This window comes from Adiantum capillus-veneris, chromosome 14 (assembly GCF_014529385.1).
Source record: "Adiantum capillus-veneris isolate H3 chromosome 14, ASM1452938v2, whole genome shotgun sequence".
Classification (NCBI taxonomy): Eukaryota; Viridiplantae; Streptophyta; class Polypodiopsida; order Polypodiales; family Pteridaceae; genus Adiantum; species Adiantum capillus-veneris.
The window spans coordinates 78,385,020-78,457,108 of NC_140944.1; the positions used below are offsets into that span (position 1 = coordinate 78,385,020).

The following is a 72,089-nucleotide window of genomic DNA, read 5'->3' on the forward strand; positions in this document are numbered from 1 at the left end:
CTATCTTGATGTACACATTGCACTAATGTATTACACACACAAAAATTAAGAGTACTTGATTGTAACATTACCATTACAATAGGCTTTTAGCACAAAAAAATATGTTTCATAAAAATCTTATATGTTCATCTTGATATTATAATATTTTCTTTAAAAAAACTCAAAGTATTTTACTATATCTTGAGAAAATTAATTGGCACAAAAAGGCTAACCAAGCAAGACAATGTTGATTGGGATGCCATAAAGTTCCATCATGTTCGTAATCACTTATAATTGATTTTTGGATTTAAAATCAATTGGGAGGGTGGTAAAAATACACCTTTTTATGCACAATTTAGAAGAAGATGGGGGGATCTTTATGCACTGTATAGAAGAGAAGAAGAGAGTTTCTCTGTAACAAAGCTTGTAAATGCTATCCAATGAAGTTTGCCATTCACTCCTCCATTTATTTGCCATCTTTGTCTTCCCTCTTTTTGTATGTTTCTCTCGCATTGTGGTGTCGATGGTGTGTGTGTGTGTGTGTGTGTGTGTGTGTGTGTGTGTGTGTGTGTGTTCATTTGAGCTTTTTGACTCATGGAGAGGGGGGGGGGAGAGAGAGAGAGAGAGAGAGTGAGAGTTGAGTGTTGATGAGGATTAAGGGTTGATTGTATTGATGTAAGTTTGCTAAGTGGATTTTCTTTACGATTGGTTTTATGCAAGAGTGTGTGCAAGCACAAAATTGTGCTCTTCTTGTGTGTGAGAGATTACATATGGGGATAGGGGTGTTATGAATACTTTGAGCTATATAGGGGCGTTTGTGTGTCTTTTTAAGTGTGTTCCTCATTCTTTCTCTCACCAACAATGTGCATGGTGTGAGGGAGGTTTGCTGATGTAAGCGAGGTCAAATCTTTATATGTAGAGTAAAATTTCTTTTGACTTTCCATCTTTTTGAGGCTTTTTATTTCCTACCCTTCACTTTAACATTTTAGATGTTTCGAAAGCTTTTTAGATTTTCTCAAAATTGTGGGACCTTATGTGCTAACGATTTGGACCAGCCATTTAGTTAAATGCAAATTTACCACATTATCCCCTCGGGTTGAGAAGGAAAACGGACTTGGCACTAGAAAACATTTTTTTTGGCGTTCATTAAGTTTGAAAACACCACTTATCTAGCCAAGGGCTTCTGCTCACATAGGTTCAAGGAGATCTCTGACGTGTCAGATGTTAATTATGGAGCTTGATTTACCCTTGTAATTTTTTGTGTTAAAAATGCACATATGTAAAGCCCCCATTATGAGGAGAAGCCATTGTGCGTGAAGAAAAATCACTCGTCAAAAACCAAAATTTCACAACCAGTCTCGAGCAAAGCTTGAGACTGGCTTCACTGGAATATTATGGTCGACCCGCGGCCAAAAAGTGGTCGAAAAACGGCCGATCGTTTGGCTGGCTGGCCGGTGGCCGAATTCAATGGCCAGTAGCCGATTTCAAAGGCGGGCTTGTCTTCTCAAGGGAGGCCACACATGGGTGGATTGGAGGGTTGGATTTGGACCTGTCTACACAAGGGCGGCTACACATGATTGCCTCTCATGAAAGAGGGCAACCCTTTTGGCCTATTAAAGGAGGCCTCTTCTACACACAAAAACGGATTTGTGAAGTATTTTGTTGCATTGTGAAGTTGATGTGAGGTGGTGAGAGTGAAGCAAGGTGGGAGTTCCAAAAGGGTATAATCTTTTTGTAATCTACTTCTTGTTTTGAAGTACTAAACTACTTCAAGTGGCTGCTTTCCCGTGGACGTAGGCCACATTGGGTGAACCATGTATATTGTGTGTACTGTCTCTCTTTCTCTACTCTATAATCTCTTGTGTGTGAAAATTATCTCTCTCCATTAAGTAAACTACTTAACTATCTACTTAGCTACGCCCTATTTCCTAACAACTGGTATCAAAGCAAGGTTTGCTCGTAGCTAAAGTATCTCAAGGAAAGGATTCCTTGAATTGAGTGGGAGTAACAGTAGAGGAAGGGGAGCTCAAGATCGAGAACCTCAACGAACAAGAACTACCAACACTGGAAGATGCAGATTGAAGACTATCTCTTCCCGAAGAACCTTTATTTGCCACTAGAAGGTCTTGCAAAGAAGCCCGCAATGATGGCAGATTAAGCATGGATTGTCCTTGACTAAAAGTCACTGGGAACAATCCGGTTAAGCTTGGCATCAACGGTGGCCTTCAATGTTTCGGAGATGAAGACCACAAAGGACTTGATGAAGTCACTCGACGGCCTCTACGAGAAACCATCATCATCCAATAAGGTATTTCTCAAGAAGGGCTTGTTCAATCTAAAGATGGCCGAGAATGGTTCAATTGCAGAACACCTAAATGACTTTAACACAAACATAAGTCAGCTTCTATTAGTGAAAATAAATTTTGATGACGAAGTGCGAGCTCTCGTTTTACTATCATCTCTACCGCAGATAGCTGGGACAGCCTTGTGATGGTTGTAGGTAATTCTATCTCTGGAACAAATACTCTTAAGTTTGATGATGATGTGGGTGTTCTCCTAAGCAAGAAAATGCAAAGGAGAAGTACAAGTGAATCATCAAGTGCTGCACTCTCAGTGAAAACAAGAGGAAGGCCTAAGGAGAGGTTCAAAAACCAAAAGGGTCGTGATCGCTCAAGGCGGAGCATGTCACGCACAAAGTCAGTTCTTGACGTTGGAACTGCGGCAAGAAGGGCCACGTCAAGAAGGATTGTTGGTCCGAGAAGAAGGAGGATTTGGAGTCTCAAGACAACAAGCCAACATTGGACGCCAATGTGGTATGTAAAATAGAGAAAGATGCTCGAATTCTCTCATTAGACAATGTGTCTAATTCCTAGATAGTAGGTTCGGGGGCTTCATTCCATGCGACACCACACAAGCAACATTTCCAAGATTATAGCAAAGGTGATTTTGGGTATGTAGACTTGGGATATGAGGAAGCTTGTGAGATTGTCGGTAAAGGTATCATTTGTGTCAAAACTGCTAACGAAAATGAATGGAAGCTTAAAGATGTAAGGCATGTTCCTTCTCTTCGCAAAAATTTGATCTCTACAGGACAATTGGACAATGAAGGTCACAACATTGCATTCGAAAACAAGCATTGGAAGATCTCAAAGGGATCTTTAGTGGTTGCCAAAGGAGAAAAGGTTGGTACACTTTACTTGTGTATTGTCAACACGCAACCTTCAACTTGTGCTACGGCTATAGAACTTGATAGTGCGGTGTGGCACTATCGGCTTGGGCATATGAGTGCCAAAGGAATGCAAACCCTTCAATCAAAGAAGCTTCTACCCGGTTTGAAAGAAGTGGACTTAGAGTTTTGTGAAGATTGTGTTTATGGTAAACAACACAGGGTAAAATTTCAAGAATCAGGAAATAAAAGAAAAAATAAAAAACTTGAGTTAGTTCATTCTAATGTTTGGGGTCTTGCAAGTACACCATCCCTTGGTGGCTCATTGTACTATGTAACATTCATAGACGATGCAACTAGGAAAGTGACGAATAGATCTAATGTGTTTTCCATATTTCAAAGGTGAAAATACTTTGTGGAGAATGAAGCAAGTACCAGGTTAAATGCCTCAAATCCAACAATGGAGGCAAATATTGCAGCTAAGCTTTTCAAAACTTTTGTGCTAGCAATGGCATTTTGAGACAAAAGAAAACCCAAGGACACCTCAAGAGAATGGTATTTTTGAAAGGATGAACAGAACAATCGTGCAGCGAGCACGAAGCATGCAACTACATGCCGGCTTACTGCTTGAGCTTTGGGCGGAAGGAGTAAGTACGTCTGTGTATTTTATCAACCGGTCATCCTCAATGGCATTGGATGGGGGAGTTCCATAGGAGGCATGGACATGTAAATCAGTGAATTATTCATTTTTCAAAGTGTTTGGGTGTGAGGCTTTCATGCACATAGATAGAAGCATGGGATCAAAGCTAGATGCAAAGTCCAAAAACTGTTTCTTCATTGGCTATGGAGAGGTGACTTTGGGTATTGCCTATGGAATCCTAAAGATGGTAAAATCTTTAGAAGTAAGGATGTAATTTTCAATGAACATATGTACAAAGACTACTTGGAAAGGAAAAAAAACAAAAGAAACGGGTGATGAGTACATGGAGCTTGAGGACGGTGAAGACTCAAGGAGTGAAACGGTGACAACATACAACAACGTCAACCAAATGAGGAGCCTCAACCTATTCCCCGAATATCTACAAGAGCAAGTAGACCTCCAGAAAGCTTTAATCCTTCCTTCAATCATCTCTTGATATCCAATTCTGGAGAGCCGGAATCATACGAGGAAGCTATGTAGCACGAATCCAAAGAAGAATGGATAAAGATCATGCAAGTGGAGATAGACTCATTACATTGCAACCAAACATGGGAGTTGGTTGAGTTGCCTAAAGGTAAGCGGGCACTTCAAAACAAATGGGTGTACAAGCTAAAGGAAGAAGAAGGCGGGAAGAAAAGGTACAAGTCTAGGGTTGTGATAAAAGGGTTTTCTCAAAAGAAAGGTATTGACTTCAATGAAATTTTTTCTCCTGTTGTAAAAAGAAATCAATTAGGCTTGTCTTAAGACTTGAGCAACGATTTAAATCTAGAGCAAATGGATGTAAACATGCATTCCCTCACGGCGGTGACTTAGAGGAGAAAATTTACATTATTCAACCAAAGGGATATGAAGTAAAAGGTAAGGAGAAAATAGTTTGCATATTAAAGAAGATCTTGCATGGTTTAACACTAGAATGGTAACAGGACACTTTTATGTCCTGGGACACTTTTGTGTCCTGTTAAGTGACCATTTTGCTTGAATTATTTGAAGAGTATGAAAATGAATTTCTAGGTGCTATATATCCACAAATTTGTCTTATAATCTGAAAAAACTTAGCATTTTTTTTGGAGTATCGATCTCACCGTTAACCTTACTCTTCCACAACATTTTTAAACCTAAACTGTGTGGAAAAACGGGTCCTGTTTTTTGCTTTTTTTCAATTTTTGGCAACTATACCACTCTAAAATTCATGTTTGTAAGGTTTAGATGGCTAGAGGTTAGTCTTTCATAGTTCTCAACATGTTTTGATGCTTGTAGGGAGAGGTAAGTGTTAAAATTGAAAGTTATTACCAATTTACAAGAATTGCATAATCCTGTTTTTTGGCCAAAATTAGCACTTTTATGATTTTTTTGGTGGCTTTCTTGATATCCAAATTCAATTTTGATTGTGTAAGTGTAATGTATAACATAAATCTAATCTTCCTTGAGTTTTGGGGGACCTAATATGCTATATAGCATAGTATATGATGATGGTTGAGTTTTTTGATTGCTGAAGAATACGATACATTTTAGAGTAGCAAGTATAACTTTCTCAATATTGCTAGTTTCTTAGGCCAATTGTGTGTATTTTGTAGGTAGTAACCATATCTAATCATAGACTACAAACTTGGTTAGATATTGAGTAGTTTCTATGGGTTTCTAGAGGTCATAATGCTAAACCCAGTTTTTTCATGTTTGCTGTATTTAGCACTTTATCATTGCCCCCAAGGTTCCAATTGTAAGAGATCCATTATCCTTTTGACATGATCCATGGCTCCTTTGAATCCAAAGGCCCAAAGGGAACTAATAAAACATGTATATAGTATCTGTATTGAGCGTGAGTATAGAAACTTTGATGATAGGTCCGCAGAATGGCAAAAATGCAACTTTTTTGTACCTATTTTTTTTTACCAAACAAACATTAGTGAGGTAAAAGAAACCATATGTTTTGGTCATCAACCCATTGAAGTTAACGGGGCATTTTATCTCATGTCCTACAAAAATCCCCACTCTTATTTATATGCAATCAACCGTAAGAAATTGCTGTTTTGGACAAAATGCACTAGTCCATCAACTTTGGAGGCTTGTAGTGACCAAGGGATGAGAAAAATTACAAGTTTCTCGTTTTTTCCATATGTAGTAGTTATTGAACTATAAGCTCATGAAAGGATTTTTCAAAATGAGTGGATCTACTATGGTTTTGGAATTTTTTCCCTAAACCCTGAAAAGACACTTTTATGTCCTGTTAGGTTACCATTCTAGTGTTAAAGCAAGCATCAAGACAGTAGTACTTGAAGTTCAATTGATGGATGCTCGATCATGGATTCACAAGATGCAACTCAGATCACTACGTCTACGTAAAGAATTTGGGAGATGGGAAGTTCATCATCCTAATGTTGTATGTTGATGACATGCTAATTACAAGTGCCAACATGCAGGACATCAAAGACCTAAAAGAGGATCTCTCTAAATATTTCTTAATGAAAGATTTAGGTGTTCCAAAGAGGATACTTGGTATGAAGATATCAAGGGACAGGATGAAGAAGACAATAAAGCTATCTCCAGAGGATTACATCAAGAAGGTACTAGAAAGTTTGCAATGCAAAATGCAAAAGCGGTTTCCACACCTTTGGCCGGTCACTTTAAACTAAGCAAGGTTATGTGTCCAAAGACACAAGAGGAGATAGCCTATATGTCTAAAGTTCCATATGTTGCAATGGTAGGTTCTCTTATGTATGCTATGGTCTAGACAAGGCCAGACATTGCACATGCAATGGGAGTTGTGAGTAGGTTCATGGACAACCCAGGTAAAGAGCACTATCAAGCTGTGAAGTGGATACTTAGGTATCTGAAAGGGACAATGACAAATGCTTTGTATTTTGGAGAAATGATATTTTTCTTCAAGGGTACGATGATGAAGATATGGCAGGTGACAAAGATACTCAAAGGAGCACTCCTGACTATGTCTTCACGGTTGAAGGCACAACATTTTGCTAGGCTTCAAAGCTGCAGAAAGTGGTTTCACTTTCTACCACGGAAGCGGAGTATGTACTAGCAATGATAGAGGCAAGCAAAGAGATTTTGTGGCTTCACAAATTCTTAGAAGAGCTTGGATTCAAACAAGACAAGTGCATCTTGTATAGTGATAGCCAAAGCGCTATCTATTTTGCAAAGAACTTATCCTTTCATTCAAGGACAAAACACATTGAGGTGAGATATCACTTCATACGCACACTTTTGGAAGAGGGACAGCTAAAGCTAGGAAAGGTGCATACAGGTGAAAATCATGCATACATGTTTACAAAGGTGGCCAACAAGGAGAAGTTGAGTTTTTTCTCATCTTCAATCAGCATTCAAGGATAAGAAGCCAGGATGGAAAGCAGTCACATGTTTAGTTTGGAGATGAGTCTCCAAGTGGGAGATTGTTAAGTATGGAGCCTGATTTACCCCTTGTAATTTTTTGTGTTAAAACCGCACATTTATAAGGCCCCTGTTATGAGGAGAAGCCATCGTGCATGAAGAAAAATCTGTTGGGGTATAGGCGCCTGTGCCTTGCCCGGCCGCCCAGAGTCTGGGCGCCCACTGACTTGTATACCTTATACATAGCATAAGTGTATAGGGGGCTGCTCACTCTTTTGAGTCTCCCCACCCACATCGCGTGTGTCTCTCCTTCTCTCTCTCTCACTCTCCGTCTGTGGTGCTCCCCAATCCCCTTCAATTGGTATCAGAGCGACAGGTGTGAGAGCGTAGATGGACGGCTTCGCGATGAACTCGTCATCTATGGTGGAGAGGTCACAGATCTGAGCAAAGAAATAGAGGAGGTTTGTGGACAGCCATACAGAGGCTTGCAGGAGAGCTCTCAGGAGCTTCCTAGTGCTCACAGATCAGAGTTCCTCTACAGATCAGCCCATAGTGTACATCATTTTCCCTCTTCGAGCAAGCTTTGCAACGGCTACATCGGCGACAGGTTGGAGCTTGGAGCTTCCATAGACATGGAAGCATTGTGAGATTGATGCATTCAGCTCACGCATCGAGGTGGGAAGTGAGTTTGAGCCTTTCTATGAGCTCAAAGAAGCACAGAAGAAAGTCGTTCAGTTTTTGGCAGTTTGACATTAGTCTACTGTTTTGCTCATAACTTGAGCTACAGAGCTCCGATTCCAAAACTTTTTGGTTCAAAACAGAGCTGGCTTTGAGCTCTACGACTTTGTAGAAGAAATTGTTTTCTGATTCGGAGTGCAGGTGGGTCTGAAATTAAAAACACAGAGACTGTTTTTCATGACAGTTTTGGGCTCTGTTGTTTTCTTTGCTGCAGACAGCTTACCCGTGTACACTGCAGGTAGCAGGCACATATGAGGTGTTACAAGATCGGGTTTGACTCCCAGGTACAGGTTGAGTCTAGTACTCCCACAGGTCTTGCCAGTTGCAGTTGAGTGGTTCTTCTGCAGTGTTGTGGCTTGCATACATGGTGTTTGAGCGGGTAATGCTCTATGTATGCTTATGTGGTGAGCAGTAGATCTTGTGAGCAAGTGCAGAGGTTGGTTATGGATGACATGTATGATCACCTGTGGTACTCTTTGTGAGCATTTGTTGGACACAGGTTTGCAGAGCTTATGCATGTATGTTGAATTTAGTTTGATGCGCATTGATTGCTCATTGTATTGAGCTTGCAGGACAATGGTTATTTTGTGTTGATAGCCATTGTGCGTCGAAACTCTGGCGAAATTTTCCCAGGAGTTTTATGCGTATCATTTATGTAATCTAGGTAGAGATTGCGGGTTGCACTCAGCATTTGTGTGCGGTGTTCTCTGCAGGTGGGAGATTTGTGCGTATGTATGCATCGATACCACACAGTGTGGGCTTGGTGATTAGCTCACAGATTGCAGTGTGATACTAGAGCATGCGAGGCTTGTATTGACATTGCGGGAGCTCTATTTTGGAGTGTGTCTCACAGGTTTTACATTGTGTTTCTGGCCATATTTGTAGACAGTTTCCAGGTGTTGTTGGAGAGGTGGTTTTGCTATCTAGCTTGCTACTTGTGCTCATGGCAGAGACAGGTGATCGATCAGATTGTGACCTCTCACAGATGCGCGTGTTTGATGGGTCAGACTTTGCGGCATGGAGAGAGTGTATGCTTGATGCATTGACACAGCGAGGGTTGCATCGACCATTGAGTGGTGATGTAGCTAGACCTTCAAACATGTCTGACGATCAGTGGCAAGAGCTAGAAGAGATGGCACTATCTACACTCTCTTTGCACCTTGCGGAATCTGTATATGCTCTTGTTATGTATGAGAATACTTCGAGAGCACTTTCGCGCAGATTACATGATATGTATGATCGATCTGAGTCATCACGGACTCGTGTGATACATGTACATTCACGAGCACGCCGACAGGTGACATGTTGGTATTGTGGTCATTCTGGACACGTTAGATGGCGCTGTTTTCGTCGTATGCGACATCGTAGGAGACATGGCAGTCTCAGAGATGTATGTAGTGATGCCATGGACTCAGTTGCTTTGACAGTTGATGCAGATGTAGTGTCGGAGTATACTAGTGACGGGGATGTCACTTTTACCTCGAGCTATGCACGAGATGCTATACATGTGGATAGTGCACTCCCTTCACAGTGGTTGCTAGACGCAGATGCTATGTTTCATGTCACGCCGCATCGTGCATGGTTTTGTAGCTATTCTAGCGGGATGCTTGGCAGTGTACGTTTGACCGATGGATCGGTGCATGCGATAGCAGGTGCAGGAGATGTGAGACTGTCATTACCGAGTGGTGCATCTTACTTGTTACGACATGTGCGCTATGTACCAGATTTGACAGTGAGTTTGATCTCGATTGGTCAGCTTAGAGATTGTGGATGTCAGATTTCGCTACGAGAGCGAGATTTTGTGATGCATTTGGGTTCGCTAATGATTGCGAGAGGTGCCAAGAGTGGTACAGGTTACCCATTGCATGTGGATCACGCGAGAGAGGATGTTGTCTCTGTGATCATGCAGCCAGGTAGACAGTGAGAGAGCAGGCGAGTCTCTTTTGCTTATGGGTTGCAGGATGCTTTGCATGGAGTGCAGAGTAGTGAGCTCGTTGTGCACACAGTTGGGGCACGACTTGAGCAGTCACACAGAGAGGTGACAGAGTCAGACATGCATGCTTTGCTAGTGACTGAGCAAAGCAGAGAGTCAGTTGTGTGAGATACTTCTATGCAGGATAGACAGGTAGAGCGGTCTTGCTATAGTGAGTCACGACAGGAGGACGTTGTGCAAGAGTCTATGCATATGGAGTTAGAGCATGAGAGCTCTAGTGAGTCACAACAGATTGAGTGGTCATGTTTGCAGTGGATGATTGTAGAGGAGGCTGAGATGTCAGCGATTATGCAGTCATTCCTTTCTATGCTCGACAGTGAGCATGGGGATATAGTTGTGCAGGATATGTCTTATAGCAGACACCTAGAGCAGCTTGTTTGCTCTGAGGTTGCACGACAGGTTGATGCGTCTTTTGCGGACAGTCAGGAGATGCATGTGTCTGACACGCCTTGTCAGTCAGAGATGCCTATTGCCAGGGATATATATGTTGATGCATGCTCCGTAGAGCTAGCAGGGCCCGCTAGCATTGCATCGGCATTCGGTGGTCTCATGTATGAGATGCTGATCTTGAGACCGGATATCGCAACTGCAGTGGGAGCATTTGCAGTTGGGGTTGTCAGTCGTTTGTTGACTGATGATGGCGTATTGCACGAGGGAGATATGCAGGTATTGTGTACATACTTGCAATACGTGTGCGGTACGTGTGGTGGTGTATGGACTTACACGGGAGCAGGACAGCCGGATGCACACGATCACAGCCAGCCAGTGGGCATCGGTTGAGAGCGGTTTTCTCTCGCCTTTTGTAGTCTTTAGACTAGGTTCCCTTGCTTAAAGGCACAGTCGCCTTTAAGTGGGAGGTTGTTGGGGTATAGGCGCCTGTGCCTTGCCCGGCCGCCTAGAGTCTGGGCGCCCACTGACTTGTATACCTTATACATAGCATAAGTGTATAGGGGGCTGCTCACTCTTTTGAGCCTCCCCACCCACATCGTGTGTGTCTCTCCTTCTCTCTCTCTCACTCTCCGTCTGTGGTGCTCCCCGATCCCCTTCAAAATCACTCGCCGAAAACCAAAATTTCACGGCCAATCCTCTCAAGCAAAGCTCAAGACCGGCTTCGCTAGAATATTATGGCCAGACGTTGACCGAAAAGTGGTCGAAAAACGGTCGGTCGTTTGGCCAGTTGGCCGGTGATCGGAAGTCAATGGCCAGTGGCCAAATTCAATGGCTGGTAGCTGATTTCAAAGGCGGACTTTTTTTCTCAAGGGCGGCCACACATGGGCAGATTGAAGGGTCCAATTTGGACTTGTCTACAGAAGGACGGCTACACATGGCTGCCTCTCATGAGAGATGGCAACCCTTTTGGCCTATAAAAGGAGTCCTCTTCTACACACAAAAATGGATTTGTGAAGCATTGTGTTTCATTGTGAAGTTGATGTGAGGTGGTGAGAGTGAAGCAAGGCGAGAGATCCAAAAGGGTATAATCCCTTTGTAATCTACTTCTTGTTTTGAAGTACTAAAGCCATTGAGTGGCTGCTTTCCCGTGGACGTAGTCCACATTGGGTGATCCACGTAATTCATGCGTACTCTCTCTCTCTCTCTCTCTCTCTCTCTCTCTCTCTCTCTCTCTCTCTCTCTCTCCCCCCCCCCCCCCCCCTCTCTATAATCTCTCGTGTGTGAAAATTATATCTCTCCATTAAGTAAACTACTCAACAATTAAGTAAATTATATCTCTCCATTAAGTAAACTACTCAACGATCTACTTAGCTACGCCCTATTTCCTAACATCAAAGATCCTAGATAAAGGTCCCGTTTAACATGACTATTGTGTGTGTGGCTCCATAGAAACCAATATATGACTCGACGAAATTTCTCCAGGGGATACATCCTGTCTGGGTTGAGTTCACGGGTCTATCTAGATGGATTTGGGATAACATCGGGTTGCTTGCCAATCAGCTAGGCACCCCCTTGTTTGTTCCTAACAAGAGGGGACTGGGCAGATCCTCTAACCAAGTTTGTATAATTTGGAACATCTCTACGTCACCACCAAAGACTATGGTGATCAATGTTGGAGCTGGGCTTATTACTATTCTCCTCAATTTTGGAATGTACTTTGGGGCATGGTTTGAGTGTAACAAATTTGGTCATTTTGCCAAGGATGGCCCCATTAAGGTTAATGAGAATATTTTTCCTACAATGCAAGATTCTAGTGTAGGGCTTGGAAACCATGTCATTGGGAAGGAAGTAGTCGTGGAAGAGAATGAGAAAAAAATGAAGAATAACGTAGAGACAGGAGTAAAGGAGAAAAAAGAGACTATGTTGTGCGATAATAAAGCGACCAAATTGCAGGAGAATTATGTGTAAAAGCAAAGCCTCACACTACAAATCCTCGAAGGCCCATGCAATGATAATCCCATTGTTTTTCATGCCTCTACATCTAAGATTTTGACAGTTACAACTGCATCGGTTGTGCAAGTCCCAGGACTGAAGAGGATCAAAAGGATGAATTCAATGGCAAGAGAATCCATATCATTGAAGGATACGGGATCCTTGAAAGGGAAAGTCTCCTCTCCCCTTCCCTCTCAACTAAAGGGAGGGACTTGTGTCCTCTTGCTCCACAATCCCTTTGAAGTGCTTCAGATGAAAGAACCCCGTGTTGCTAGAGAACCTTCTGACTCTCCTAGATTCAAGGATGTAGAAATGGAGTAGGGATCAGATTTTGATGATTTTGTCCCTCTCTCCCAATGAAAGAAGATCTGGCTATCTAATCATGGAACATCAAAGGATTGAAGACCCAGAAGAAGCACGCCCTCTTCTGGGAGGAAGTTTGAAAGGATAAGAAAGTTAATTGTTGAGTCATCCAAGAACATCATCTAGACGCTGTGGCAGAAAAAGAAAACAGGCATTTGGCAATAATTTGGTGTTCTATGGAGAGAGAAAGAGTGGATGGGTTCACTGGTCTACTCTCTATCCCCCTCTAGGAGAGTCCTAGGAGTGAGAGTCAGTTGGGTCGATCAGCTTATCACCATAGTAAACATATATGGCCCCTACAATGCCAAGGATAGAGCCAAGTTGTGGATGCACCTTAGGGATTCCCCTAATGAAGGAGAGTGACTAATGATAGGTGACTTCAATATGGTGGAGAAGAGCAAGAAAAAATAGACTCAGCTAGTCTGTTGGCAGGTTCTGAAAAAACTAAATGGTTGGGTCTCTGTGAGATGGGCTATGATGGACCTATGGGAGGTGGGTCCCTCAAACATCACACTAGGCTTCACATACACAAGCGTACAGTATGCCCACATGGCCTCCTAGCTTGATAGGTGCTACTGCTCTCACGAAGCTGATTGGATCTCGTTGATAATTGAGATGAAGCTGATGTCAACGAAGAGTCTATCAAGCCATCTACCTTTACACATGAAACTCAAGAAAGCGAAAGGGGAGGGGCAGGTCCCTAGAGGGGGTAAGAATCTTCTTGTCACTAGGGCACACCTATTCAAAGACCCTCTGTTTAGAGGGCTTACCAAGAAATCTTACCAAGAATTCAGTAAACTCATAAAGATATTAAAGCTAGGAAAACCTAAAGCTTGGGACCTCTTTGCTCGGAGTATACAAAAAGAGATAAAAAGATTGTGCCCTCGGACAGGCCCAAGACAAGCATTGGAAGTATCTCAAAGAGGAGATTTCTTGTCTAACTTCCAAAAAAGCTATTGGGTTGGCATTTGAAGAAGAACAAAATAGGTGTCTTGAAGCTAAAACCAACCTAGCCGAGTAGCATCTCGAGGAGGTTAGGAGGGTGAGATTGTTATCCATGGAGACCTTCCTTCAGACAAAAACCACTAATCACGTACATTTTTTTAGGTCCTTGGAAATCAAGAAAAAACGAGGCTCTGTCCACTAGCTCACATATGAGAATGGAAATGCTACAGAAGAACAAGATGAAATGGCTAGGATGATCCTTGAGCATCTAAGAAAAATCATTGGCCAATCCCAGACCCGTTCTCAAGAAGTGGATGAAGCCAGAGTGACCTTGCTAGAGAGTGTCAATAGGACAATTCCCCAACCTGAATCCAATTTTCTAGAGATGGCCTTTTCTAAAGATGAGTGCTTTCTTGCGTTGGAAGCTCTTGGCAAGGAGAAGTCCCCTGGCTAGGATGGTCTGTCCACAAAATTCTTCAGGGAGTTATGGGATGACCTCAAGATCTCAATCACGTATATGGCTAACCAAGATTTTGTCAAGGGGTCATGGGATCCTAGTGTGAAAAGAGGGCTTATCAAGACTATCCCAAAACAAGTTTTTTGCTCTCATCTTAAGCACTAGCATCCCATAACTATTATGTCTGTGGAATATAAAATCATTGCCAAGGCAGCCGCTCTTAGAATTGCCCCCCTCTTGGACATTGTCATCTCCCCTCATCAGCACGGGTATATCAATGGAAGGTCTATATATGACAATATCTTGGAAAAATTAGTTGGCACTGAGTACGCAGACTTCACAAAGCAGAAATGCATCCTACTTCAGCTAGACCTGGACAAGGTGTACGATAGGATTATGTGGTCTTTTATTTAAGATGTCATGAAATTACTAGGCTTTGGGCCTCATCTTTGTCGTCTTATACACACTCTGGGTGCAAACAGTCAATATGAGCTCTTGTTCAATGATAGAATCATGGGCTCCTTTGAATCCAAAAGATCTATCAAGCAAGGATGCCCCCTGGCCCCTCTTCTCTTTGTGCCACTAGATCGCATCCTCTAATAACGATGTTCAAAGTTGTTGTTGCACGGGGTGAAATTCAAAGTTTAACTTTTCCCTGCAACGAGAAGCTCCTAGCCAAGATGTTTGCAGATGACTCCCTCCTCTTTTTGAAAGCCTGCCCTTAGGTGCTCAAGAAGATGCTAGAGATTTTGCAGACATTTGTTGTGGCTTCTGGTCCAAGTGTAGTATTGAGAAGTCTAGACTGATCTCCTTGATGGAAAACAACTCCTTTGATCCATCAGTCTGGTCAGGGGAGATCGTGTCTAAAGGAAGGATTTTTTGACAACTAGGCACCCCCTTGAGGGTGGAAATTACACACAAGCAAAGTTTCTAGTGGGTCTTGGAGAAGATCCAATGAAAAACAAGAAGGTGGGAGTATACGTTGCTTCCCTTCCCGAGTTTGGTCAAAGTGATCAATTCATTTATGCTTCCTTATATTGCCTTCACCAGCCCGCTCCTCGAAATAGCCAGATGTAACTGGAAGAAGTTTTTGAAACATGTCAAAAGATTCTTATGGAGGACAACACCAAAGCCTCATCACCTTGGAAATGGGCAAAGTGGGAAGTTATCACTTGACCGGTAGCCCAAGGTGGCCTCAAAATTCTCAACCCCATTGTTTCACTTCTAGGATGTAAATAGCAAGTGCTGGAAATCCTCTAACCAATTGGCTACCTAGTTTCAACTCAATGGCACAGAGAAGCTAATTGTCAATAGAGTTGTAGAAGGCCTGGACAATATTTTGATGCCAATTTAGAAATCTACTTTTGAGTGAAAAGCTTGGAAATGGCCCACGAGTGGGCATTTCTTTAAACCTCATACCAAGGGCATCTACCAAGCGTTAATGCACGAGGATGATTGGTTCACCCCTCTGAACAAGTAGTGAAAGAAGAAATGGGTGGAAGCTCGAGACCTAGATATCTTCATCCCATTGGTTCTGGACTTGTGTCTGAATATCCATCAAAGTTTGAAGAATTAAATATGGACAGTCCTCAAGATTCAAAACCTTGTGACCCATCTTTCGACAATGATCACACATTTTCTATGGTCAAATCTTATGGAGCAAAGATTGTTGCCACCATTCCTTGATAGCTTCCAATATTGCCAAGAGATCTTTGTACGAACAATCATAATGTCTTTGAAAGGATCTCTAGTCTATATACTTTGTTGAACAATGATACTTCAAATGATTTCTAGAATCACAATAGTTGCATTTCCTAAAAGTTTCATATAAAAAATTAGTCCACTTCTAAAGGAATCCCTCATCAATATTCATCCACATCCTTGTTGCATTTTGCATTATAATCTTCAGTTGTTCTCTGAGACCAAGTTGACCTACCACACCTATCAACTCCTATGGGTTGATATCTTCGAAATTGAACCATATTATGTCCATAGTCTATTTTAGTATCAGAAGTTCAATTGTGAAATTTAGTAAGTCTCCTAGAAATCATCTTCTCGTGTCGTACTTCGGTGCTCGACATGATTGAATCCAACCAATTCCAAAAACCCAACTCAAAAAGTGATTCTTTGTCAAGAGCAACTTAGCTTACCACTGTGATCGCCAAAATGGAATCATCTGGTCTCTTCGGACAGCTATTCTAGGTTGAGTTAGTAGAGTTAGCTAAACTAGTTGAGGCAAGCGGACTTCAAATAATATATCAGATAAACAAAACGATAACTAAAATGGAAATGATAAATAGACTGGAACTGGATTGTGCACAATTGGAATGGAGTACAATAGCATATGAGCCCAAGGATTGCTCTAAGCCTAAAAGCCAAGAGAGTACAAGAGTGAGATGAGCTCCAAGAATGATACTAGACACAAGAGTACACTACAATAGTAGCGTACACAATAGCCTATCAAATGAAGTAATGGCCCATATTTATGGCTATTACATTGGGCCTCTAATTGTTTGTCCATTGTACAATTATCGCGGTAACTGATCTCGATAATTACAAGTTTAGTCGCAAGTCAGAATTTCTGACTGGGAGTTATTTCCACTGTCTACATTGAATGACATGTTTCCAATACTTTACCAAATCTCTGAGCAGCCTACTAAAAATAGCCAGGTATCACCTATAACCACAGTATACGTGCATATACTTGTTTCATAGCAATAAACTGTCATAAAATCTAATATCTAACTAACCCAAATGATTTTCTCATATTAAACTGATCATTTAATGTGGGAGAATAAAAGGGAACAAGAGTTAGAATAGAGACATGAGCTTCTAGACCTATCACAGCAGGGGACCAAAAGGAGAGATGGTTGCATCTCAATAGGGATCCAAAAGGACATGGTCCATCAAAGAGCAATGTGCAATAGACATGTGCTTCTAGACCTATCTCAGCAGGGGATCAAAAGGAGAGATGATTGCATCTCAATAGGGGTCCAAAAGGAGATGGTCAATCAAAGAGCAATGTGCAATAAGTGCTTCGAGACTTACCTCAGAAGGGGACCAAGAGGAGAGATGGTTACATCTCAATAGGTGTCAAAAAGGAGGTAGTCTATCAAAGAGCAAGGTGCATCTAATGGATCTTAAAAGACCTTAGGGTTAGCTTCATTAGAGACTTCCAATGGTTAGTGTTAAAAGTCCTTTGACCTTAGGCAAGCTAGGGCTGAGCTTGAGGTGGGAACCCAACCTAAGCTTAAGGTGCTTGTCGTGCTTGATGACTAAGGTGCTTGAGGTGCTTGTCGTGCTTGATGACTTTGAGGTGCTTGTCGTGCTTGATGACTAAGGTGCTTGTCATGCTTGATCACTAAGGTACTTGAGGTGCTTGTCATACTTAATGAAGGAGGTGCTTGAGAAGCTTCCGATGCATGGGGGGTAAGGTGCTTTAGTCAAAAAGAGACCCTACAAACTTAATGAGGAAGGTGATTGAGAAGCTTCCCATGCATGGGGGGGAGGTTCTTGAGTTAAAAAGAGACCCTACAAAGGAGGGGGAAAGTCCCAAAGTTAGGGGAATCTTTGACTTAACCTCCCACTCACCCAAAGGGCACCCTTTTTCTCAAGGGGCACATGGGTCACATGTCAGACTCTCCCTATGCTTAGCCACATGGTGTGCTTGAATGCTATTGGTTGGGCTAAAGAGGGGTCCAATGAGATTATAGTTCCAGCCAAAAAATATATAGATATTTTCAATCTCTCTCTTTCTAAAGGAGGACACTTGTCCAAAGACTAGCCATGTATTTGAATGCATGTTGCATGTGATTGGCTAGGGGGAGAGGGGTCCAATGAGCTTGAAGCATGTGGAAAGGCTAGAACTCACCCCAAGCAAGCAAGGGGGGTGTTTGGGGGGTATACACCACACACACACACTCATTTTGTGGATCATTCTCACTTGGTGAAAGTAGAGGATCTCCACCTCCTTCTCCAAGCTTGTGAGAAGTGAGAGCCTACACCAACACTCTTGGCTATGAAATGCAAATCCAACAAAGAGCCATGCTTCAATGCTTAAGCTTGCCATCTTCTCCATATTCATTACTATGCTATTATGTATGCTAGCAAGAAGAGTGATGATAAGTGACAAACTATTTCTTTCTCCTATGGAATGTTTCTTCTTCCTCTTCCCTACCCCCATGCCCTGCTAGCTCTCTCCATCTTTGAAGGTGTTTGAGGTCATGGGATTGAGGCTTGGGATAGTTAATGCTTTCAACAAGGTTTATGCTATGCTTGTGATGCATGAATCTTTCCATCTTCATTGCATCACCTAGGTCACAAGGAACACAAAGACTGTATTGTACGAAGTCTCTCTTGATGGGAGAAACTATAATACAAATGCCTATTGGAGGGTGGCGGCTCCGTATGAATCTGGTCCTCAATTGTTGTCATGCTCTCTAAACACTCTCTCTCTCTCTCTCTCTCTCTCTCTCTCTCTCTCTCTCTCTCTCTCTCTCTCTCTCTCTCTCTCTCTTGCAAAAGTATTGTTCATTCCAAGTTAACTAAGTACCATGTTTATGTTGCTACCATCAATTAAGTTCGCCCGCTATGCTCACAAAGTAATCTCACAAAAAGTGCTTTATCTTATTTCCTAATCTGCTACTCTCAAGTTTATCGGCCATTTCCATTAAATTGGTATCAGAGCATTTGGTTTCTCTTTCTTGCTTAAGAAGAGAGGTCCTTAAGTAGCCTATTAATGGTTGATTTTGTTAATTATATTAGGGTAAGTGGGACAGGGATCTATTATCGGGTTTGTTGAACCCACTATGTGGGATATGGTGCACACCTCGGGAGCTTTGGTCTTAATAATGGAGTTTTTTTAGACTTGAGACTTGCTTGTGGCTTTACCGTTATTGAGCCATAATAAGTCCGAAAGGAGCTATCCCTGGAAAACTTCACTATGTTATACTCACTCCACTACTCTCTATAATTAACCAATTCGAGCCGTGGGTGTAGATACTTAAGTGTCTATTTTCAAAGGCTAAGAGGAGTAGCAACTAAGGTTTTAAAGTGCCAAAGCATACACTAAGTAAACACATAAGTTTAATTAACATGGCTGACAATAACCAACATAGTAGAATGAACATTGACAACTTTGATTTTGCACAAGGTGCTAATGATGATGCCCCCATGTTTGTTAATTATCTTGTCACTAGGTTACAACCCTGCTTTGCAAGCCGAAGCTACTCAAAAACTTTATGCTTATGGGATTTCCTTTTCTCTCCAAGAGGAGAGAGAGCTTAGGAGGCCTCTTGATGAGACCCCCAAAAGAAGACTCCAAAGAACAAGAAAGAAATGAATCCCTAAGTTCCTCAGAAGATGTGGCTTCATGAAGACGACGGTCTAGACAATCGGCAACTGCTCCCAAGAGGAAACGGTCAACCCATAGTCCTTCTCCTTGTCGCTCCGAAAGGGAATAGAGGAAACAAAGGAAGAAAAGGGAAAGAAAGAGATCACCCTCTTCTTTCACCTTCCTCCTCTTCCGATGAAAGCTATGGCTATTCTCCTAGAGAATACAAGAGGGGAAGACATCGCAAATTTTACCCTGCATGGCGAAGGTCACAAAATCTCAAGAAGTTCAAAGAGGGAGGAAAGAGTACCTCTTTTCTCACCTATGATGGCACCTTTGGTGCTATTGACAAAGTATTGGCCTTTGTCCAACAATTTGATGCGGCCTTTGGAGACGAGGGCTTCACGGAGTCCTCCAAGCTACACCATGTAGCTATGCACTTCCAAAAGTCGGCTCGTCAATGGTGGGCTAGCCTTCGTGGCAACGGAGAAGCCCCAAAGACATGGAAAACTCTACGAGTTTCCATCATGAAGCAATTCCTTGCAAGCAATACAAAGAACAAAATGGCGGAGTTTGAGGCTTCTCTCTCATGAGTCTATCCACAAATACGTGGACAAGTTTTGGGATTTATATCTCAAGGCTATTGTCTTTCAAAGGATATACTTTGCCAAGAAAAAGCAATAATTTTGTGCGGGATTACCCAAAGAGATTACCCGAGCTTTTTGTAACGACCACCAAAGGCATGGTTATCGTCCTTGCCCCAAGAGAATTGCCCGCAATGAGACTCCTAGAGCCTCTATGGTTGAAGCTCCAAAAGAGGATGCTCATTGCCAAGGATTTCTCCTTTCCTATGCTTGGGGAAAGATGCAAGAGAATGTTGTCTTTATTTTGTTTGACCCTAGTTCAACTCACAACTTCATATCCATGGAGTTGACCACTAAGCTAGGAATACAAGCCCATGAGATGGGAGATTCATCAAAAGCTGATGGAGCTATCAAGGGACAAGACATGTGAGTTAATTCCTTAATTGGAAAATTAAGGCTTCATGTCCAAGCTATGCGGACAAAGAGGATTTCTTCATCTCCCCTCTCAAACATGAGAATGTTATCGTTGGGGCACCATGGTTTAACCGCATGGCTTCCAACATGAAGTTCCTTGAAAGGAGAATCTACTTCACCTACAAGGAAAAGAGCATGTACATAGATGCTAATGAGTTGGGGAACACCATATCCTTGCAATAAATGGAATCAAGAGGAATTAGAGTTGTCTAATATCCTAAATGGATCCCAAGATGTTTTCATTGATGAAATCCCTAGTGAGATACCTCTAAAATGAGGGATGATGACCATGCAATTAAGCTCCTACCAGGAATCTCACTGCCTAACAAGCCTCCTTATCAAGTTTCACAAGCTCAACAATAGGAGATCATGAGGCAAGTGCATGAATTGGTGGGAAAAGGGATGGTGAGTTCGAGCTCCTCCTCATTTTGTTCACCATTGCTTTTAGTGCAAAAGAAAGATGACACATATCACATGTGTGTCGACTATAAAGCACTAATAAGATCACTATCAAAAATAGATTTCCCATGCCGCGAGTAGAAGATCTATTTGATAATTTACAAGTTTTGGCCTGACAAATGCTCCAGACGCATTCAAACTCATGATGGACAAAAATCTTTAGGCCATTCAAATTCTCTTGAAGAGTACAAGCGACACCTCCAGGTAATCTTTCAAGTTGTGAGAGAGAATAATCTTTGCATTGATCAAAAGAAAAGTGATTTTTTTCTACAAGAGATTCGATATCTATGTCACATTATCTCTAAAGATGGCACCCGTATGGATCAAACGAAGTTAGAGATAATAAAAGGATGGCCTAATCCAAGGAATCTACATGAGGTACGAAGCTTCATAGGTATGTGTGCATACTATAGATGCTTCATTGAAAAAATTCTAGCTAGTAGCAAGCCCATTACATGACTTAACAAAAAAGAACGTTAAGTATTCATGGACTGCAAAAGTGCAAGAAGCTTAAGGAGAATCTTATCTCTCAACGTGTGCTCACACTACTAGATCTCTCAAAGCCATTTGAGGTCCAATGTGATGCTTGTGGTGATTGCCTTGGAGCTATTTTTCTTCAAGAAGGGTATGCCATTGCATATTAGAGTCAAAGACTCAACTTCGATAAGTGCGTATTGGGAAAATACGAAAATTCTATATGTCCTAAACACGTGGAAACACTATCTCTTGGGGACTCCATGCATCCTACGAATTGATCACAAAGCCTCAAGAACTTCATGACGCAAACCAATCTTTCCGACAAACAAACGATGTGGGAAAATTTTCTTTTCAATTAAATTTCATATTGCTCACATTGATAACAAGCACAATCAATTAGTGGTCGATGCACTTTCACAACGACCAAGGGTAAATGTGGTGTCTATAGCAACTCACAATGATCTATCTTTTATGATAGACGAGTATGCTAACGACAGAGACTTTAAGTACATATTTACAGCCTTTGCAATAGGGAAGAAAAAAGAACCATTCACCTTGAAGGATGGTTATCTTCCCAACGGCAATAGCTATGTGTTACTCACCCATACAATAAGAAAGTCATGTATGAATTCCATACTTCTCCTTTTGCGGGGCATAGAGGGATTCCATAATCTACTCTTCGAGGAGTAGAAATGTATGTTACCATATACATATGATAGTGATGTGTGTGAACACACTAGGACCGTCGGGGCATTTTTTCCCTCTTTAGGAGGTTTTTTCTCCCGAGCATTGTATATACGCCCATCACTCTAGGGCTATCTATCTTTCCATTTCATACTAAGTAACACACTCTCTATTGTGTGCCTTGAGCTTCCTTTGTCTTCTCCAAGCTGCGTGCGTTTCTCTGCAACCCTAATTCCAACAATTGGTATCAGAGCAGGTTGTGTCCTCCCGGGCTTAGTCGCCAGCTGCTCCAGCAATCGCATGCTCACTTTCCCCAATTTCAGTGAGCTTTGGCAAGCGTTCGCAGGTCGACAAAAACTTTGGGTAAGCTCGTAGAGCTCAGTCTGCTTAGATTTTTTATTCGGGCTCATTTCAGCCTCTGTTTCCACTACAAGCAGCTCTGCACAGGCTATTTCGTCATTTTGTGCAGAATTTCTGTCAGTGCCATTTTCTGCATAATAGGTGCCTCGTAGTCTTCTACGGTTTGTTCTATATAGAACTATTGTTCCCGCTCCATTTCTCCTATTTTCGGGCATTTTTCACATCAAGTGCAGCATTTACCATGGCTGACAACAACACAGATGTGTTCAAGATGTTTGTTTTTTAGGACAGGTTGGATGGGGACAACTACCCTATGTGGGCTTATATGATGCAACATGTTCTTGTGTCAAAGTGCGTCTGGAACATTGTGCAGGGCATTGATGTACGTCCTGGTTTAGAGGATATAGGCGATGTTGAGGATGTTGCAGGTCTTGCTGCAAGGATTGCTGCTATTAGAGTTGTTTTGCCTACGGCAGAACAAGCTCGTTGGGATGTAAAGGATGCGCAGGCTCATGCATTGATTGCATTCTCTGTGAAGCGCACCATTGTTCCTCACATCCATTCAGCAAAATCTGCAAAACAGGCTTGGAATATTTTGGCTGGTCTTTATGCAAGTCGCAATGAGGCTAAAATTGCTTTGCTGCGTAAAGAGTTGGAGTCAAAGATTATGCATGAGGAAGATGATATGGACACTTTTCCTGCTAGTGTCAAGGATATCAATGAGCAACTTATTTCTGCAAGTGAAGTCATTTCAGACAGTTCCCTTGTGCAGACTGTTCTTGATGCCTTACCAGATTCCTACCAGACTTTTGCTAGTACTTAGAGACTTATGACCCAAGGAAATCCAGAATTTTTCAAGTTTGATGTATTATGCACATTGCTGTTGCAAGAGTCACTTTCCTCAAAAAACATGACTTGACAGCATGCAGTTGAACAGGCTTTTATTGCTTCTCAAAGAAAGGGTGGTAACAGTAATGCAGCCACTTCTTATGGTTCTGCTGCGAGTGGCAAAACTTCTGTTCCTAATGCTTCTGCTCACAGCACTTTGTCTGGCAATTCTGGTTATAAGGGCAAAAAGAAGATGCGTTGCCATTATTGTAAAGCTAATGATCACTTGATCAAGTCGTGTCCTAAGTTGAAGGCCAAAGAGGCTAAGAAGAAAGAGGGTGGTTTCACTGCAAATGCTGGTTCCACTACAAATGCATCCATTATTGAGTCTTCTGTGAAAGGAGATTGTGATGTTGATGTTGATGTAGAATGGGCTTTTAGCGTAGTAGAGTGCACTTACAATCGTGTTGTCCATGATGCATGCTTGTCAGTTGCTGCAGATTCACATGTGTGGTATTTTGACAGTGATGCTAGAAAGCACATTACCTCACATCGGGAATTGTTTACCTCTCTCGAGTCTGTCCCTCATGGGAATTCAGTCACTTGTGCCAACAATGCCTCTTATCCGGTTCAGTGATTTGGAAAAGTTGTGCTTACTGCTGCAAATGGCAGTTCCTTCACACTTGTTGATGCACTTTCTGTACCTGGGATCAAGAAGAATCTCTTGTCCGTATCCGCACTTGCTAGACTTGGACTTGTAGTCAAATTTATGGATGACAGATGTATAGTTCATGATCTCAGTTTTGGTGATGAAATTGTTGCATCTGGCCTTTTGTGCCGTGGGCTGTATAAGCTCACTTTGTATGACAAGTGTGGACAAAATTTTGCGAATGCTGTTGCAGATTCAAGGGCTATTTCAGATGCAAAACTTTGGCATGCACGTTTTGGTCATCTGAATTTTGCTAGTTTGCTGCGTTTGCAGAAATCTGGTATGGTTGCTTCTTTGCCGCCTCTTGAAGCACCTGTCAAGCATGTTTGTGAAGGCTGTATTTTGGGTAAGATGCAGCGTTCTAAGTTTCCACAGGATGGTTCAGTTCGGGCCACATGCAGGTTGCAACTTGTGCATAGTGATGTTTGTGGGCCCATGCAAACTCCGTCCTTGGGCAATTACCTTTACTTCGTGACTTTCATTGATGATTACTCCAGGCATGCATAGGTATTTCTGCTTAAAGCGAAGTCCGAAGTTTTTGTGTGCTTCAAAGAATTTCTGGCTATGGCTGAAAATGTATCGAAACGTACTATGGACACCCTCCGTTCCGATCGAGGGAGGGAGTATATGTCTCATGAATTCAATGCATTTCTGGCTAGTCGTGGGATAAAACACCAATGTACAGTGCCTTATACACCTCAGCAAAATGGTGTTTCTGAGAGGAAAAACAGGTCACTGACGGAAATGGCACGATGTATGGTCAAAAGTCAAGCTTTGCCGCATTCTTTTTGGCTTGAGGCCATCATGTGTGCCACTTATGTACTAAACAGGTGTCCTACGAAAGCTTTGCAGTCTATTGCTCCATATGAAGCATGGCATGATAGAAAGCCTTCTATTGAGCATATGCGTGTTTTTGGTTGTTTGGCATATGCTTTGGTGCCCCAAACACAGCGCATAAAATTGGATGATAAGGCTGTCACATGTATTTTTGTTGGTTATAGTGCTGAAAGCAAAGGTTACAGGTTGTATCATCCGCAAACAAAACGTATTCTGGTTTCACGGGATGTAGTGTTTGTGGAAGATTCTGTTCAGCCCTTGCTGTCATATACTAGAGATAGTAATGTAAGCTCACAGGACATTTATGACACTTTGTTGCCTCTTTTCAGTGGTGGAAATACGAATGTAATTTCCAATGAGGCAAATGTACATACTATGGGGGTTTATAAAAATGTTACAGATCAGCCTATTACTGATGCAGGTGTACATGATGTACTTGATGAGGAAAGGGCTGAAAATTATTAGGCTAGAGGTATGCCAAAATGGCTGGTGCACACTTTGCGTGACAGTAAATTGGATGCACCTTTGTCTAGTCGTACTCGTTCAGACTCTCGCCATGCATGTTATGCATCAGATTGTTATGCTTTGGCTGTGTCTATCTTACATGATGTTGAGGAGCCTCTGTCTTTTGATGAAGCACAGAATTCAGAAAATTGGATGGCTGCCATGCAATCAGAATATAATGCACTTATAGACAATGACACATGGACTTTATGTGATTTGCTTCCTGGCAAAAAAGGCCATTGGTACGAAGTGGGTTTACAAGTTGAAACACAAGCTGTATGGTGAGATCGATCGCCATAAGGCTCGACTTGTTACAAAGGGTTATGCACAGCAAAAAGGCATAGATTATGAAGAGACTTTTGCTCCTACTTGTCGTATGACTACTGTGCGTTTTCTATGTGCATTGGCAGCTCATTTTGGTTGGGATGTACATCAATCAGACATTGTTACTGCTTTCTTGAATGGTGACATATTTGAGGAAGTTTATGTAACGCAGCCTCACGGTTTTGTCATAAAAGGACAAGAGGACAAGGTGTGTAGATGTAAGAAGGCTTTGTATGGGTTGAAGTAATCTCCTCGTGCTTGGTATGAGAAAGTTGACACTCATTTGGTCAAACGAGGCTTTCGTAATAGTCCAACAGAAAGCACATTATATGTAAAGCGTGAGAGTGATGTACTTCTCATTGTGGTTCTTTATGTCAATGATTTGCTGATCACTGGACCAAATGAGAGACATATTGTTGAATTTAAGGCTGATTTGAATGCTACTTTCAAGATGAAAGATTTGAGACTGTTGCATTGGGTATACAGTTTAAGCAGTGTGATGGTGGTATTGCCTTGTGTCAGAAAAGTTACATAGAGACATTGCTATGTAAGTTTGGACTTGAGGATTGCAAACCTATTGCCACTCCCATGGAAACAGGTTTGAAGTTGATTCTACATGATGCTGGCAATCTTGATGATGTCACTCTTTACCAAACTACTGTTGGCTACCTCATTTATGTATGCAGCACGAGGCCAGATATTCAGTTTGCAGTCTCACAGGTCAGCAGATTTATGCATAGCCCAGGGTCTAAGCATTGGCAGGTTGTCAAGAGGATTTTCCGCTACCTTAGTGGCACTTTACATCTTGGCTTGTTTTATCCCAAAGGGGGGATCATTGCCGCCAGACTTACATACTTTTTCGGACTCAGATTGGGCTGGTTGTTTTGACACGCGAGTGTCCACAAGTGGTTTTTGTTTCATGCTTGGCAGTTCATGTATATCATGGTTGAGCAAGAAGCAACCTACTGTGGCCACTTCAAGTTGTGGGGCTGAGTACAGGGAAGTCTTTACAGCTACAGTTGAGTGTGTATGGCTCAGACGCCTTTATGGCTGATTTGGGTGTTGGACAGGACACTGCCAACACTATCTACACTGACAGTCAGAGCGCATTGGCAGTTGCGAGGAACCCAGTTTGTCATTCTCGCACAAAGCACATTGAGGTGCATTACCACTATGTCAGGGAGAGGCTCTCAGCAGGAGAGATCAGCTTGGCTTATGTGCCAACACAGGAAAACCTTGCAGATCGTTTCACAAAGGCATTGTCTCGTGAGAAGCTTGAAGCTTTCCGCAAAGCTTTGGGCTTACTCCCCTTTGTGGACTGATCATGTCCTCAGGGCATGGCACTTCCTTTTACTCATGTGCCAGCTCTCATTCACCGCATCACTCCAAGGGAGATTTGTTATCATATACATGTGGTAGTGATGTGTGTGAACACACTAGGACCGCCGGGGCATTTTTTCCCTCTTTAGGAGGTTTTCTCCCTCGAGCATTGTATATACGCCCATCACTCTAGGGCTATCTATCTTTCCATTGCATACTAAGTAACACACTCTCTATTGTGTGCCTTGAGCTTCGTTCGTCTTCTCCAAGCTGTGTGCGTTTCTCTACAACCCTAATTCCAACAATGTATCTATGTTGGCCTACCATGAAAAGTAAACATACCATTAAGAGTATGTTTCAAAATGTATGGTACGCCAAAAGTCAAAATTTGGCTGAGGAAAGCAACTTGGATTGTTTCAATCGACAGGCTTAACAAGAAAACACACTATATGCCTGTCAAAAAGACTGTTAAGGCACATTAAATAGCAACCCTCTTCAGATCTCAAATTTTCACGCATCAGTGTCAAGCAAAGATCCTAGAATGACCAGTAATTTCTAGAAGGATCTCTTTGAGAATCTAGGAAGTAGATTAAATTTTTCTTTTGGCCTATCATCCACAAACGGATGACCAAAGTGAAATAAATAATCTAACGATTCTTGAATCTACTAAAAGCCTATGTCATGGAAGTAGATCAACGTTCTCAATGATAGAAGTACCTACCTCTTATAGAGTATGCGTACAATGACATTGTACATACTTCTATGGGGAAAGCAGCTTTTGAAGTTAAAGAGGGAAGATCCAAAAGTCCCTTACTACTTAAATTACATGGGAAGATCTTCGCTACTAATGAATATAGCCGAGACTCACAAGAATCTTTTCCAAAGATTAAAGAGGTTATATCCATCTCAAAGCAAAGGTAAAAAGGGATGCTGCTAATAATCATAGAAGAGCCTTAGCCTTTAAGGAAAATGATTGGGTCTTGCTAAAATTTCCCAAGGCTCATCTAAGGCATACTACGAGCAAGAATCCTTCGGGCCACCAAGAGTATTATGCTAAACTAGCAAGAAGATACTATGTCCTTTTTTAATTATTAAGCCAATCAATGAGATGGCTTATCAATTTAACTTGCCCGATCATTGGCTCATGTTGCACAATGTTTTCCATGAGAGCCTATGTAAGCCTTACAAAGGAGTGCCACCAAAAGAAGCAATAGTTGCAGACCCTCCAAAAAAATCAAAGATCAAGAAGAACTACTTCAATCTAAGTCCATCCTATGACATGAAGACAAAGTATTAAGAAATGGTAAGATTATTTGACGATATCTTATTAAGTTTAAGAATTATTCTTTTAAAGATGCAAAGAACCTAGCTTAAGGATAATATGAAGCTTGTCAATGCTTACATAGATACCTTAAAGTAAGCATATGAAAATGCATTTTAAATAAAAAATGTTTTTGTCATTGTGCATAAATTTAAACAGTATGCATGCTTAGAATCATCTTTGTGGTGATGACGTCTCCCAAACACCAAGTAGAACTTGTCACTCTAGTTTGGAAAGTATGATATGGACTAAAGAGGAGACATGCTTGCGGCAACTACGTCTCCCAAGCACCAAATGGATTAGTCATCCATCTTGGACTGATGTCGTAGGGTAAAAAGGCATCCTCTATCCGCTAAGAAACATGGACTAATGACTAGGCTTTATCTTCTCTATCTTATAGTCGAGGACGACTATGATTTCAAGAGAGAGGTAATGTCATAAAATATAATATCTAACTAATCCAAATGATTTTCTCATATTAAACTGATTATTTAATGTGGGAGAATAAAAGGGAACAAGAGTTAGAATAGAGACATAAGATTCTAAACCTATCTCAGCAAGGGACCAAAAGGAGAGATGGTTGCATCTCAATAGGGATCCAAACGGAGATGGTCTTTCAAAGAGCAATGTGCAATAGACATGTGCTTCTATACCTGCCTTAGAAGGGGATCAAAAGGAGAGATGGTTGCATCTCAATAGGGGTCCAAAAGGAGATGGTCTATCAAAGAGAAATGTGCAATAAGTGCTTCAAGACTTACCTTAGAAGAGGACCAAGAGAAGAGATGGTTACATCTCAATAGGGGTCCAAAAAGAGGTAGTCTATCAAAGAGAAACGTGCATATAATGGAGCTTAAAAGACCTTAGGGTTAGCTTCATCAAAGACCTCTGATGGTTAGTGTTAAAATTCCTTTGACCTTAGGCAAGCTAGGGCTGAGCTTGAGGTGGAAACCCGATCTAAGCTTGAGGTGCTTGCCCTGCTTGATGACTAAGGTACTTGAGGTGCTTGTCGTGCTTGATGACTAAGGTGCTTGAGGTGCTTGTCATGCTTGATCACTAAGGTACTTGAGGTGCTTGTCATACTTAATGAGGAAGGTGCTTGAGAAGCTTCCCATGCATGGGGGGTAAGGTGCTTGAATCAAAAAGAGACCCTACAAACTTAATGAGAAAAGTGCTTGAGAAGCTTCCCATGCATGGGGGGGAAGGTTCTTGAGTTAAAAAGAGACCCTACAAATGAGGGGGAAAGTCCCAAAGTTAGGGGAATCTTTGACTTAACCCCACTCACCCAAAGGGCACCCTTTTTCTCAAGGGGCACATGGGACACATTTCAAACTCTCCCTATGCTTAGCCACATGGTGTGCTTGAATGCTATTGGTTGGGCTAAAGAGAGGTCCAATGCGCTTCTAGTTCCATCCAACAAATATCTAGATATTTTCAAGCTCTCTCTCTCTCTAAGTCGTAAGGAGGACACTTGTCCAAAGACTATCCATGTATTTGAATGCATGCTGCATGTGATTGGCTAGGGGGAGAAGGGTCCAATGAGCTTGAAGCATGTGGCAAGGCTAGAACTCACCCCAAGCAAGCAAGGGGGGTGATGGGGTATACACCACACACACACTCATTTTGTGGATCATTCTCACTTGGTGAAAGTAGAGGATCTCCACCTCCTTCTCCAAGCTTTTGAGAAGTGAGATCCTACACCAACACTCTTGGCTATGGAATGCAAATCTAACCAAGAGCCATGCTTCAATGCTTAAGCTTGTCATCTTCTCCTTCTTCATTACTATGCTATTATGTATGCTAGCAAGAAGAGTGATGATAAGTGAGGAACTATTTCTTTCTCCTATGGAATGTTTCTTCTTCCTCTTCCCTACCTTCATTCCCTGCTAGCTCTCTCCATCTTCAAAGGTGTTTTGAGGCCTTGGGACTGAGGCTTGGGATAATTAATGCTTTCTACAAAGTTTATGCTATAATTGTGATGCATGAAGCTTTCCATCTTCATTGCATCACCTAGGTCACAAGGAACACAAAGATTGTATTGTACCAAGTCTCTCTTGACGGGAGAAACTATAATACAAATGTCTATTGGAGGGGGGACCGGCTCCATATGAATCCGGTCCTCAACTGTTGTCATGCTCTCTAAACTCTCTCTCTTGCAAAAGTATTGTTCATGCCAAGTTAACTAAGTACCATATTTATGTTGCTACCATCAATTAAGTTCACTCGCTATGCTCATAAAGTAATCTCACAAAAAGTGCTTTATCTTATTTCCTAATTCCGCTACTCTCAAGTTCATAGGCCATTTCCATTACATAAATAGTATATGTAAGCACTACAACCAAAATGAACCTTTCTGCAGCTCCAAACTGTAGATCTGCAAAAATCCAAACATTAGCGTTTCTGCATGCGAATGCACTCTAACTCCAAAATGGGGGAGAAACATGTCCGAAATGAAAACTAGCTGCACAAGTTTGGTTCAAAGGTCTACGCGCAATTCCAAGACCCACAAATTTCAAAAAAAAAAGCACCTCAATTAGAGATCGTTTGACGATGGCTTCCGGGAATCCCAACATGGCTTCTTCTATTGTGCCTACTTGCTTCTCCAAGCTCTTCATGCACAACTAGGATTTGATACCATGTTAACAGATAGACAAGGAAAGAGGTTGAGCTCTTCCAAAGCACACATACATGCACATAGATGGAGGAAAACCTTTTACTTCTTTTTCTTCACAAAGCATAAAAACAAAAATACATCATAAGAGGAAACTAGTACAACGGTTCAGTGTGAACCGCTAGTGAGTGAACTGGATGAATAAGTATACCATCACTCAGATATGTAGACCAAATCGATGTAGTTCAACTGTAGTATCACTAATGACGATATGATTATCCACCAAGGCACAAGTGATGATGACTATTGATGATAGCCATCCAAGAGCAGTACATGTTAAGCTTGATATCTCAACAGAGTCAAAAGAAGTTGAGAGCATTCTCTACTATTCAGATCTAGATCTCGAGATGAGGGTGCTCTACCTAAAACTCTAGTTACAACTCCTATCTAACCTGCATGTATCCCTAGCCACACTCGTGAGAGTGAATCCCACAACTCGTATGTAGCCCCACAAGCTTAGAGCCCTTGGGCCCTTGCGATCAGTTGTTCCCCCTCTCACACAACTCCTTTGGAGAGTGTACTCATCTCAAAGAGCATATTGTCTATCACAAAAACTATTAAGAGGACAACATGGCATTACCACCCTCATAACTTGTGGGCCTCTAATTGTCTGTCCATTGTACAATTATCGCAGTAACTAATCTCGATAATTACTAGTTCAGTCTCGCTAGTCTGAATTTCTGATTGGGAGTTATTTCCATAGTCTACATTGGATGACATGTTTCCAACACTTTACCAAATCTTTGATCAGCCTACAAAAAATAGCAAGGTATCACCTACAACCACAATATACGTACATATACTTGTTTCATAGTAATAAATAGTATCTGTGAGCACTACAATCAAAACGAACCTTTCTGCACCTCCAAATTGTAGATGTGCAAAAATCTAAACAAGTTTTTTGCCACCATGCTTCATTTCTTTTGTAATTCCTTACTTGCCTTTTCTAGCTTTCTTTCTCCTTGGTTTGAGAGAGTGTAGGTCTATAGAATTTCAATTTTTTTTTAAAGCCATTGGCATGTCTCACAGTATGAGATAATAATTTCCTTGTTTCACCAACACAACGACCTTAAAACTAATTTGCACAATGGTTCTTGAGCATGTTTTTAGCTTGTTGAGAGAGAAATGACATGAAATGTTATATTAACGTCTTCAAAAGGCCAAAGTGACCTATGAGACCAGAAAGTTACAATGTGGTGGATCTGATACAAAGTCAGAGTAACAAGGGTAACAAGATGACAAAATGACAAAATGACAAAATAAAATACTATGGAATCCTAAACTGCTAGGTGTGAACTAAGTAGCTAAACAGCTAGCTGGGATAGCTAGATCACAAGAGATCCAGCATCAATCGCTGGCGGATCTCATCAATCTCCTCCATGGTCAGTTAGTCTGACCAAGCGTCGTGCATGTTGAGCCAAAGTGATCCGAATCCTCTAATGCAGCCTCCGTCGATGCTGTGTAGTCCTCGGCAGACGTGGGCGTCTAGATCTCCCCAGCTCAGTCGCTTGGTCGATCAGTGTGCCTCTGGTGTAATAAGGCGACGAGCTCTGCTGTGATAGTAACTCCTCCGGGTGTCCAATGGCAGCTCTAAAGAAGTCTGTGATCTGTCTCTAAGACTGGCTAGTCTCTCCTCTCATCAATCTCTCTCTGTGTCTGCACAGCTCGAGCAAAAACAAACCCACGCATCTCTGATCCTCGTACCGCATGACTCTAGAGGATGGTCCAAAGCCCTCTCTGAACAAGCAATGGAAGCGGCCTCGTATCTCGTAGTAGACGGGACAGTGGCATGTGTAGTGCAACTCTGTCTCAGGCTCAATGTCACACAGGGGGCATGTCCTGACCTCTGTTGGTACTCCGCTATATCTCCCAAAGAGAGAGAGAGAGAGAGAGAGAGAGAGAGAGAGAGAGAGAGAGAGATTAAATGTTACATTAAACATCTTCAAAAGGCCAAAATGACCTATGAGACCAAATTGATACAATCCTGGTGGATCTATACAATATCTAGGTACAAAATTAAATAGAGTAAATAAAAGCTAAAATGAGCATAAGTGTTTGAGGATGTCCGGCATCGGCTTTCGGAGGATGTACTGCATCGATCGCTGAAGAGCATCATCAATGTCCACGTTTGTAGATAGTCGTATTGGACATCTCCTGTGTCATGCTAGAATAGTTTGAATCCTTTGATGGAGCCTCGATTGATGTCGTCATGGCCCTAGTATACGTGAGCGTCTAGCTCTCCCAAACTCAATGGCTTTATCAATAAATATACCTCTAGTATAGGTGAACTCTGAAGTCTGTTGCAAAGCTTGCTCATCTGATTGCCGAATCTCTACACTAAAGAAGTCAGTGATCTCCCTCTGCGAATGTCTCACATTGTTTAATCTCCTCAAGTGACTCTCCATGTGTCTGCAGAGCTCTAGCAAAAACAACCCAAGGATCAGAGGAGGCATCTCTGATCCCGATATCTCATGTCTCTAGCTAGTGGTACAAGGCCCTCTCTGAATAGACATTAAATACAACCTCGTACCTCATATTATACTGGGCAATGACATATGTGATGTACCTCTGTTTGTGGCTCTATATGACACAACTGGCAAATCCTGGCCTCTCCTGGTACTCTCCTAAATTTGCTAGTCTCAATCTCTATAGTTGATGCGATGATGTGCACGCACATCTGACCAATAACACATCGTATCCCATGGGATAAGTGAGTGTCCATATAGGGAGGTCTAATCACATATCCTTGCTCTATGAGCTAGATGTAGAAAGCCATCTTCGTGTCAACTGTCGTGTCGGCTCTCTCCATGTCCTCCTGGTGTCTAAATTTTGTCTGATGAGACGGGTATCTCAGCCCATGTAAGGGACAAGGAGGGTGCATCCAACGAGTATTGGAAAGGGGGTAGTTTGTCCATAGTAAATCCATGTAGCTGAAACCATGTCCTCCTAGTGTCTAGCTGAATCAAACCCTATCTCATGAGGCGGGTAATCTCAGCTCATGTAAGAGACAAGGAGGGTGCATCCAACTGGAAAGGGGGTAGTTTGTCCATACTATATCCAAGTAGTTGAAACCATGATGTCATTTGTGTATACCAACAAGATGTGTCTCCTTGTGAGGCAAGCTATCGAGAAGATCCCAAAGCTAGGTGGGCATATCTATCTTTGGGGAGATCCGAGATACTGTGTATAAAAGAGACAAATCTGGTATGTGCCTCTATGAGCGGCAGGGGTAAAGCAAGCTCTGCACGAATAATCTCGTGCGTTACAGAGGCCTTGGCCCTAATCATCCGGGAGTCAGAGAGACCAAAGGCCTCTCCATACATCTCTATCCATTAGTACTACCAACTCACGTACGATGGTCTACTGATGGTCCCCAGAAAGCAAAACTGAAGTAACAGATGTGTCAAATAGCTAGAGCCTTGTTCAAGGTTCCTGAAACTGAATATGCAAACACATCCTCTCCACAAAGCTGCATGTACTTGCCACTTCAAAGTATTCTTCTTCCACCAAATGGACCAACTTATTCTGCTTCCAAACAAAACCTTTAGTCAACACATTTTGGGAGCTGGTCTGTCATCCATTCGGCGATGCTGCCCAAGTCGGGGGAAATGTTGGTAGTGAGTGGTTGGTGCAACTTCAAGAATTCGTTGGGCACATTGTTGTAGAACTCCTTGTTTTAGTTTATGCAAACAAGTGTTTCCACAACACGTAAGTATTGCATTTTTTCCTTGCGGAGAGACGACACATGAAACCTACTATGGTGACTTATAAAGATAGTTCCATCTTAGCAAATACTCTACAATGGAAACACACAAAGATTGCTTGTCTTGTACATGGCTGACAGGCATCCTTTCTGAAAACACTTGGGTTATTTTAGGCTGCATAAAGGTTAGGGTGTGTGCACTGATGGGGGTTGTCTCTCTGGAAAATGCAAGATGGAATTTTCCAACCTGCTAGATGCACTCACAGAAGCCATGCAACCTTGATGTTTAGCTGGTTAGTAGACATTTTCTGCCGCCATTCCATGTTGTCACAATGCTATTGATGACTTTGGAATACTGGCACAACAGAGGAAATTGATGGAGAATCTTGAATGCTCCGAACAAGTCCGAAAATTTTCAACCTGACGAGCACACGTTATCTCATTAGCCTGACAGATGAAAGGTGAAAGGGTATGCTATTAGAAGACAATACTTACCGCCTTGATGATGTGATTTCCTGCCCTCCAGCAAACACACTCCTTCACCTTGGACTCCTTTTTCCTGCTTGATCATAAGGTCCGAGTTAGGGCATGTGTAACCGTCTTCTCCCAAACAGTATCTATGGTCATTAACACAATTCAGCCTGATGGCTAAAATATTTTCCCACTGAAAGCATATGGAAAGGAAGTTCAAAATGAATACAGCAAGCAAATGGATTATTGTTGATACTTACATGTTCTCTTCCTCACTGCGCTTGGCATCTGCCGTTGCCAATGTCTTGCAATTTTCAATCTTGGCACACACAGGGTCTCCCCTTGGCATAGTATTTAGAGTATCAAACTGCAACCCGAGCTTGCATCCTTGTATTCCATCTCCTCTTGAGCCCTTCTCTAGACTCAAAATTCCTTTCTCCAGATTTCTTTTCTTTGATTGATGAAGCCATTTCATTTGCATAGCTTCATGCGGAAATACACGCTCGTTAATGTCCTCATAAAGGATGGGTTTGTTCATGCTTGGTTGCTTGACTCTTCCTCTCTCCTCCAGAAGGAAACTATTTATTCGAGGTTGGGCAAGTGCTGAACCTCTACCCAAGAGAATTCGAGGTTCACACGCTACCTCAGTTTCAGGACTTCCATGCCTACATCCAGTATCTCCAGTATTGGTCAAGAAACTTGAAATGCAGCACTCATCAGGCATCAACGGAGCCCATTGTGAAGGACACAATTTTGCTGCCTCGCTACTTGAGCAAGATCCCCGACGTTTATTTACACCTGACAAAAGATGCGCTCTTACTTTGACACGATGTCCAAGTGCTGCATGAAAAGCTTGAAGTATACTAGCTTTTGAGCGCTGAACTCTTGATAGATGTTCAAGACGATGGAATTCTAGTAAGGCATCTTTGGAATCTGCAAGATCAATGAGAAGCATATATAATTTTTGTTAGAACATTCACGCATAGAACGCGTCTTGAGAAATGAAGCATCATGTCTTAGCAAGGAAATTCATAAAAAAGGCTTAGAACAACAATTGCAGATACCTTCATCTATCGAAAGGGCAACCAATTTTCCTTCAGTTTGCAAGAAACATCTGAGATTAGTTGAGTTTACTGCATCTAGGACTCTCTGCCACACCTGCTGTAGGTTATCCTTTGTCGTATCTCGTTGCTGTTTGATTCGCTCATCCTTGTTATCATGCTTTGTAATAGGTAAAGCAGGTGCAAATGGAGAGATGTCCTTTGATATTGTTGGTAACTCACCCTTTTTTGATGGCAAGTACTCCATTTGAATTAAACTTACATTTGAAGCTGACAAGTTGGTTAAGTCTTTGATAGTTGATCCTTGTACATCAGCAAATTGCAAAAGAGCAGCAATTAACCACATTGCACCGGAAGACAACCCACGCACCTGCTTCTCAGCTTCTGACAAAACACTCAATGCTTGTCGTAGTCTACGTCTTTCATCTTTGGTTACTAACACAATTAAAGCAAAAAAGTAAAGGTCAAAATAAGAACTGCAATTCACAGAGCCTTCCAACCTAGCTACTATGTATTATCAGTGTTATTGACATTGGCACAAATGAGGAATCCAAAAGCACCACCAACAATTTCCATTCACATTTTAAGAAAATAAAATGAAAATGTTTATTTCTGCCTGCGAAAGGCCTAAAAGATCTAGGAGATTGATAGTTTAAATCCGCATGATATGATCCAAATTTATGCCTAATACAAAGATTAAGTAAAGCTAGGGATCTGATGGGAGTTCCCCTCTCTTCTTACCCATCCTTGCACCCAAAGGAAACATGTATGCTGAGTCACATTTGTATGAAAAAGTAAATGTTGACTTGCTGTCATCCCCATTAACATTATGATACCTAAACTGTTACTTGATCTGTCCTACCATGATAATGTTTATATGAACAACCATAAGTACAGTGAAATGTGTACAAGGTTGTCCAAAGTAAAAATGAAAAACTTACATTCCTGTTTACAAAAAAATTTATGCTCCTCTTCTGTTCTTGAGACATGATGGCCGCTTGCAAGTATCCTTGTTATAAAGCTTGCAAGTTGTGAAAGGAGACTAATTGGCTTAACACCCGAGTCAAAGAACGCTTTCGAATACTGTATAGTCTTAACTCTTTCCGCAGAAAAGGCAAACCCTAATAGCTCCATGAGCTTCGAGTCAGATATCAAACCCACCTGCAAAAGGACAAAAGCATTCAAAACTAGAATGTGTATGTAAGCATCATGACCTTGTGATTGTATGGACCAAACAACATGTCAAGGACCAGCACATAATATTCTCTAGCTCATGCTACTTTCCAAGCCCCTCCTATCCTCAATGAGAAAGTATTTAATGTGTCGCAATCTCCAATCATTGGCAAGAATTCTTGTGTTATTTTGCAACCAGTTAAGAATATTTCAAGTCCAAAACAACATATAATTAAAGACAAGAGAAAACCTTCATCTTCTCACAGAGTCTCATTGCAATACAAGTTTAATCCTAGCTCTCATTATGACACAATATCCATAAGGATACATTCTCCTCCACCTCCTCCTCCTCTCTCTCTCTCTCTCTCTCTCTCTCTCTCTCTCTCTCTCTCTCTCTCTCTATATATATATATATATATATATATATATATATATATATATAAAATATAGAAATATCATTGAGAGATATAGAGGGACTCCTACGAGGTTCTTCATAGAGCAGGAAATTGATATCATGCTGCAGAGACCCATGAGAGACTTCATGGAATGACAGAGGACAGAACCTGGCCCAAGAGGACACCCCTACACCAACTGCTTGGAGCTCAGCACGCTGCTCCTATGCCAGCCACTCACCCCCCCTCCTTTTCAGATGTTCACCCTTTACTTTAGTACTTTATTTTTGTATTAGACACTTGGACACACTTGATGAGGATGTGATGTATTGGTCTCATAGGTCTTTTAGGCCTTTTGTAGACGTTAATAAACATTTCATTTCATTTCTCTCTCTCTCGTGCACGCTATACCGGAAAGGACAATGCCTTGCCCACTCACACCAAGGAAAAGGACAATGTCTAGCAAGGTTAAATTTGCACTCACGAACAAGTGCATTTGACATTGGTGATAGAAATGAAAGCTTGGAGGAAGGAGACGAAAGAAGAATGAAGAGAAGCGAAAATAGGATATAAAGAGGAGAAAGAAAGTCTCCAAAAGAGAATCTCTCTTCTAGAAAGCACTATTGCTACCCTTATGACAAAAGAAGAGAGGGAAATACTCACCGGAAGTCCACGCAAACCAACCTCCTGTGAGGTCAAAAACGTGCTCATCGCCTTCGCATAGAAGAGGGAGAGGAAGGGAACAAGAGAGCAGCCCTGTCAAACTGAGTGTGTGAGCATGAAGTGTTCCCCTCTTCCCCCCGCCAACAACACCTAACTGTGCGCACACCTATAGAGGGCTGACATCAATTTTGAAACAGTCAAAGCCGATAAAAGTGGGACGGGCTCGCCCTTCAATTTTACATCGAGTACAAAATATCTCCACCCTTTTCGTTCTTCAATGTCGCCTTGTTGGCCCCTAGTAGTCGACAACAATGCCATTCTTATGGTACCAGGGGATCCCCAAAAGGACGTCACACCCTTCCAAAGGCATAATGTAGAAGTCCTCGTGCCCTACATACCCCTGACAATGCAACCGCAGTTTGCCTATGATAGGTGTAATGGAAACATCCCGTCCTGGTGCCGCTAGAACTGCCTTGAGGGAAATTTCAGCCTCAGCATTGTTCTTCCACAACAGCAAAATCTCTGTCAAAATTTGCAGGTTTCGTGCAAAGAAGCTTCACAAATTTTGGGGTTTTTCACTAACAAGTGAAATTACACTCAGCTGAGTTAATTTCATCGACATTTGTGCACGTTTGAACCTGGAAAACTTGGAACTTTTGCCAAATTTGCTGAAATTTTGCAGAATGTGCTCATATTTTGCTTATGGGATCATGTACTAATGCAATTGGGACAGATTTGTCAAAGAAATTTTGGGGCCTTGCTGAAATTGTGGATTTCGGCAAGGTTCACACAAGAAATTTTTGGGCTTTTGCTCAAAATGTGGATTTCGGCAAAATTGACCCAAGAAATGATGGGGGTTTTGATGAGTTTTACTGAAATTTCTGAATTTTGGCAAAATTGATGCGTGTAATACACTTTTGGGACAATACCAATGCAAAATATTGTATGGTATATTGTGGTTTTACCTTCCACTAGTGAAATTTTGGAGAAATTGCAGAGATTCATTGTTGTTTTGTGTATTTGAAATCGACACAAACTTTTATGTATGCAGTACATGCGTCAAGTAGCTCTCATCGAGAGATTATATTGCTGAATATTATATCATGTTGCACATGTTCTAGAGATCATCTGCAGATCTGGAACTGTTGCAAATGCATTTTTGGTGATATTGCTGAAGTGGGAGTCACTCGAATGTGATGTGTGCGCGTTTTGTATGCTGAAAGTTCAGCTTCTCTACTGAAAATAAGTGGACATTGCATGGCCAGTGTGAAACGGCTGCGGCCGAACCGGTTTCTCACATCCGGAATCTAGGTCAGTCAGTCAGGGACTAGTCAGGCCAATTAGCACTGAATTCTGATGAGTATGGAAGCCTATGTGCGCCAAATGGAATTTGGGTCACTCGGCAAGTCACTTACAACTTTATAAGTTGGTGGATACTAGGAAATTAAAAAAAAGGGGCAAGCTCCACACTTGTCAGATTTGGAAGCTCCAAAAGGACACCTCAGCAAGAGGGGCACCCAAATGAGAGTGGAGTCTGATTTTGAGTTATTGTGCATCTACAGTGTGTGTGAATGTGTGAGTAGTGGGTGCAGGTTCACAGCTTTAATGGAAATCTTGCCTTCTCCCTTGTCTCATGTAGCGCGACCATTTGCTCTCGTGCATCTCTCTCTCCCCTTTGCACATATGATAATGCCCCACTAGTTGGGCTTCTCAATTGACCATGTACAGTTCTGGGGTTTTATGCGCATTTGCCAAGGCAAGAGCCTTCTGAACACGTACCGGATTAGCTAATTGCTAATCCCCCATAGGTACACACAGTTCCATCGCGAAGGATTGCAAAAACATAGAGTTTTCTCGAGCCAATTCAAAGGGGAACTGTCCCATTGCTTGCGGGAGCTCTTGGGACACGCGTAGACGTGTTCGCTCCACCCAAAACAATCCAAAACAGAGAGTTACAGCCTGGTGTGTTTTTCTGCAGGTTTAGGGTTTCGCACAGAAATCAACAAAGGAGCCTTGGGAAGGTCTTGGGATGCTTACACAGGGCTTTGGGCACCTGGCAGTGACAAAGCAGGGAATTACAGCACACTGAAACTCTCTTACACCTCACCAAAAAGCTTCTAGAGGGAATCCGTCCTAGACGTGTACTTTCGACCTGCAGGGGTTTTGGAGTCGTTATGCTGTTGAAATAAAGTCAAAAACTGAAATTCCAGCCCTCACCAGGTTTGGACAGCTTTGTGAGACTTTGATCTACGTGTTCGGATCGTCTGTTCTTAATTGAATAAAGAAATACCGACAGGGGCGCCAATCTTTGAGGCCTACAGGGTGCCGATTTTTGTGTGTGCAGTGACAATCTAATCTCTAGACGCATCTGTGCTCACTTTTCTTCTCGGTGCTCTGTGTAAAGTTAACAGGTAATTGAATTAGTACCGCCCTCTACTGTGTATAGGCCGGTTATATGGTTCTATCGACGGGATAGTCACTTTCTATTCAAAAAGTTCAACGTGGATTGTTGTGGGTGAAAGCAACACAGAGCTTGTCAATATGGCAGAGAAGAGAGACCAAGTACCTCAAGAGGGATCTTCCTCACATGGCATAGAGAAAGTTCCTTCAACTCTTCAAGAAGAGGACAGGTTGTTCAGAGTTCAGCTGCGTAGCTGCATGGAAATGTTTCAACAGTTGGCCAACAATCCAAGGATGCAGGAGTTCTTACAGGCTCCTACACAGGATTTACAGGCTCCAACATAGGGCATGACTGAGCCGTTGCAGGAAAAGGAGATTTCCCATGCACAAAGGTATCGTGATGGTCGAGGGAACGCCCATGTGATTGAGCAACCAACTGTGTCCATTGATCCCAAGCAACTTGCTTTATCTGGACAGAAACAGTTTGTGAATAGTTAAGGGAGTGATGAACAGGCTATGCGTCAGACTCTTCCGTTACCTACTTCATATCTTGGTTATTTTGGAAGTGGTTCAGTGTTTCAAGCTATGGCTGGACCTTCCAATAGGTTATATGCCAGGGAACGTGTTTGCGACAATGCAACCAGGCATGGTTAATGCTATATATGGAAACATGGGTGTCCAACCAGGTTTTCAGGGTGCCCATGGTCAATTTCGAGTGCCTGGAACACAGTTTGGTATGGCTGGTTTTTCGCAGCCATATGCCCAGAATGCTGCTATGACAGGTCAAACAAGTGATGTGAGTGCTTGAATGGTCAATCCTAGAGCATCACTTTTACAGCCACCTGTTTATGACAAATTGACTCCTTTAAGTCAGCCTAAGGATTACAAGGAAGGTAGGCAGGGAGTGAAGTTTGAAACTTTCAGAGGAACTGAGGATCAATTGAAGGCTTTGACCTAGTTTGATGCGGCTTATGCTGCACGAAACTTCACATAGTCTTCCCAAGATACACAAGGCTGCCACTTTCTTGAAAGGGAATGCGCTTCGATGGTGGACCGCATTGTGGAATCAGGGTTAAGCCCCTACAACGTGGGTCCAGTTCAAACATCTTTTTGCACTTGCATGGCTTACAAACACTTTTGAGGTAGATGTGATGACAGAATGGCACGAGTTGATGGCTAAAAACTGTGCAAATCTTGAAGAGTACAATAAACAGTTATGGGCCGCACTATTGCCAATAACTTTCTATAGGTTTGTGCCATTGGGAGAACAGATTGAGAAGTACTCTTGTGGATTGCCCAAGAAAATCAGGGACTATTGCACAAAGACTATTGTCATGAATATGGTGCAATTGATTGAGAATGCGAGAGTGGCCAGCAATCCGTCGAAGGAGATTTTGATGGATTTAATAGCACCAAGAGAGGGTCCCAGGGCAAACAGTTTTCAGCAAAGGGCAATGCTACAGCAAAGCCTTCTGTGCCTCCCACAAAGAAACCCTCCACTAATGAAGCTGACACGTCCGGTCTAAACCTTCTTTTGGGCAAGGACAAGGATAGAAAAGAAATTTTTTTGGCGAATATTTTGAAGAAAGAAAAGCTATAAGAGAGGCCAAGAAATGCTTCATTTGTGAAGAGGGACATTTTGCGAATGAATGCCAATCACAAGATAAGGATGACAAGTCAGAGCATAAAGGAAAAGAAGCCGAATCCCAGTGCACGACTTGTTCTAGATTTGGTTGGTGACCAACCAAACATAGATACCACGGAATTGTGCAGAGCTTGGGGCAAAGTTAAAGGCCAGACAATATTAGTTTTCTTTGATCCAATAGCCCGTGCAAGTTTCATATCTCCAGAATTGGCATCAAAGTTGGGCATTCGTGCAGAGGAGATGGATATGACAAGTGAAGCAGGTTTGACATGCCCACGTCATTCAAAGCCTGTTACTTCCATTTTGGGGAAGCTTCGCCTGCACATTCAGAGTTGTGTGGATGCAGAAGAATTTCATATTATGCCACTAGAGGGCTGTGATGTGTTATTGGGTATCCCATCGTGTTACAAGTTGCATGCTATGGTGGATACTTACAACACTAAGATTACCCTTGTACATAGAGGAAAGACTCATATCCTTGATGGAAAGCTTAAAGACGAGTCTATTCTAGTTGTTTCCGCTTCTGCTCTTTCATCTGTAATAAAGAATCATCTTTCTGCGTACACTTGATCTTTGCAAAAGAAGTACCTGAAGTTGTATCTAATTTGTCTACCTTAGATAAAGATAGGTCAACTTGCTAAGTGGTTTCAATGATTGTTTTTCGAACACTTTGCCAAGGGAGTTACCTCCTGAGAGACCTGAAGATCATACCATAGATCTTGTGCCAGGTTCTAGTCCACCGAATAGACCACCGTACAGGGTTAGTGCAGCCCAACAAAAAGAGATTATGAGTCAAGTCAACGAGCTTTTAGAGAAAGGTCCAATTCAACCCAATTCATCCCATGTACTCCTAGTGGAGAAGAAGGATGGTTCATGGCGCATGTGCATTGACTACTGCGCTTTGAATAAGGATACCATCAAGAACAGGGTCCCCATACTGAGGATAGATGACATCCTTGATCCGGTTAAGGGAGCGTCACTGTTTACCAGGAGAGACCCAGAGAGTGGGTACCATCAGAATCGCATAAGACCAGAAGATGTCCATAAGAATTTGTCCAGAACAACATTTGGTCTCTATAAGTTTCTTGTCATGCCATTCGGTCTCACACATTGTACGAGATTGTGACAACCATTATATATATTTGTTGGTTTCTTTCCCTTGATTTTTATTTAATTTTTGGGACCCTCTAGTTGAAATCATAGAAACATGGACATTGCATGGCCAGTGTGAAACGGCCGTTGGCCGAGAGTTTCGCCTGCAAGAGTCAAGGCGAGGCAGCCACAAGATGGTTGGGTTGATCGGCACTAGAATCCAACTAGTAAAGAGTGGCTAGGCTCAGGTAAAGTTATTTAGGCACCTTGGCATAGGTTGGTGGGTACTAGGAATTAAACCAAAACGAGCAAACTAGACACATGGCAGTAGGAGAGCAACCTGCTCATTCTCCAGAAGCTCATCCCAAGAGGGGGCGCCCAAAATTGAGAATGGGGCTGATTTTTGAACATAAGTGCTACACAGTGTGTGTGTGTGTGTGTGTGTGTGAGAGTAGTGGGTGCAGGTGATCACAGCTTTAATGGAAAGCTTGCCTTCTTCCTTGTCTCATGTAGGCGATGATTTGCTCTCACGCATCTCTCTCTCCCCTTTGCACATATGGTAATGCCCCACTAGTTGGGCTTCTCAAATGACCATGTGCAGTTCTCGGGATTTTATGCTCCATCGCGAAAGATTGAGAAACGGAGATTTTTCTCACGTGAAAACTTGTCCAATTCAGAAGGGAACTGTCCCATTACGTGTGGGAGCCTCTGAGACACGCATAGACGTGTTTGCTCCGCTCAAAATGATGCGAAACAGGAATTATAGCCTGCTGTGTTTTTCTGCAGGTTTAGGGTTTCGATCTTAACTGCAAGTTATCGCCAGGGGAGCCTCAGGAAAGCCGTAGGTGCTTGTACATGACAATTTAGAGAGATTTTCCGCGAGGAATCTCGTCTAATTCAAAAGGCAAGTGACCCTATAGGTGCGGAAGCTCAAGGGCTACCCACAGAAGTGATCAACACGCGAATTGGAGTGCAATACAGAGAATTACAGCTTCCTGTAATTTGTTGCAAGCTTAAGGTTATGGCCAGTTTGATGCCTATGGATCCCAGGGAATCATCGAGCAGGCATTTTAGCGCAAATTGGAAGCCAAAAATAGAAATTTCAGTGTGCCTAAAGTGCGTGGAAAGTCACTGTTTGCTTGGGATTTTGTCCGTGGAGACTTCTACTATGGTTATGTTGCCCAAATCGGGTTAGAGCAGGGGAATTTCAGCCCAATAAAAAGTAGGGCAACTTGTAGAAGTTTACAGGTTTTTCTCAAGTTTAATAAGAATAAAGAAACACTAAAAGGGAAGTGTAATTTCCAATCACAGGTTTATTCGTGAAGTTCCTCTATGTCATAAAGTTTAAAAGAGTAAAGTTTCGGTGAGAGCTAAAGTCTACCGCCCTACGAGCCGCTTTCACGGTTCCATTTCCGGGACAGAATCACTTTTTCCTCAAAAAGTGAGCCCTGCTTGGTGAAAACACAAAGCACAAGAACTTGGAATTACACTATGGTTGACAGGAAGAATGAAACGAGGGAAGAGGGTTCTCCAATGTTCGAGGTTGGTGAGAGTTCATAGCCACCCCTGTCTGTACCTTTTGTTGATGTGAATGCTCCACAAGGTCAAGGGTTTATGAGTGGGCAACTAGACGAGAATGTGTTCAAGACACAGTTAGTTGCTGCTATGAATGTGTTTTCTCGGTTGGTGCAAAATCCATGGTTTATAGAACTTTTGCAAGCTCCACTTGTGTCGCAGCAGGCAAGGCAACTTTCTCATGCAATAGAGCCCGTTGAGGCTCAAGCCCAAAGTCCCTTATGCGTCCCAGCATGGCAAGGAGCACCCACATGTTGCGGAGTCAGTTGGGGCTCCAAGGCAACCTTTTTCTATCCACAAAAAGGAAGCATTTGTTTTTCTTCGAAGTTTTCTCTGAACCCATCTTCATTCGGTGCTTGCTCATCCTTGTGCACAAATCTAACACAGTTTTCCTCCCGACTATGGAATATTCCCTTCCGATGTCCCCGTCACCACCATGTGATGCATTAGGAATACCCATCACCTAGTCCTTTCCTAACGAACTTACGGTACAATCTCCTTCGCAATGCTCTATGTCACCCATCCTATGACGCATCAGAGTTGTCCATTCCCAGATGGTCGAATACTTTTTCCCGATGCTCCCTGTCACCTATCCGATGTGACACATCAAGAGTACCCATTCCTGATGGCCTTACAAATATTCCCGTTCACAATCCTTCTGTCATTACTCTGAATGACTCACTAGAAATATTTGTACTCGAATGTCTCCAATGAGAAACACCCTCTCACTTAAAATTCCGATAATTCATTAAGAATTATTATTTTTTCCTGGTGTCCCAAGCGAGAAAACCCTCTCACTTATAAATCCAATAAATCATTTATATTTTTCTTAGATAAAGCCAATTTAGCAACATCCCTCTCACTTATAAACAGTTGTCCTCAACTATAGAGGTTCAACTGAACTGCCCGGGGAGAAACCGGAAAAATTCCAGATCTTGCTCAATGGGTTTAGCCCGCACTCTCGGCGACTGGCTTCAGCTTTCACATTCACCCGAGGAGGCATAGAGCATCCAGCTATGAGGCATGAGAGGGGTGCAAAGCATGTGCAAGGATATTGCAAAGGCTTTACTAGGTGATTGGCTCACCTCTTTAGAGACAACAGCTCCTAGATGGATGAGGGCCTTTGCTTGACTGGAGGTCCTCATTGCAGTTCGTGCTTGCTTAGAATCCATACCCCCCATGTTCTTTGACATTCAGGGAGGTCGCCTACACAGAGTCTCAGTAGAGGCTCCACAAGTTGCAGTGTTGTTTTCAGAGGATACTAGTAGTGGGCATCTATGGGAGGACCTGTGTCATAGATCTTGACGCAGCAGATCTTGAAACAGGCCACTAGCGGCTTTGGGCTTGGAAGAGCTTCCGTCTCGTACGAGTGCAATGGGACCCTAGAGAGTGGTTTTGGAGAGACCTTTTCTCTTCAACCGATCACCTTGGAATCACATTCTTTCAGTACATTGTTCGACCGGGGCACCACATACTGGCAACACGGAGAGAGGCTTGTCCTACTACAGCGCTTCATTGGCAGGATCAGGGCCTCACAACTGAGTTCTTGTCAGGCTTTTGGGAGCGGTTGTGGGACTCCAAACAACCACTAGAACACAGTGGCTTTTCGGCAGCATGTGCAGCTTGTGACCATCCTTTGGAGAGTCAGCGTCACTATCTATGGGACTGCCCCATGGCCCTGCAGGTTTGGCTTCGGGTTCTTCGGCAGATGCCACCTCTTTTCACAACGCGACAGTACACTTGCGGTGCTGCAGCGTGGTCCACCCTTACAGGCCCTGCACTCCATTTTGAGCTAGCCTCCACCAGCAGGATGATAGTGATCCACCCAAGGGGCTCGACCTACACTTCAGCGTGCCACAAAGCTTACCCCCAAGGAGTGGTGCAGTGAGAGAGAGGTGTGTTGGGAGCTCGCCTGCAGCCTGACACTCTGGTTCATTTGGCAGGCCCTTTGCTTCTACATCTCTGAGGCTTGCCCTGTCCCACCGGCAAAGATTGTTCGTGATTTTTGTTGGAGCTGATTCACACTCTCAGGGGTCAGTTCGAGAGACTTTAGGGCAGCTCCGACCGCATGCGGGAGGAAACTCTGGCGCCCAGGGCCTTTCTTCACCTTGGTCTAGGGTGCGCCCAGATGGCACTATCGTCCACCTGTGTGGCTCTTTCCTCCTCCCATTTTGTGATTTAGCCCTCATTGTACATATTTTGTTTACTCACTGGGACAGTCTCCCCTTGTTTTTTATGTAGCCCTCTCTAGTAGAGGTGGTTGGTAGCCCTACGGGCAACTAATGGAAGGATCTTTTTCTCGGAAAAAAAAACTACTGTATAAAGAATAAAGTGGCCGTGCTTACTCAGCTTATGAAAGTTGCCAACATTGGTCATGCCTTGTTGAAGGGAGAAGATAGTGGATTCTAGGGCAACATGAAAGGGGGCCAGTCAAAGAAAAATTCAGCAAAGAGATACTTTGCCAAAGCGACTCCTGAAATGCAGAGAAGGCTAAAGACTCAGCCGAATCTTCTGTAGGGCAGGCCAAAAGAAAGAAAAGTTAAGGGAAACGTTGCAAGATGTTATTTAGCGAAGTTCAAAAGCTAACCACCTAGGGTTGCAAAGTGGATGAAAGAAAGTGAACTGATAGAGTCACCAAATATATTTGCAGTTTTACCTTGAAGTCTTTGGTTTACAATCCACGTATTCTCCACCTCAGATCACTTCAGTAGAGCAAAAGGTCAAAGGGCTTGATACATGCTTAAAGAGGCATCATGATAGAGCCAGCACTTCACATGTACATAAGGATTCAGTGCAATAGCAGTGTACATATTTGACAAAAGTATAAAGATCTCATTAAGTCAACGAGATTGTGACAACCACAATATATATTTCCTGGTTTCTTTCCCTTGATTTTTATTTAAATTTTGGGACCTTCCTCGACTGCTAGGAGATCTCTTGGCAGCGCATTTTCCACGAGTCGCTTGGTGAGAGAGTGACAGCCTTTCTTGCGAACCCCCCTTCTGGTGCAGACGTCTCCCTTTGCAGCACTTCCTCGTGGACTGACGAGCTTCGACATCCGTCATAGGTGGGACTTCTTTGCCTACGACTTCACACGATTTCTCGGCGACTCTTCACCAAACTTTGAGGTGGCTTGTTTCAAAGCTCATGTACTGTTCCTTGCAGCTAGAGGGATAGAGGCCCTGGACACCGCGGTTGGCTTCTCTTTTCCCTTATGTGGCAGGGACCAGTCTGAGTGAGCTCTGGACTCAATGATGGATTGGTTGCAGGCCCAGGCCCTTGAGTTCTCTCACCACACAGAGACCTGGGGGTTACAGATATGGTACAAACTTTGTGGCCATTGACCAAGTTCTCAGTGACACCTCCAGACATGGTGTGATGTAGACACATTGCAGTACCCACCATGCTATGTATACATACATGAGGACTCTTGGACAGAGGAGGTTGCTCTATGTACAGCACGCTCTTCTTGGGTCTCAGCTGGAAAGTCTTTGCAGTCACGCCTATCTAGGAGACGCTCGGATGCGGATTATTCCCCATCTAAGCCAGCCTCGAAGATAGCGCGGTTAGCTGCTGTTGCAGCATCGTTTCTTTCTCATACTCCATGAGGATTGTCTCATGGAAAGTGCAGGGATTAGGTGGGCCCCAGTTTCAGCGCTAGCGGGGTCGATTGCGTCGGGAGCTTCAGCGATGCCATGTGGGCGGAGAGATTGATCTTCTTATGCTGTGGGAGCATCATCTTTGTGAGAGCCGCATTAGAAGATGTGGTAAGCTTTTGCGTGGTCGATATGAGACTTTTTGGTCAGCTGCATTTCAACCTCGTGGTATCCAGGGAGGGGTATATATAACTATTGCGGATTCATGGCAGCAAGCCATTGTGGGCAGAGGTATTATTGTGTCTGGCAGGGCTCAGTGGATTACTATGCAGGTTCAAGGTTGCCTCATGGGCTTCCTGAACATCTATGCACCCAATGTCGCAAGTGCACGTGCAGAGTTTTGGTCTCACATTGTAGAGTCTCTGCCGCATGCAGAGCAATGGTGCATTGGGGGTGACTTCAACATGCTGGAAGACCCCTCTTGACAAGATTGGAGGTAGCCATGCTGCTGAGTTGGCAGCTTGGGAGAGGCTATGTATGACCTTGAGGGTTTCGGATGTTTGGCAGCATTCTCACTTTGTGAGGCTCCCAGACAGCATGGCCTTCTCTCGCTCAGACCGCAGAGTAGGAGTGAATCTATCTCGGATAAATCGCTTCTACGCTTGTGACCACATCTGTGACATGGATGGATCTGTTTGCATTTTGTATGGGACATGTTTTTCGAACCATGCACGAATGATCCTCACTGTGATAGAGAGATAGAGGAGCTACGCATCCCTGAGAGGATCTTGTTGGACTCAGAGCTCAGAGAGCCAGTGGTGGCTCCTATGACAGAGAGCTTGGACACGCAGGATTCCCTTGCTGACAAAGTGGCCTTTGGACTTGCTGAGCTTGGTCGCTTCTTCCTCCAGGAGTCTACGGCTCGCCTGGCTGCAGCGAGGGAGGAGAAGCGTCTCGGACGAGACACTCCTTGGTTGGAGGAGTAGTTGCAACAAGCTCGTCGGTAAACATAAATTATTCTGAAAATAGTCTATCCACTTTATAAAGTGGGCGGTCGGACACTTTAAAACCTTAAAAGTTAATCCTTCAGCAGTTAACCCAACCCTGCAAAACTCACTAAACAATTTGTTAGATCAACAAATGACTGCACAAACAGTTTCTAGGTATCCCCAGAAGCACTCACGTACATAGATGCATTGCCAACATAGATTCTTCGTAGAAAAGCAGCTGCTTTTCTAGAAAGCAACCAAAAAGCTACTGGCTTTTTCAAAAAGCAACTGCATCTCCTCAAAGCTACTAAGGTATATTTCCCTCTTGGTGCTCCCGTCATCCACCGTGTGACGCATGGGGAATTCCTCTTACTTAAGACTTTCACTCACCAAACTTATTGGGCAAATCCTTAGCAATGCTCTCTGTCACCCATCCTATAAGGCATGAGAGACGTCCATCAGGAAGGTCGAATACGTTGATGCAACCAAAGTGTTTCGACCATAGTAGAGGGCACAAGCAGGGATGTGCATATCAGCAGGTGCATGGCAAAGGGCTAAAGCAAGTGTGAAAGACCCGGGCAAGCAAGTGATAGGGATGTATGCTTGATGTGGTTTCATGGGCCAAAAGGGCTCCAAAGTAGACCTATAAGAGGCATTTTTTTGCATTTTTTGACAGACAGCCCTTGTGAGGAAGGAGAGCTCTCAATGAGGAGAGCTCCGAGAGAAAGAAGGCTGCAAGAGGAGTTTTTTGGCTCGTCAAGGCCGTGCTGACGGAGCCGGCTTGTGACCAATTGTATATGGTGTTTTCTTGTCGAAGATGAAGCATTTTTATTGCCAGATTCTGTGCCATTTCTTCCCCCTTTACCCCTTTCTCGTCTTTGCTCTGCTCCAAGGTGTATGGTGCCGGTGTGTGAGTGGTGTGTGCCCTTTGGGCCGTGTGTGTGTAAGAGAGAAAGAGAGAGAGGCGTGTGTTGTGAGATTGCGGGGAAACGCGCAAAATTGGGATGGTATGCTCTCTGTCGACTGTGCGAAGCAGGTGTGTGTAGGTATGCATGCAAACGGGGATATGCTTGCGAAGGTGTGCAGTTTTGATGGCGTTTTCTGAGGAGTATGCCGATTGCTCCTATTCGAAGGTGAAGAAGTGTTTTTAGAGCTGCTAAAAGTGCAATTTTTGAAGAGTAGATGTTGTTAAAGATAGCATGGATGGGTTTTCCCATATTCACTACGGTCGAAGATGCGGAAACCTGGTTATAGGATAATGGTCTATTTGTGCTAGAGAGCAGACTGACAAGAGAAGAAGGCGCGGTTCAGTTTTTCCGCTCCTCATTCGTGACAAAGATAAAAGATGGTACGATGGATTGCAAGATGAAGAAAGGCAGATTGGATGACTTTGGAAGTGGCTTTTCAACACCAGTACGTGTCAAATGTGCAGTTGCATGAAGTAAAGCAGAAGCTGGATGGTCTAAAACAAAGCCTGGACATGATTTTCACACTTTTGAGTGGGAATTCGAAGCCCTTTAAAGACAGCTTATGGAGGCAACTGCTGCACAAAGTGTTGATCATTTGAAATTGAGAAAATTCATGGATTGCTTGCATGAGGAGGTTAGAGCTAAGGTTGAAGCGGATGGACCTGTAACATATGCCAAACCAAGAAGATTTTAAAGAAGCGTCTAGCCAGGCAGAGTCTGTCAAATGTTGTGGTGCCTAGGCAAGTCGAAGCGGTAGAAGTGAAGCCAAGGTTGGTGCAAAGGGAGTGCCGGTGCGAGAGGAACCGAGGGTTCTATGGCTCCAAGGAGATGGAATGGTTTCTATGCCAAAGATGCCAATTAGGGAGGCCCTAGTTGTGGAGAAGTGCAAGTGGTTACAGAACGGGTAGAAGATGCATGGGCAAACTTAGGTATGGTTGGTGAAGCTCCATTGGTGTGTGCTAGAGAGCACAGAGTGCAGTTTGCAGATGAGATTGAAGCAGTAAAGGTAGAGCAAATCCCAAAGCTTGAAACAGAAGAAGTGGAAGCAGATGATGGTAGTTCTATGGATGCCGATACGACATGGGAAACTGATTCATCCTACTCGAGGTATGAGGAGTTTGATCTTCTTCATGTAGATAAAGATGTGAAAGATGTATTTGGGAAGCAGGAGGAAGTGCCAACCGATGTGGTCCGATGTGCTTGATGAAGTCCAAGTAGAGAATCCTAGGCGTACAAAAGTGGATATGCAAGTAAAGGTGCTATGGGGTGCCATGCTTATGGCTATGCTTATGAAAGTTGCTATGGAGTGTACTACAGTGGTACAGCAAGTACGAAGTGTTGCCATGAAAGAGAAACCAAACTTGGCTTTTGAAGGAGAGCACGACAATAAAGATGTAAGTAATTCGTGGTTGAAAAGTATGCTTGTAAGTGGAACAGTGCAGTATGTTATCCGGTAGATACGGGGTTCCATTAAGAGGAAATCCACTTTACATGATTGGGAGGGAAGGTCAGACGTGTTTGTTGGTTTAGATGATGTGCTGGTAGAGCCAGTTATGTTAAGGAGGCAAGTTGGTGCTCGAAGAGGTGCAAAGATACTATGGGCTTTTTGTGTGCATGGATGGCTATGTGCATGGGTAAAGCACTATTGGAGATTTATGCAATTGGATGAAAGAGAGCAAAAGCCAGGTATTTGATCTAGGAGTTCAGACTATGCAGGGGGTGGGGCAACCCACTTGAGGATCGAAGCAAGAATAAGACATTGTACATACTACTTATGATAGTGGTTTTTTTGGTTTGCTCATGATGTTTGCTAGTTGTGCAGTTTCTAGGCGAATAAAGCAAGGTTTTGGTTGAATATGAATGTTCAACAAGGGGGTTGGGCAATGATGGTGCATCCAAAATGTGTCGACCATAGCACAGGGCACAAGCAGGGATGTGTATGTCAGCAGGTGCATGGCAAAGGATTGAAGCAAGTGTAAAAGACCTGGGCAGGCAAGTAATAGCTAGGATGTATGCTTGATGTGGTTTCATATGCCAAAAGGGCTCCAAAGTGGGCCTATAAGAGGCGTTTTTTTTGCATTTTTTGACAGACAACCCTTGTGAGGAAGGAAAGCTCTCAACAAGGAGAGCTCCGCGAGGAAGAAGGCTGCTAGAGGAGTTTTTTGGCTCGTCAAGGCTGTGCCGACAGAGCTATCTTGTGAGCCATTGTATATGGTGTTTTCTTGTCGAAGATGAAGCATTTTCATTACCACACTCTGTGTCGTTTCTTCCCCCTTTCCCCCCTTCTCGTCTTTGCTATGCTCCAAGGTGTATGGTGCCAGTGTGTGAGTGGTGTGTGCCCCCCTAGCCGTCTATGTGTGAGAGAGAAAGAGAGAGAGGCGTGTGTTGTGAGATTGCGGGAAACGGGCAAAATTGGGATCGTATGCTAACTGTCGACTGTGCGAAGCAGGTGTGTGTAGCTATGCATACAAACGGGGATATGCTTGCGGAGGTGTGCAGTTTTGATGGTGTTTTCTAGTGGATATGGATGCTGTGGAAACCCTGGGCTATAGAGAGGCGATTTTTTTATGTGCTGGGTTACGGGTGTGTTCTCCTTTCCAACGTCTTCTCGATGCTCTAGTCATCGATCCGAAGTGACGCATCACAAGTATCTATTCTTGGTGGTCAAGCACACACTCCCGTGCACAGTGCTCTCTTCATTCCTCTGAAATGATGTGATAGATATATCCATACTTAGATGTTTCAAGAAAGATTCTCCGTGTCATCCTTTCGATGACGCATCCAGAAAACCATCTCACTTATGGATCCAATTATGTCTAATAATTTATAATTTACTTACAATTATCTTTCTTTAAGCTATAGCTAATTTAGCAACAAAACCTCCCCCGACCCATATGATTGAAAGCTTCCTTAAAATAGACAAGCTACACATGATACAACAACAAGTACTGCGGTCCTTCAACTAGGGCAGAAAATATGTCTGGAAACTCTCAAAGCATCTGAGCGAGATTTTTATATCACAACAAATCAATAAAGAAACTATCCTATTGATCCAAAAGATAGAGTTCGAGAAGAAGAGTCATTCAAGAAAGATCTCATAAATCAATAATTGATCCAGAGGATAGATGATCGAGTATGAGAAGAAGACTCATTCAAAAGAGAAAATAGTACCCGAGCTGAGAACAAAAAGGAATGCCCCTAAAGTCATATATGTCCAGTCCAACAAAGCTTCAGCTCAAGTTTTTTCATCAGTTTCACATCATCAGAACATGTTGATTACTGATTTTGCTTCACAGTGCACAATCGGAGAGCTTTGGCATACTCCAAGGACAAAGAGGAATTCAATAAACAGGTCTTCATATGCGATGGCAATCCAGGAAAGACAAAAAACAGATGATAATAACCCCTTGCAAGTAAATGGAGACAAAGCTTGAGCATACTATCGTCAAAGAATAGCATGAAGCCATGCACAGACCCAACAAGTTTGCGAGCTATGTACATTATAACGATGATAATAGCAAAAGGCTACATATGAGGAGAAAGAGCTCACCAGATTCTGCACGACAGGCACTGTTACTTCTCTTCCAAGACGGCAACAACGATCTAGCATCGACTCGGCATCACAGAGTGAACCATTACATGTGGAAGCAATGAGTTCAATAGCTTCGTTGTCTGCATCAAGGCTCTCTCTCATGGAAATCGCTTGCAATTTGCATATGACGTCTTGTTCACTAATTATTTTAAAATGAAACTTCTGGCAATGAGACACAATGGCGTGAGGGACGTCTTCCAAACTCACGGTATTAAAGATGAACACTGTTTTCTTGGATGCTCCCTTTATACCTTTCAACAAAGCATTCCATGCTTTATTGGAAAAGGAACTGCATTCTTTCACCAGGCAGACCCTGTAAAGAAAAGAGGTAGATCCTGATACATCCTTCATAAGAGAGGTTATGTGGTTTACTCTGCCTTTGACCTCCTTGATAGGACAGAATTTGCCAGAGAGCTGAGCTAAGCATAGTCTGCAAGTCCGGCATGGCCTACTCTTATTAATAGATAGACAGTTCAGAGCCAAAGCAAACAATCTTGCACATGATGTTTTGCCAGTACCATGGGGACCATAGAAAATATACATAGGTGCCACTCTACCACTAGAGAGAGCATTCGAGAGGGCATGTGTGACAACATGTTGACCAAGGATGTCTGCAAATGATTTAGGCGCATACTTCACACTGAAGCTGGTGGAGATCGGCATGCTCTCCTTGTCAAAAGTGGGACTAACATCAACAAATGATGTGGTACACTTTCTCGAGATCCATCTGTTTTTCTTTAAAAAACCTTGATTTTTGTTGCCACATAGGATTTCCCTGCTAACATGAACCAAATGGTGTGTTTTACATTCAGGAGGCAATATAATTGATCTACTAGAAGGCAAGCACTTAGAGCTTCTTACGCAAGAAGATGATGAGCTTTTCAACCTAGTGCTAGTAACACGGTTTTGTCCTCTGCTCACAAGAAACTTCATTTGTGTCGCCCTCTTCCTCTTTTGTTTTGAACCTCTTCTTTCCTTGAAGTTTCCTTTCTTTGCACGCTTAGTGATCTTGTGAGATGTGGAAGGCAGTTTGCTAGCCATGGCAGCTGGTGCAGGATTCGACCAACATGAAGGGCTCATTGCCGGGTCACTAAAGGAAGAATGATTCTGGAGAATTGAGAGCTCTCGCATTAGTGCTTTCTGCACTGTGATACCAAAGGTGTTTGCCGTATCGACCTTCTGAAAGGGAGCCAATTTTGTATGTTCCATATGCTTGACATGTAGTGGGGACATGAGATGAAGGTGTCTTTGAATGTGGCTTGTCACAAAACTATTTCTTGAGTGTGCAGAGGTAAGTCTATCTTGCTCAAACATGACCTTGCTGATACTTCCTCAGCAGTAATCGGGAACATTTCAGATATTCATAGGCAATATTAAGCACTTGCAATGGTTTTTTCTATTGCAATATACCAAAAGTAGTGCTTATTGTGATAAAACGAATGTTGCCATCACCATGCTGATTCTATAAAAATCTTCATCTGCTGGAAAGGATCATACAGTACTCTTGATCCGAACAAAAAATTCCAGCCCCATTTCAATTATATGAATGGCTTCAGTATCTGGTTCTTTGGAATGTGATTTGCAACTGTGTAGGGCTTTCACATCCATCTTCGACATTGGTCATGACTTCCTTCAAACCAGGAGTATCAATTATAAGGGCTTGAAATCCATGTCATTTTACATCCATCTTCGCCATCGGTGACTTCTTTCAAACCAGGAATCTGAATAGGTGTGGCTGAAGCATTGAAGTAGCAGGGATCAAAACAACAAGTTGATAACTGCTTTTAACATGAAAGAAGGCTGTCATCCATGCATGCAACCAAAGCTTAGAGCAGAAATGCCAGAAAATGAGAAACTGAATCGCCATGGATAGCAATATTGCTAAGCATTTGCAATCAATTCTGAAACCGAAGATGCAACAAAAACTACTCAATAGGAATTACGCATATGATAATGTAGAAGTCATAATATATGAAGGCAACTTGTGTCGATATGGAAATGGGTTTTGTTTAATGCGCCTCTCTCTCTCTCTCTCTCTCTCTCTCTCTCTCTCTCTCTGTGTGTGTGTGTGTGTGGAATTGGAAGATCCCAATACGCTGCCTCGCATTCATGGGTTTGGTTCAAATTTTCATAATTAGTATTGGGTAGCTCGCTCTATCGCTCTCTCTCTCCTTCCTTTTGCCTGCTTCGGTGCTTCTGGACAAGGAAGAGGCTCGCAAAATGAGGCGTAACTGTAGAGTTGTATGCTCCTGCTGAGTCCTGTGCATTGTTCCAAGTTGCGCTGTTTTGCATGCTATTTGCTGGAATTACGCTCTCTCTCTCTCTCTCTCTCTCTCTCTCTCTCTCCACACGTCGCCTTACGCTCTTACCTGTAGTATAGTAGAAGAGTACCTACCTTCACGAATCACCACTATCACTCCAGACTCCAGAGCTGAAACCGCCGCCGTAAAAGGCTCTCTTGTAGAGCAAAGCGTGCACATTGCTTTCACGTTTCTGTAACCAAACAGTGCACGCAAACAACAATTCTACCTTGGAACTCGAGTGAATTGACCCAAATGATCTAGCAAAACAAGTAAACGAGTGGAAAGGTGCTAGGTGAAGAGTGAAGACTACCAAGAACAAGCTGAAGCCCCAAGGGTCACGTTGGCATTCTCAAACAATTCAATGAAATGGACCCATATGGAGTGTTTGGAAAAGTCTTTTTCCCTAAACACCCATGTTTCGCCCTCTTGAAGATGAAAATGAAAAGTACTAGGAATATTTTTCAAATTTGCAAGATGTTTGAACTATTTCGTTGTACTAGTACGGCCGGTCGCCTTCGGCGGCCTCTCTCTCTCCCCCTCTCCCCCTCACTCATATTAACCGGAACTCACCGGATGCAGCAAATTTTGACACGTGGCATTGAAAAACCAGTCTCCTTAATATATAGTATAGATTTGCTACCAATTTTTGGTTCCTTTTCCTTTGTTTCAAAACGATTAATCTAGATTCTGAATCGGCCCTCTGGTGCATTAAAAAAAATATAAATGTAAGTAAATAAAACAACAATATGCTTAAATATCAAATTAAAGTTCAAGATTTTATATGTTTTCAAATTAATATCAAAATATTAAATTTGCAATTGTAATTTTGATATTTTAAAAAAAATATATCTCTCTCTCTCTCTCTCTCACACACACACACACAAATGTGCACACATGCACACACTCACACATGAGCGGTGTCTGAGGAATCTAATATTAGTAAAATGTTATGAATTGGCTGAAAGGGTAAAAGTATGTAATGGTGGAATCTAATATTAGTAAAATATAATGAATTGGCTAAAAGGGTAAAAGTATGTAATGGTGTCTACATAGCTCATATCCATGGACACCTGCTATAGCTCATATCCATGGACACCTGATGCTATAAACACAAGTTGCCTTGTTTTCTATACAAGGTTAGATTGACCCTCCATCATGTTATATATTAATGGATAGCTCTTTTAAAGTACAATCTAAAAATGCAAGCTCAAACAACTTTTAATAAATTTTGGAAAAAAACTACCATGCCCCCATTTCCATGATATGCTGCTATATGATAGCACGAATAACTTTCTGTCATTACATATTTTTATCCTAAATTCCATCTAAAATGAAGCAATCAAACAAATTTGCGACAAAGTGTTGTGTGTGCAAGTGAATGAAAACAAACCAATATAATCTTCACATATGAATGGAACACAAAAATTTTCCACTATGAATACTTAAAAAGAACCCCATGATGTTTTTTCTTGGAAGAAACAAAAGAGTTAATATGTAGCTTACATGAAATTATTAATGATTATTTTCTCAACTCACATCCACACCTCATCATCATTTTGGACTTAGCCTATAAATATGTCCCCCTCCATATAGTCATTCCTTCAGAATACCAAAAAATATGTCAATTTCTTCTTTGATTATTACATGACTCATTGCCAAGTGCGATCTGATTGGATTGCAGGTGGTACACAAAGGGCTCATACAATGCACACAAGGTGGAATTTTTCACCAAAGAATGATTAGTGTCATGGGACAAAGCCCCCACACCCACCAAACCTTACCTTTGGGGTTTAGACCACTGACACAATGAAGAACGACATGTACAATGTCACAACGACTCAACATGTCACAAAGAACAATGCCACAAAGACCAACGTCACCAAGGCTCATGTTGGAAAAGACTAGGTTTCATATAGGTTGCAGGAGACTTCTCCTCAAACTGGGGAGTCAAGAGCGCACATAACCTATCAAAGCTATCCAAAATAACTCCAAAGCAAGAGACTAAGGACCTCCCTTGTCCTCTACAAACCATCACTAGCGAAGAAATTAAGGAAGTACACATGGTTGTTACTTCTTCCTTTATCCTTGTCGTTGTTCTTGCCCTCTAGCTTTGCAACATATCCATCACATATGTTGTTGTTGTTGGTACTATTACCACCCTTGACATTGGATGAAAAGCAATCTTGAATGTGGCTAATCTTCATACACTTGAAGGATGACTTGAAAGTCTTATTGTAGCAAATGCACAATGTAAGCCGTTTAAAATTCATAGAATACACAAAACTTTTCCTCTTGAGCTTGAATGTAGTCCAACGCTAGTGCCTAAACTCCTTACATTGGCACAAAGATAACATTCTTAGAGACAAATTTGGCATACAAATGCAATAGATGTTGTGCTTGGTTGCAAAAGAAATTAAGATTTGATTTCTTTAATTCCAACTAAGTGACAAAGATAAAAAAGAGTTAAGAGAGATTATTCTTTGATGTCATGATGTTCCTGAGAAATTTCCTTTATACCTTGGAGCAAAATGATCTCTGTTGCTATTGAAGACTACCCTTTTAATGGTGGATGATGCTCACAATGAGGTGTGAGAAGCCTTCTAAATGAAGCACCACTGAGCTATTGGTCGAGAATGGCCCTTTGAGACATTTTCACTTGGTGCCCTTTAGTGTTCTTGAAGTACCTTATTAGAAGGACCGCTTATGGACCCAACCTCCTTCCAAAAGGGTGTTTTGATTTGGAATTGAAGTCATGTTGAAGGTGCATGACTATGAGAAACAACCCAATCATACCCAAAATCTCAATGTACACAATTTACTACCAAAATTTGGATCATGCATCTTACCCTTTCTAAGACTGGGTGGTTTGACCTAGAGACCTCACCTGCAGTATGGCTTTACCACGAATAGGCAAACCAAGTGGCCCCACATGCGCTCATGTGAGATAAGGCCCAAAAAGGGTATCATATTCTCTGCTAGATTAACATCACACACCCCTAAAAATATGGGGTTTTAGAGGAACGGTTAGAGGGCTTCATCAAGTTATTAAGAGCTCAAATGAAAGGTTTTGAAAAGCACCTTCCATATAATCATTACAGGGTTTGATAAAAAGAGTTCTTAATTTCATGATACCAAATATAGGAAACTTGCACAAATGCAATGCAAAAGAAAAGGATTTATGATGATCCAAATCTCTCAAGACGCTTGATCATTGCCCATCAATTGGGCTTGGATCAATTAGGAATCCACAAGCGGGTTCCCCAATGGTGATGCAAGCTGAATTAGTGTAAGATATCTATTGCAATGGATTAATTTTGTATGCAATGTGAGCTACACACACACACACACACAGAGAGAAAATTATTGATGAAACCATACTGTCAATCAGTCTCTTGTTTGACTAGCAAAGTAGTGCCTAGGGAAATAGTATTGTTATGATTTTGTACGCCCTCTCAAGTGATTGACTTGGGATGCTTGGAAAAATCATCAAGTTAGTATAGTTTAGCATCGTCATGTAAATCGGGATAGGTTTACTTGTTTATACTTTCTTGTTGTCTTTGTGATTAGTGGTTTAACTAACATGTGGATGAATGAATTGTAGATTGCAATTGAAAGAGGTTTGCAAAGTAGTCTCACATTTTGTCACAATTTCCATCATACTGACGAGTGCAAAGCGCGGCACGGACCCCGACGTCCTCGAAACGCCAAGAGTCGATGCACGCCGCGAGCCAGTCACGGTGAAGCGAACAGGGGGCACCACCTAGCTTTGAGCGCAAACAACGGTGATTGGAGATATCACAAACTTTACACACCGAGAGAGAGAGAGAGAGAGAGAGAGAGAGAGAGAGAGAGAGAGAGAGAGAGAGAGAGAGAATGACGTAGGTGATGAAAAACCCTCGGGGTGTGAGGGAAAACTATTTTCTTACAATATTTACAACAACCTTATTTCTGGCGAGGTGCCAATCGTGGTGATAGAGAGATAGAGGGAGAGATAGTGATCCTAATAGTGCGTTCTCTAGAGATGACTCACAGACACGGGGACTTTGCTAGCATGAGTGTGTGTGTGGTGACCATTGGATTCAAGATGTAGAGATAGCTTCTTTACATAGTGCAAATTCCCAAAATTGCTACACTAAGTCCCCTTTCTTGTGATGTAAGTGTTGCCAATCCCTCCCACCAAAATACTACCAAGTGCTTACCTCTGATAAAATTGCCGCCCCCCCCCCCCCCCCAATCTCCCAAATCAATCTCCCCCCCTTGATAGTGACCTCTCAGTGCCTTTTTATAGGTGCTGGCTGCTTTAGGTTAGGGTAATCTGATTAGATTAAGGGTTCTAATCAAGGGAGACAAAGCAAGGTGGTGGGTCCTTGCTTTGTCTTGGGGATTATTATAAAGGAAAACTCCTAAGTGGGACTTTCTGGCCATCACCTAGAGAGAGGTGATAATTTACAAATTGGGATTTTTACAAGATTGGGTTTGAAAACTGGGAAAAATGATGACAACCTACGGATTTCACTGAAGAGGGCGTCATGGATGAGATGCCGGTGAACACGCCTCTTTTTGTTGATGATGTCGAGTCCTTCGTGTTTTTTTCTATTTTCTTTGATGGGTGCATATGTTGTGCGCGTGTATGTGTGGATATGTGAGTGCGCGTATGCATGTGGGTGTGTGTATGTAATTGTGTTTATAGGGGTGTGTGTGTGTGTGTGTATACGGCAAGGGTGTGCATGGGAACGGGGGTATAAGTCATTTATATATATATATATATTTATTTATTTATTTCTTTCTTTCTTTCAGTGCCTGCTGCGTAGAGAGAGGGAGGACGAGAATGGGAGAGAGAGAGAGGCTTTGGTGGGCTCAGGGTGGCCCCGTGGAAACGAGGGAGGGGGGGTGAGATCAACGGGTGGGGAGAGTAGGGGTGTTGGGTTATGTGAGAGAGAGAGAGAGAGAGAGAGAGAGAGAGAGAGAGAGAGAGAGAGAGAGAGAGAGAGAGAGAGACACACACACACACACACACACACACACAGCGCTTGGCCCGCCGGTGGGAAGAAAACAAGAGGGGAGAGAGAGAGGGGAGAGTGAGGTCGAGGGAGTGTGGACAAGAGGGAAGAGGGAGGGGTGAGGTATAGCGGCCCGCTGGGCAGGGGTATGGACGAGCGAGGAGGGGTAAGAGAGAGAGAGAGAGAGAGAGAGAGAGAGAGAGAGAGAGTATGAATATGAATAATGAAAGAGAGAGAGGGAGAATTTGCAAAAGCATGGCGGCTCGCCAGTGGAAAATAAAATTAAAAAAATAGTGGTAGCTTGTTTTATGCGCCCATTGGGCCAGGCGATGCAGAAGCAGGGTAAGTGAGATGGTGGTGGATTGGCGGAGCCGAGCAGGAGAGAGAGAAACCTCCGTCCTCTGGTGATAATGGATAGAGGTGTGGCCAAATTGGTGGTGACCTGTCGGTGGTTAAGCATAGAGGGGGTGGTGAATGTTAAAAAAAACAACAAATTTTTATTGTCTTTTTCCGGTAATGTGCTTTCCCCTTCTTGGGGTTGGTTCTTGCGGCCGCGGCTTTAAAAGCCGAGGCTAATGATGGATAGTGATGCGCTATAGCTAGGGGTGCCGCCAGAGCTGGGCCGCATGGGCCGTGGCGGGGGCAGGGAAAAGAGAGAGAGACTTTGTGGCTCACCAATTGACCGGGGATTTGTTGAGCCTTCTGGTGGTGTTGTCGTGCTTCGGTTAGAGGAAAGATACCTTTTTTCTTTTTTTTTTTCTCTTGATTTCCAAAAATCGGCTATTAATAGCTACGAGCGAATACTTTAGTTTGTACATAGCTTAGCTTTTAATGAGTTAGTTTAGAAATAATTATCATGGGGAAAGTACCTCTTGTGAGTGTGTGGATGAGAATGACATGCTTGTAAAGTGTGGGCAAAAATTGGAACAAGTTGCTTCAAAAAAAATTATTAAATACCCAAGTGCAAAAAGAGTTGTTGTGTGCACTTTGGGATCTAATATTACGCCATTCTTGTGCATATTCTTTCATCTCCCTCTGCTCTATGTGTTTAATATATTCATCTTGTCAACATCTTGCTAACTATTCTTACCTAGTATGCTATCATAGTGATTATTTGTGTGCGTGTAAGTTTGTGTATGACATGTCTACATTTGATTTGAAAAGCTTGAAAGTGATGCTTGATTTTGTGTAGAGTTTCCATGGTTTTATTATAGTGGTTTTTCTCCCTTCCAAACCAACCACAGTCGTATCAAAGCATTGATCAAAGAAATTGGCAACAAAAAATCTCAGATTGTTAAGTTGAGGATTGAATTGGGGAAGGTACCAAATTGAATTTTGATTGATGCTAATCAAATATACAACTGACAAACTTCTAGATTCTTCTGGAATCTTCTCCAACCTTCTAGAAACTTCTTGATCCTTCTAGTTCTTCTAGAACCTTCTAGATCCTTCTTCAACTTTCTAGAGATTTCCAGAAACTTCTAGATTCTTTCGGAATCTTCTCCATGCTTCTAGAAACTTCTAGAACCTTCTGGATCCTTCTTCAACTTTCTAGAGATTTCCAAAAACTTCTAGATTCTTCCGGAATCTTCTCCAAGCTTTTAGAAACTTCTTGATCCTTCTAGTTCTTCTAGAACCTTCTAGATCCTTCTTCAACTTTCTAGAGCTTTCCAAAAACTTCTAGATTCTTCCGGAATCTTCTCCATGCTTTTAGAAACTTCTAGAATCTCCTTGATACTTTTAGAACTTCTAGAATCTTCTAGATCCTTCTAGATTCTGCTAGAGCCTTCTAGCAATGATGTAGGCGATGACATAGGCGATGGTGCTGGCACCGACTGACTCTCAAGCATCCATGACACAACCTCACTATCTGGCTTGCTTTGTACCAATGGCCTTTTTGCCACGAGGAAAATCACATAAAGTCCGTGTGTCATTTTCTATAAGTGCATCTTATTCTAATTGCATGGCAACCATCCAATTTTTTGAATTCTGTGCTTGATCAAAAGATAGAGGTTCCTCCATATCACATAAGCTAGACACAGCCAAATAATAACAATTTGATGCATAAGAGGCATGGCGAGAACCTGAACAAGTACGACTAGAGAAAGGCGCATCCAATTTACTGTCACGCAAAGTGTGCGCACCAGCCATTCTGGCATACCTCTACCTGCTCATTTTCAACCCTTTCCTCATCAAGTACATCATGTACATCTGCATCAATAATAGGCTGATCTATAACATTTTTAGAAACCCCGTGGGCTGTACATTCGCCTCATTTGAATTTACATTTGAACTTCCACCACCGAAAAGAGGCAATAAACTGTCATAAATGTTCTGTGAGCTTACATTACTATCTCTAGTACATGACAACAAAGGCTGAACAAAATCTTCCACAAACACAACATCATGTGAGATCAAAATAGGCTTTGTTTGCGGATGGTATAACCTGTAACCTTTGCTTTCAGCACTATAACCAACAAAAATACATTTGACAATCTTATCATCCAATTTTCTACGTTGCACTTGTGGCACTAAACCATAAGCCAAACAACCAAAAACACGCATGTGCTCAATAGATGGCTTTCTATCATGCCATGCTTCATATGGAGTCATAGACTGCAACACTTTTGTAGGACACCTATTGTGTACATAGGTGGCACACATGAAAGCTTCGAGCCAAAATGAATGTGGTAAAGCTTGACTCTTGACCATACATCGTGCCATTTCTGTAAGAGACCTGTTTTCCTATCAGCAATACCATTTTGATGAGGCATATATGGCATTGTACATTGGTGTTTTATCCCACGACTAGCGAGAAATGCATTAAATTCATGAGACATATCCGCCCCTTGATCGGAACGGAGGGTGCCCATAGTACATTTTGAAACATTTTCAGCCATAGCAAGAAATTATTTGAAGCACATAAACACTTCGGACTTAGCTTTCAACAGATATACCCATGCATGCCTGGAGTAGTCATCAATGAAAGTCATGAAGTACAAGTAATTTCCCAAGGACGGAGTTTGCATAGGCCCACAAACATCACTATGCACAAGCTGCAATCTGCATGTAACATGAACTGACCCATCCTTTGGAAACTTAGCACAATGCATGTTACCCAAAATACAGCCTTCACAAACATGTTTGACAGGTGCTTCAAGAGGCAGCAAAGAAGCAACCATATCAGATTTATGCAAACGCAGCAAACTGGCAAAATTCAGATGCCCAAAATGTGCATGCCACAGTTTTGCATCTGAAACAGCCCTTGAATCTACAAGTGCATTTGAAAAATTTTGTCCACACTTGTCATACAAATGTATAATCTTTATAATGCAGCTTAAAATTTTCAAGGAAGGAGAGACCCTCCACATGTCACACTCTGCTTCATTTCAAAGAGAACCTTTTAGAAAATGTAATTTGAAATCCAAAAGTGAAGGGTAAGTACTAAGATGGTAGAAAATGAAAAGGCCTCTGAGTCCTACCAATGTAAAGTCAAAGGAATTTCTATATCTTAAATATTTTAAAGAAGCAGAAGGCCTCCATGTGTCACTCATGAGTTCACGTCAAATGTTTTTGCAAAAGTGAAGTGGTAAAACTGGTTGGAATGACCATTTGACAATCCTTTTGACAATGAAAATTCAAAAGAATTATTTCTTTTCTTTTGCCAAGAGACTTTTCACTTACACAAGAGGGTAAATGTATCATGTTAAATATGCCTCATAGAAAAAAGGTAAATTGAAGGGGAATTTTACTGCTCAATGCAAATTTGACTTTTGAATTTGAAGATATATTTGGAAAAAAATTCAAAGGGATTTTTTCAAAACCAATATTGATATTATATTAAAATAATTATTTCTTTTCTTTTGCCAAAAGATTTTTCACTTACACAAGAGGGTAAATTGTATCATGTTAAATATTCCTCATAGAAAAAAGGTAAATTGAAGGGGAATTTTATTGCTCAATGCAAATTTGACTTTTGAATTTGAGGATATATTTGGGAAAAAAATTCAAAGGGATTTTTTCAAGATCAAATGGTTGGGCAACTTGAGTTGATAGGCCATCTCATTGATTGGCCTAAGAATGTGGAAGGGACCATAGTACCTTTTTGCTAACTTATCATAGTACTTTTGGTGTCCTGTAGGATTCTTGCCCGTCGTGTGCCTTAATCGAGCCTTGGGAAATTTGAGTAAGACCCAATCATTTTCTTTAAAGGCTTGGGCTCTTTTGTGCTTGTCAGCAGCAACCTTTTGCCTTTGCTGTGAGATAGAGATAGCATCCTTAACACTAGAATGGTAACCTAACATGACATAAAAGTGTCCTTTCAGGGTTTTGGGAAAAAATTCCAAAACCATAGTAGATCCACTCATTTTGAAAAATCCTTTCATGAGCTTATAGTTCAATAACTACTACATATGGAAAAAATGAGAAACTTGTAATTTTTCTCATCCCTTCGTCACTACAAGCCTCCAAAGTTGATGGACCAGTGCATTTTGCCCAAAACAACATTTTCTTACGGTTGATTGCATATAAACAAGAGTGGAGATTTTTGTAGGACATGAGATAAAATGCCCCGTTAACTTCAATGGGTTGGTGACCAAAACATATGGTTGCTTTTACCTCACTAATTATTTTTTGGGCAAAAAAATAGGTATAAAAAAGTTGCATTTTTGCCATTCTGCGGACCTATCATCAAAGTTTCTATAGTCACGCTCAATACCGATACTATATACATGTTTTCTTAGTTCCCTTTGGGCCTCTGGAATCAAAAGGAGCCATGGAGCATGTCAAAATGATAATGGATCTCTTACAATTGGAACCTTGGGGGCAATGATAAACTGCTAAATACAGCAAACATGAAAAAATTGGGTTTAGCATTATGACCTCTAGAAACCCATAGAAACTACTCAATATCTAGCCAAGTTTGTAGTCTACGATTATATATGGTTACTACCTACAAAAGACAAACAATTGGCCTAAGAAACTAGCAATATTGAGAAAGTTATACTTGCTACTCTAAAATGTATCGTATTCTTCAGCAAATCAAAATACTCAACCATCATCATATACTATGCTATATAGCATAATAGGTCCCCCAAAACTCAAGGAAGATTAGATTTATGTTATACATTACACTTACATAATCAAAATTGAATTTGGATATCAAGAAAGCCACCAAAAAAATCATAAAAGTGCTAATTTTGGCCAAAAAAGTGGATTATGCAATTCTTGTAAATTGGTCATAACTTTCAATTTTAACACTTAGCTATCCCTACAAGCATCAAAACATGTTGAGAACTATGAATTCCTAACCTCTAGCCATCTAAACCTTACAAACATGAAGTTTAGAGTGGTATTGTTGCCAAAAATTGAAAAAAAGCCAAAATTAGGACCCGTTTTTTCACACAGTTTAGGTTCAAAAATGTTGTGCAAGAGTAAGGTTAATAGTGAGATCGATACTCAAAAAAAAATGCTAAGTTTTTTTCAGCTTATAAGGCAACTTTGTGGATATATAGCACCTAGAAATTCATTTTCATACTCTTCAAATAATTCAAGCAAAATGGTCACTTAACAAGACACAAAAGTGTCCAAGGACATAAAAGTGTCCTGTTACCATTCTAGTGTTAATCTTTTGGAAAGATTCTTGTAGGTCTCGGCTATACTCATCTGCAGCGAAGATCTTCCCATGTACCTTAAGTAGCAAGGGACTTTTTTATCTTCCCTCAATTACCTCAAAAGGTGCTTTTCCCGTGGAAGTATGTACAGTGTTATTGTAGGCATACTCCACTAAGGGTAAGTACTTCTCCCATTGGGATCTTTGATCTAATTCCGTTACATAGGCTTTTAGTAGATCGAGAATTGTTAGGTTAGCTATTTCACTTTGGCCATCCGTTTGCGGGTGATAGGCCGAAGAGAAGTTTAACCTTGTTCTTAAATTCTCAAAGAGACCCTTCCAGAGGTTACTGGTCATTCTAGGATCTCTATCCGACACTATGGACATTGGCAAGCCATGGTACTTGAAGATTTGTGAAATGAAGAGGGTTGCCATTTGATGGGCTTTGATAGTCCTTTTGATAGGTATAAAATGAGCTTGTTTACTGAACCTGTCTACTATCGTCCATATTCCCGTAATCCCATGGATAGACTTAGGCAATCCAAAGATAAAATCCATGGATATGCTCTCCCATGGTGAATTAGGGATTGGAAAAGGTTGAAGAAATCCAAGTTGCTTCCCTCTATCAAAATTCGTCTTTTGGCATACCACACATTTAGAAACATATTCTTGTATGTTTGCTTTCATGGTAGGCCAATAGAAATATGTTTCAACTCCCTTTAGGATAGACTGAATCCCTCTATGTCCTGCATAAGGAGGAGCATGAGATTCATACATTACTTTCTCACGTGGTGAGCTAGTAACACATAGTCTATTGCCATAGAGAAGATAACCATCTTGTAAATTAAATGGTTCCTCTTTCTGCCCTAGTGCAAGGGCTGAAATCACATCTCTAAAATCGGGATCAATAGCATACTAATCTATCATAGAAGATAGATCATTGTAAGTTGCTATGGAAACCACATTCACTCTCGGCCGTCTTCAGAGTGCATCGGCTACTTGATTATGCTTGCCAGCAATGTGAGCAATATGAAAATGAAATTGTGAAAGAAAATTTTCCCACCTCATTTGTTTGTCAGAGAGCTTGGTCTACATCATGAAGTACTTAAGAGTTTGGTGGTCCACTGTCGTGTAGCTCCGCTGCCATGATGAGAAAAAGAGCAGAGAAATGCAAGCTAAGCTTCTTTGAAGTCTACACATTAAGTGAGCAGTGATCAGGGCTTGATAACAGGCCAAGCTTAATGATTAATGTATGCCAGATGTAGCTTCGAAGGGCCAACAGATGCCTCAATGATTCCAAAAACGAGTATGATTGTGGTGAGCACAGATGAGAGATTATGATCTAGAACTGTAGTGCTTGAAGTGTTCTATCGGCCTGTCTTTACGGCTTGTCGATTGGAGCTACAGTGAAGAAGTTATGGCACTTTGAAGTTTGAGTCGATTGCAGATCCGTACTGGATTGGGCAATTGCAGCTGAGGTGACAGAAATGAAATGAATGCACGGACCTGAAGTGCTCACTTTGTGGAGCACGTCGGTCTTTTCAAATCAACAATCGGAGTTACGGTTGCCAAGATATGAGCCGTTAAATATTCACCGGGGGCCAGCTCCGAGTCAGTCAGGTCGGCTTGGGCAGTGTGCCATCTCAGAATTTTACAGCCCTACAGGTTTTGTATGCATAGAATGGATTAAGGTCGATGTCAGTTGCCGACGCGACTGAGTTGGGTTATTTTGGCATTATTCGAGATGTCAGAGTGGACAATAAAAATTCATGATGAGACTGTTGTCAAGGATTGCTCGAAAGAGATGTCGTGTGTGGCGCTGCTTTGGTCGGCATTTGTGCCAAATATTATGCCTTTACAATGATAATGACTGCCCAATGGAGAAGCTTGGCAAGCCTCGGCCGGTAGTTATGCCAAATGTCGTCCTTGAAATTGTTTGGCCGGCATGTATGAAAAAGGGCCGCCCAATGCTTGGCAACACCTCGGTCGGCATGTATGCTAAATGTGGCCGCCCAATGCTTGGCATTGCCTTGGCTACCATGTATACCAAATGGGGTACCCTTTTAGGGGCCACCCACCCAAGCTAAACCAAAAGGCCGCCCGAGGTCATTGCCTAAAGAGGGTGGCCACCCAATTAAAAGGTTTTGAGTGGGAAAAGGAAAGGAGATGGCATGCAGAGGGCAGCGGGCAGCGCATGGGAAGAGGAAGAGCTCATAGCGAGATCTGCGGGCATCGGTTGAGGAAAGGCGAGAAGCGAGTTTTTACCAGAACAGTGGCGCGATGCTATTCGAAGCGAACAGCGTGCTAGTCTGAGGCTCGCACTGCCACGTCATCAAACTCCTTCCCACGCCACGTCAGTCACGGCGGCAAAAAACTAAAGGGAGCTATAATAGGAGGGCATCAACGAGTGAAGAAGGAGGAAAAAAAGCAGATGAGAAGAGGAAGGGGAAGCAAACGAGCTTGAAGATGGGAGAGCTAGGTCGAGGGAGCTCAAGGAGAGGCTCTTTTGCATGCGAGCAAGCAGGAAACGAGGAGAAGAGGCAAGCAAAAACAAAGGCATAACGAAGAGGTAACGGATGGCAAGGCATAAGGAGGGTATGAAGTCGAAGGGAAGAAAAGGGAAGGAAGCTCGGACAGGATCTTGCTCACTTTCTCTCATCCTCGGTAACGAGCAAAAGCAATCTCTCTCTCTTGTTCTAGAGGTAAGGACGAGGCCGAAGGAGCTTGAACGAGGAAGCTTGTCGAAGCAAGCAAAGCAAAGATGAAAGAGCGTGAACTTTGGTCGAAGGAGCAAGAAGCCTGGAGGAACTTAATTAAGAGAGCTTGAGCAAAAAGCTTGTTAAGGCTTAAGCAAGCAGAGGCAAGAAGTCATTCCAAGTGAGGCTAGAGCAAGCCAAAGAGGAGAAGGCGGATCTCGGCAAGGGAAAGGATGCTTGGTAAGAGGAGATAAGCAGATTCCGACAAGATAAGGTACTCAAGAAGGTGAGAATCGAAGCAGATAAAGCGATATAAGAAAATTTTCGGCATCATCATCAGTCCGAAGTTGATTAAACATTTTGTTAGGTCCGGTGTCGTTAACTGCCCGGCTCACGTATCGAACACATATCCCCTGACATCTTTGGTGAACCTGACACGAAACGAGCCGGGGTGGGAGGTAAAGATGGAGAATTTAGAGCAGATGATGAAGATGATTGCAGAATTAAGTGCGAACGGGTTTGATGATAAGTCAACAGTTCCAAATTTTTCAAAGATGCTTCAATTGGTTCAAGGATCTCTGCTTGAAATAGAGACCCTGAAGAAGAAAAATCAAATTGATGAAGCTTTAGATGTAGTATACGACGAGAGACGACTCTTTGATGGATACGATCCAGAGGGCTACCTAGAGTGCTATGAGCTAGAGACCAAGGTAAGAGGGATACCAAAATAATTGATGATCAAATCTTTTGAGCAGTTAGTGAGTTCAGATGTGAAGGAGCAGATTCAAGAAGTTAACAAAGCATGCAACGATGATTGGGAGTATTTCAAAGAAGCTGTTGTGCAAGCACGTTATGAGCAGTATGAATGCTATCAAGAACAGAGTTCAAGTCTACCGGACTACGCAAATATCCGAGGACAAGTAGGATCAAAGTTAGAAGCTGTGATTGATGAGTTTATTCTGAAGGATTCTACCTTCTTACATGCTAATGATGAAGACATAGTTGAAGCTGTGTATGCAAAGTTGGGTTTTGCAGATGTTGTGCATAAAGTAGAAGTCCTTGAGGGTGAGTCTCTACAGCCTCAAACTACACAGGGTAAATTTTACAAAGAACTTATACCTATAGTACAGGAAGAAAAGCAATCATGGGATCAAGACAATGAATTGGCTAAAGCTCAGGAAGATGTGCAGGTGAATGATTGCAGTCATATTCATGTAGACATGCGAGAAGATTCGGTTACAGGTGATACTTTTGCTACTGAACCACAATTAGAGAAAAACTTTTCTGGTATAGATTCTACCATAGAGGTAATCAAAGATACTGGTATAGGTTTTGCCAAACAGTTGGTTAATGATACAGATGTTATAGGTCAAAGTAGAGCTATTGTTGAGAGCAGCAAGACCATGGTTTTTGGTATACCAGACTTACTGAATTTGGATGTACCAGATTTTGAGGACTTGGCTAAGCAAGAGTATGTGCTTGATTCCGAGGGGGTGCAGACTCCTTCATTGACAAGTTTTAGTGAAGCACAGGTATCAAATTGGACAACTGAACTTGAATGTGATGATGATGAATAAGAGGGGGTGCAGACTCCTTTGACACGCTTCTGTGACCTAAAGCTACCGATTTGGCAGACTGATCCTGAATTTGATGATGGTGATTTAGAGAGGGAGAAAACTTCTTCTCTATCGAGAATCTGTGACACGGGACTCACACTATGGCAGAATGATCATGAACTTGATGATGCTGATTCAGAGGGGGTGCATAGTGAAGTGCAATCTCTTCATGATGAATATGATTGGTTTCATTGTGCTGATGATACAGACAGGGCAGTAGATGAAATTTTCAATGTGCATGCTGAACTTTGTGCTGCAGAAGTGCAAAGATATTTGGATGAGGGTGAAAGGCTTAAAGAGCTGTCTACAACAGATGTATTTAGTATGCATGTCACATGTGGAAATCTTAGTTTACAGCAACCTGAGATGTGTAAGTTGGAGGAACCTTCTGAAGCAGTGGACCTGGACCTTATGTGCTTATTGGACGAAGCTTTGAAGGGTTCTCAAACGCAGATGCTAAGGATACCAATCAATCCAGAATCATGCATGAGCCAGTTTATTCAGATTCAGTTGATGATGAACTGATGCAGTTGTTAGATGATGCACTACTTGATTTTGAGCCTCTACGAGATAGAGGATTGTTTTTAGATTTATCTTTTG

General features: G+C 42.3%; 1 protein-coding gene across 4 annotated transcripts; it reads right to left on the minus strand.

The window, feature by feature from the left end:
• Positions 1-34,393: 34,393 nt before the first annotated feature.
• Positions 34,394-56,867, minus strand: LOC147442643 (protein STICHEL-like 4). 4 transcript variants are annotated; one of them, XM_086528757.1, is made up of 7 exons: positions 56,659-56,867; positions 54,222-55,998; positions 37,120-37,339; positions 36,182-36,613; positions 35,378-36,050; positions 35,142-35,205; positions 34,394-35,066 (listed from the first exon to the last, which is right to left on the minus strand). In XM_086528757.1, the coding sequence occupies exons 2-7, from the start codon at positions 55,575-55,577 to the stop codon at positions 34,974-34,976; spliced, it is 2,838 nt and encodes a 945-aa protein (XP_086384883.1). In that variant the 5' UTR covers positions 55,578-55,998; positions 56,659-56,867; the 3' UTR covers positions 34,394-34,973. The 4 variants fall into 4 exon arrangements, with proteins under 4 accessions (XP_086384883.1, XP_086384884.1, XP_086384882.1 ...); XM_086528758.1 differs by having other exon boundaries at positions 54,222-56,041; XM_086528756.1 differs by having other exon boundaries at positions 54,222-56,522.
• Between the last annotated feature and the right edge of the window lie 15,222 nt (positions 56,868-72,089).

Coding starts and splice junctions, on each gene's coding strand:
- LOC147442643 (XM_086528757.1), bottom strand. CDS start 55,577: ATGTTTGAGCAAGATAGACTTACCTCTGCACACTCAAGAAATAGTTTT. Junction 35,206..35,377: donor CGCAGTGAGGAAGAGAACAT/GTAAGTATCAAC, acceptor ATGATCAAGCAG/GAAAAAGGAGTCCAAGGTGA. Junction 35,067..35,141: donor GAAATCACATCATCAAGGCG/GTAAGTATTGTC, acceptor TGTGCTCGTCAG/GTTGAAAATTTTCGGACTTG.